At 44.8% G+C, this 67,784-nt stretch overlaps 2 protein-coding genes across 3 annotated transcripts; one reads left to right on the top strand and one right to left on the bottom strand.

The window, feature by feature from the left end:
- Positions 1-15,616: 15,616 nt before the first annotated feature.
- On the bottom strand, positions 15,617-22,637 carry RHOV (ras homolog family member V). Its single transcript, XM_026107534.2, has 3 exons — positions 22,372-22,637; positions 18,882-18,940; positions 15,617-18,520 (listed from the first exon to the last, which is right to left on the bottom strand). Exons 1-3 carry the CDS (start codon positions 22,565-22,567, stop codon positions 18,080-18,082), a joined length of 696 nt encoding a protein of 231 aa, XP_025963319.1. The 5' UTR covers positions 22,568-22,637; the 3' UTR covers positions 15,617-18,079.
- Positions 22,638-31,577: 8,940 nt separating this feature from the next.
- Positions 31,578-42,662, top strand: VPS18 (VPS18 core subunit of CORVET and HOPS complexes). Of its 2 annotated transcripts, XM_026107507.2 has the most exons (5): positions 31,578-31,772; positions 36,275-36,416; positions 36,608-36,699; positions 37,438-39,308; positions 40,048-42,662. In XM_026107507.2, the coding sequence occupies exons 1-5, from the start codon at positions 31,682-31,684 to the stop codon at positions 40,774-40,776; spliced, it is 2,925 nt and encodes a 974-aa protein (XP_025963292.2). In that variant the 5' UTR covers positions 31,578-31,681; the 3' UTR covers positions 40,777-42,662. The 2 variants fall into 2 exon arrangements, with proteins under 2 accessions (XP_025963292.2, XP_025963293.2); XM_026107508.2 differs by lacking the exon at positions 31,578-31,772 and having other exon boundaries at positions 36,282-36,416; positions 37,689-39,308.
- The last annotated feature ends 25,122 nt before the right edge of the window (positions 42,663-67,784 follow it).

Here is a 67,784-nt window from a genome sequence, read left to right as displayed (position 1 = left end):
ACTTTAGGATTATTTTGCAGCCAGAGCAGTTCCCCCGTGTGCTTTGCCAGCTGTTGAGGTGACCACAAGAGGGGGCAGCAATATCTTAATGTCCCATCTGGTGTTGCCTTGAACATGTAGTAATGTCAGGCAGCAGAGACTTCTTGCACTGCTAAGTCTGACACTAAGGTGTGAGATGCCCTGGGTTTCCATGAGCCCCGTAAGCCTTGAGGTCTTGTTCCCTTCCTCCCTGTCCGGGATAGTTTTGTGGTCCATGTTACTGTATCTGAACTCCACCCAGCCTTTAGGTCTCGCATCCCCATAGAAGGCAGGGGAGTGCAGTCACAGCCATCAGAAGAGCAGAGAATTGAGCTCAGGTCTCACAAGCCTCATGTGGCTGCTTGTGCACTGGTTCTTCTTACACTTGGTTTTGCATGGGTCATACAGAGCCCGCGCCAGCTATTACCACCAAAAGCTTGCAAGTCAGACTTTTAAAAAGTGGGTGTCTTTTTATGGGTGTCTTTTCCTCTTGTTTTTTGTCTATTTGGATCAGTTTCCCAGATATTTTTGCCAGCTTCTACTCCCCCCTGCTGCAACACACACTCTTTCTTGACAGAAATAGAGATTTTTTCCGTGTAATCACATGACTTCAGACAGTAGAGCTTTCATTAAAACCAAACCAAAACAGAACAGTCCTTTTAATGAGTGTGATCAAATTCTGAAGTTGGTAGCTGTGCCTTCTACTACCCCTGCTGAAAAGTAGTTCCCCACTCTGGTGGATACACACACAGTGTGCTGGTTCACTCTTCAGGGATTCATTTTCTGCTAGTGCAGCTCCTTGAACCAACTTCTCAGGTAACAGCTGAGCACAAGGGCTGGCAGGAGAAAACCTACAGGAGTGTGTTCTGCAGAACACTTTGCAGTAGTAGCTCACCTAATAATGTCCAACTATGCCCTTCAACCCTGAAATCTCCCCTAGCCCAGTATGCCCTGGGTCTACAGCACTGGACTGAGGCTCCATAAAACTGCGTCTAGCTTCTGCTTGTTGTTGTGTAGTCACATCCCTGCTTGGTATGTCTCTTCATCTCCAGATCAGGCATGACACTGGTATCTTCCCTCTGAGCCCTCCATGTGGTTTGGGGAGCTTTCTCATGTATCATTTGAAATAGCACAGATGTCTAGGGCAGGCTGCTCTGCTGCTCTCCTGACTTGGCCCAAAGTGGTAGGGCTGACAGGGCTAGGACCACTGCCCCAAACTACCCTCATCACCCTTTCACATGGAGACCAGCAACCTCATGAAAGGTTGCTTCCTCTCCATGCCTCTAGGCTTTCTGTAAATTGCCTCATCCAGCTGCTGAGAGAAGGGGGCTTTCCCAGCTCTCATCTACTCCGCATTGCATTCAGGTTTATGTTAATTGTGAGTGATTAACTGGCTTTGGGCTGGAACCTCTTGTTACAGCCAGTCCCAAACAGACCATGAGGAAAGAGCCAGGAAATGATGGTGGTGAAACGCATATGTAAAACTGTGGCAGCTTCTCCCTTGAAGCTTGGGTTTTTGCAGCAGAAGGGAGCTGGGTGTGACAGGCTGGGAGTGAAGGCACAAGTAAAACAGCATTTGGGGCAAAAGTGGCCACTTATTTTGCATAACTAACCTGAGTCACTGGGTCAAGGACTGCTTGACCAAAAGTGGCTGCTTATTTTGCATAACTAACCTGAGTCACTGGGTCAAGGACTGCTTGACCATTGGTAAGCCAGGAGAAAAGCCATTTCCAGAGCCAGGAACAGAACCCCTGAGTCCCAGCTATAGGGATGGCATCCCTGGAACAGTGTGCTCTGCCATACTATACATGCAGTCATTACACCTTATGGCAAGTCAGTACAAAGAGGCCACTCAGCCAGGATTTCCCTCCAGGAGAAAAAAAAGTAGTGATAGCATTTTTTTTTTTTCCGCTCTGAAGAGCTATGCAAGTTTCTAGGCTGGAGGGGACCAAGCCCTGTGTCCCCTGCTGCACCCTCTGGACTCCAGTGAAGTTCCTCCAAAAGCTGTCTGCAATAGGAGTGTTCTCAAATCTCAGAAGACCTACAGATCAGGTGCTCTAGCTTCCCCCTGCTTACTTTGCTCAGCAGAAGCAAAGTAGAAATGTACAGTCCTTGTCTGAAGACTCTGACTGTAGTGAAGTAACTGAGGAAGAAGATGGCTGGGAGCACATAATACAGGGTACTTGTCCTTCCCCTGGAGATAACTGTCTTACTTCACTCCTTCCAGCTAATGTCCTTTCTACTCCACAGCTGCTAATGACCTCTGCTTTAGGAGTGGTCTAACTGGTACCTAGCTAATGAAATATAGAAAGGTTAATCTCAGTTTGAAATTGACTTTGGAGTCTGCTGCTTCTGTTCCAAATTGGTAAAGGGCTCATGTGCCCAGGTGTTTGCCTGCCCAGTTGGGTGCTGCCTCTTCTCACGTTGCTCAGAGCTTGGCCAGATCCTTCTAATCTGCAGGGTGAGAGAAAAGCAGATGCTCTGTGCAGGGGGTTTGTTCCTCTTCTGTCCAAGAAGGGAATGGCTGCTAAGGGGGTCTAATGTCTGATGACTTGTGACTATACCTGGTCCTGTCACCAGGGCCTCTTTTGCTCTCCCTTTAGGTGAGCAGATGCACCGCTCGATCAGCTGTGATTGCCAAATACTCGTCTGTCACCCTCCCACAACTAGTTGTTTCCCAAACCCTGTAACAGAGACGTCACATGTAAACAATCGTTTCCTCTCCAAAGCCACTTCTAATGCCTGCTCATGTGTCTTTGGCCAGGGCTGCTGGGTGACTAACGCACTCATCACAAAGTATTGGCTAGCTCAGCTCTGCAATAATATTACCCAGCAAATGAACCATGTTCTTTCAGTCCTGCCATGTCCCTGTTCCCACTGCAGTCACTGGGCAGACAGAGCTGTGGTCACACGGAGGGCAGGTAAAACAGGTACCTGAGGCATGACTGGGCTTGTTTAAAGTGTAACTTCCTATTTCTCTTGTTTGCCCCCCTCCCCTTCACTTTCCCATAAGCTCTACCTTTGTTTGACTCTCAACACTCCCTTCTTTTGTGTCTTCTTGGGTTTTTTTTTTTTTTTTTTTTTTTTTTTTTTTTTGAAGGCGGGGTGGGACTTCTGCTCTGCATTGCAAGATGTCTGGAACCACTCTGACTGTGCGGTGCGGTACAACCCAATAATAGCGTCAAACGGTCAGATAACATCTTTCTTCAGTCACGCAAGAGGTATATCTCTCTGAACATCCTTAGGACCCTGTAAACTTTTTGCACCAGGGATAATAGTGTCAGAAAAGGAAGCGGTAATAAATTTTTCGAGTTTAAACCACTGAGGAGATTTTGGCACTGTGCAATATACTGCGACAGCAGTCCGTGTGGGACACTTGCACATCTTGCAGAAAGCACCACAGGAATCCTAATGTCTGAAAATATGTCATGGCTGCAAAAAGCTGTGCCTCTAATCCCAAGATAGCTAACTTCAATTGACTGTCCTAGAGCAAAAATCAAGATAAGGAAGTGTTCACCTTCATTTACCTCCATGAGACTAGCAGTCCAGCTCCTGTCTGTGCAGGATCGACAACAGCTGTGTGGAGATAAAAATGACCAGGTTGTGTTTTCACCCAGGTTAACAATGCTTTTCAGCAAGGCTGGCAAAGCCTAAAGATGCCTTTCCTAACAAAAATCTTACTGCATCCTTTGATGTTTTATTGCCATTCTGATTTAGTGCTCGCAGAAAGCCCCAGAAACCCTGTAGAGGAGTTGTGGCCAGATCTTAGCCACTGCAAGAAGCTCTGCTTGACTTCAGTGGAATTTGATTTAGAGTTGGGATCTTGCTTGAGCCTTAAAATGGAAAGTAGGAGAGGGCAGCTGCTGGTATCTGCCAAGCTGTTATGAGGCTCCTGTTTTCTGTCTCGTATCACAGGTTACTCTCAGCACTGCAGCTGCTCAGACCACACTTAAACCACAGGTCAGCACTGTGATTCGACTGCCAAACTCTTTCTTCCAAGATGCCTTTCATCTTCTTGGAGCTAAGAACAAAACAACTCTGTCCCGGCACATTCAAAGCTTGACTAGCCACATTCTGGTGACCGGAAAAGACCACCTGCCTCTGTGACACTTGTTTGGGGCTGTCTGCAGAGAAATGCATTTGCTGCAGTGCCATGCTCCCAGCCCCAGTGTCTTGGGTCAAATTTAGTCAGACCACAAACCTGTGGGTGGCTGATGGGAGCAGAGCCCTTGTCCTAGCCCAGTCAATAAGGAAATCAGCTCTCTGTCCAGTCTGCCCAGTAAAAAACTCAGGGTATGGAGGCCACTAAGGACTCTATGTGAGGGAAGCGCCAAAGTACAGGTGCTTCTTAAAACTGGCCACTGAAAGTTAGCTACAAAACAATGTTCAGTTGTTCAACCAAGTCTATGCTTGTCTGTGCCACAATTAGAGTGGAGTAATAGATGCTGCACACAGTATGGTCCAAATTTCTCATAGAGGTGAATGTTGTAGAGCTGGGCAAAGCTCTGGAGCCATCCCCAGTGTGATTGTAATTGTAAGGTACAGCAGTCCTTTGAAACTGCTTTTGAACACAGGGTGGGCAAGGGCCTCCTGACTCATGTCCACTTACCTTCTATTTTAGACAACCTGGTCATCTAATAGTTTTCATAAACAAAGCATGCTCTGCCTTCAAGGGGAGGTTTTTTCCTCACACTATTCTAGCTGAAAATCTCTCCAGAACCTCCTCGCTCTGTGATCAAAAAACCGTCTGTGCTTTCCAGACTAACTTTAATTTTGGCCTGCTTATACTCATTTCATTTGTGCCAAAAATTGTTCTTTTGATTAAAAAGTTCCTTTTCTCCCTCTAGCATGAGCAAACTTAGAAGCTAGTGAGGCACCTAGCCAGTGGCTATATCAGAGTTGAGGGATTTTTCTCAAATTCTCCATGCAGCTCAGTACAAACTGTGATAAATCATATATCTGATGGTTAGAGCACTAGATCTTCTAGCTCCATAGGATTAGTAGCAGTAAGTCTCCCATAAGAAGAGAGATTTCAGAAATCTGTAGGATGTCTAAGGAGGCTGCGATTTTCAGATTCACTCTAACGCAAATCAGAATGACTGCCCTGATGCCCAAGCATCTCAGTACCTCCCAGAGTAGGGGTAGACATCAAAGGGGATCCTGCCATGGCCAGCAACTGTTTCGAAGTCACCTGTCTGCCAGCAGTACTCAGCCAAAGCTCAGACAGGGTGAGAGGAAAGAAAACCTTTGTGTTTCCATGACAAAATGTATTTTAGCATAGCTGGGTCTGTTCGTTCTTTTAGTTGAAAAGCCCCTTTGTTTACAGCCACCTGAAAATGGCAGTAAGCACTCCTGCACCTTTGCAATGCCTCTTCACATCCCCAAGGTTTAAAGCCTTAAATCATTCTCTTCAACCAGCCTGAAATGCCGTCATGTGGGTAACCATGTTGTCACTGTTGAATTGAGGGATCTATTTAAATGAGGGATGAAGACTCTATTGATGCTGTCTACTTCACAGACACAAAACGAAGAGATTTTCCTAGCTCTGAAGAGTTTATTAGCTGATGCAAGCATGACCCCATGCCATCTAAACCTCCTGGAAGCAAGTCAGATTGATGCTCCACTGATAAACCTATCAGTGGCTGAGGGGCTGGCTACAATGTGACTCCCATAATTGCTAACTCCGGTTCAAAGGTTTTTATGCAGAAGAACAGTGGGTACCCAAACTGTGCTGCAGCATGTTGTACACCACAGTGTTTTGCTGTGATAGAAAGGCTTGTCCTGTTAGACAAGCTTGCTTTTCCTGTCACTGTCCCCTTCATAACACAAGAGGTAATTCATACTGGTAAGGAGACTTTTGTCCATGTTTGAAGCACAGGAGCTGGGAACAGTTAGACCCTCCTAGACAGACACTGGCTGAGAAGACCAAAACAGGTTTTAGCAAAAAAGAAAATACCAGTCAAAAAAAAAAAAAAAAAAAGGCTGTTTAATTCATTCGAAGAGCTCTCCCTCTTATCAGAAGATTTCTCTGGCACTGGCACTGCCTCTGAGACCGAAGTGACAACTCATTTGTTTTGCCCTCACTACAAACAACTGAGCACCTCAATGTATGTCATGACTGAGCATGCAGAGGATATTTGCATTTTTGCTTCATGTCCATTTTCCCTCTCTGTTCACAGTGCTGAGATCTGCAGCCTTCTAAAATATATCTGTGTCCGGTATGATCTAGAAAACATTATGGAACATGACAGTTTGAGAGCTACTCCCGGTGCTGCCTTCCACCTGGCCAGACCCTGCGCATTTCAGGGTGTTCACCAAGCAGCTCTCACTTCTGCAGAACCAGCTTCTTGTGCAACTTCTCAATCAAAGATGAATACTATGACCAGGCAGCTTCCTTACAGCCAAAGTGGTATTTATTCCACAGAGAAAGGCTTTGCCTAAAACAATCTTACCCTGATCAGTCAGCACAGACAAGGCAGGGCTTTTCAGGCAGCATCGCCATGTGTCGGTTTAGTTACCCCCAGGAATTTCCCAACTCCTTGCAAGAGTCAGGCTCTTTTCAGACTTCCAGGGTTTTCAAGGGCTTTGGCCCTTCTGCACAAAACTAGTTTCGCAAGTCTCTGGGAGAGTCTGTTAAAATCTTCTAACTAGATTATCCGTTAATGGCTTTCATGTGTTTCCTGAGAGGTGGTTTATCTTCAGTCAATTGCTTTCCTTCTGTTCATTTTTTTCCTTCTCAGCCCCAGAATACTAATCCTGTTTATTTGTACAGCAGCACCTCAAAGCCAGACCAACAGACAGTACATTCAAATTATTACAGAACAGCATGAAATCTGTCCAAGTTGGTGGATTGTTTGGAGGGAAACAGGACAACTAGAGCAGGAGTGATCCTCACAGAGTTGTCCCAGCAGGCACACATTGCTTGTACCCCTCCAACCTCATTTCATAATATGGCAGGCACAGTGAGAAATGCTCTGCTCTCCAACCAGCCTGAGAGTTTGTGCCCTTTTAAACTGCCAGAATTTCTTTGCTCTTCTGCAAAAGCACTCCCAGAGCACTGGAGGTGCAGGAGTTACGTAGGCCCAGGCCATGTGAGTTTTTTTTTTATGGAGCCAGGACCTATATGAGGTTGACACACACTTTCTGTGAGGAAGATTCCTACAGCCAACTCACAGAATCTATGTTGGTGGGCTGACTCTGTTAACAAAACCAGTTATTGCTGATGAATAACATTATGGTAACAAAGTACCTACCTCATATTGTGCATAATATTGATAGAGTTCACTTTCTTTTCAAGTGCTAGAGCTGGCTGAAATTCCATTTGTTTTCTGGAGCATTTCAAATATTTTTTTGTTATGACCCAGACTGAACCCTGGAATTTCTGCAGGAGAGAAAATTTTCCCTCTAGGAAACCATGAGTCCCTTCCCTTCTAAATGAAATAAACAGTGTGCTGTGTTCACCTCTTAGGGATCTCTCTCATTTCAGGAGCCCAGAAGTCCATAGAGTAGGAGGCCAGGGGAGTGTGAAGGCTCTCTTTCCAGACAGGGTTCTTAGGACATCTCAGTTCATTGCTGCAAGGCCTGGAAGCAAAACTAGTTTCTTCTCAGCAGGAAGATGGGAATCCTCGAGATGTCCAAGTCAGGAGTGGTCAGTGTGGTTGGGTCGCTCTAAGGTTCATCTAGAATGACTGCAAAAAATGGGCCTAGGCACTACCGCTCCCATCCACAATGCCGTGGATGGTCACCAAAACGGGGCTGTTCCACCTCAAAACTCGCTGAAAAATGCTGGGCTATCAAAACTTGAAAATGCCTGTTAGAAAATTCCTGGTCAGAGCCAGTCTGTAACCCTATCTTCAGTTCCATTAGGTGAGGTTGAAAACACAGTGAGGTGAAATACATGGGGTTGGGTAGTGGTTGGGGCTTGCTTGATGCCAGGAGTTTCCCAGGCGTGGAATGACCAAAGGCAGATGAGATCTCCAGGCTAAGGAGATGTCTGGAAGAATGTAGCAGGCAGGGGGAAGCGATCTTACCATGAGTCACCCTAGGCTAAGGTCTGATATCCCTGCCTAAAGTTGCAGAGGTAATTGCCTCTGATTAATGCTGGCAAACCTCTGTGAACTCCAGTAAGCATATGAAAGACTGACATGCTTCTTTGAGATGAGGGTAAGATAGAGTACAGCCAAGTGTGGGAAGAAAGTTAAACTGAGATGTAGTTTTTAATTACCAATAAAGCCATACTCTGGGATCAGGGTTGAGAGCAAGAGTTGGCCTCTTCCTACTCTCTTATGCTTCTTGAGTAGAGGAGAGTTTAGGGAAGAGCAACTAGTGCTTGTTATGGAGTCATGTATGTAATATGTAAATCTTCATGCTGCCCCTTGATCCTTTCTTTCTGGGAGGCTGTAATTATTTAGACCATAGATGTGGCCAGAGATTTCCAGTGGGTGCTGATAAACACAGAAGCGTAGAGGCAGCATCAGTGAAACCAGCACGAACATTTTGCAGAAGCAACCTACCCCTTTATTGGCTGACTATTTGTCTGGAAGAGGCATGAGGAAGACTAAATTCTGGAGTGTGCCATTTCCTCCTCTGCTGCTCTCAGCAGACACCCTTACTTCCTCTGATCTCACCTGAGAAAAGAGGGAGGGGGAAATCAGCAAGCCTGTGTCTGACAGTAAGTGGCAGTGGGAGGGTTTCAAGCCCTCAGGTGCATCTTTTTGCACATGAGTCTGTCCCCACCTCAGTTAGGAAGTGTGATCGTAGCTTGGTATATCTGAGCTCGCTTGATCCAGCTACTTGGGGTACGATGAAACCACAGCAGCATAGACTTCAACATGTACTCAGGCATGCCTGCCCAGGCCTTTGGCTACCCACCCAGGGAGCTGGCCTCTTCTGAGACGTGTGCTGCTCTCATTTTGCTGACCTTCTCTCCTAAACTATGGAGAGGTGTCTTGATAATCAGAAGCCCTCTTCCTCCTCTCCCCATCATCAACATGACAGATTCAGGATGGGACGCTGTTTCCCCACCCATAAGTACAGCTAGTTCTGGATCTTGTTCAGGGTCTGTTCCTGCTGCTGCTGGGCTGCTAGATCTCCTGCATGATGCCATCTCATCCACTCTCACTGTGGCTGTGCTCAGCTACAAGCCCAGGGTAGAAATAGAAGAGGCAGACACATATGTCCTACATTCTGCACTTTAGGTCCATCTCTTTGTTTTTCTCTGGGGACTTGATACTCCCAGCTCTATGAAAACATCACGCTTTATTCCTCCTCTTCTCCTTCCATATCACTGAGGTGGCAAATGTACCATTTAAGTTGCAATATGTATAAGGCTCCCTTTTAATCATCTTCTAATTTTCCAAACCATGGAACTTCAGGTTTCCTTCAACAGCTCTGAAGATTGGAAACATTTGCTCTAAGTACATACTGATTTTCTCCCTTAATTGCCTGAACCCAAGAGCTGGAACTGTAATCACAGTGTTCGGATTCCTGAATCTTCTACTAAACTCACAGAAGACAATAATGGAGACCAGTGTCTGAACATATCACAGGGCTTTTGTCCTGTCTTATGGAACATGAGGAGAAATGCTGTGATGTTCCTGGCAATAGCCCTTCCCCTGCTGTGGCGCTTCGTGAACATCAGTTAATGAATGCGTATCACAACCCATGGCGGGAGGGAGCTACCTTCTACAAAAGTAAAAGGGAAAGTCTTGTACCCAAAAACCACATAGGGAAATGATGCTGAGGCTCGGGTTAGTGCTTCCAAGTTTCTGGTGTCTAATGCTATATAGAGAATTTTCCTCTCTCCCAGCATCTAGTGCAATATCTATATCATCTGAAAAGAGATGTTTGGACATAGTGGATAAATCTACTGCATGGAAGGCTGGGACCAGAAACTCTGTTCCCACACTGCTACTGATTCTCTTAAGGCAGATAACCAGGTGTTTCAGGCTGTTATGTTCCTCCCAAGGGACAGTTGTGTTTTATTGGTTAGCACAAAGTCCATAGTATATGCCCCAGACTTAGATTATTTTGAAAAGAATGTCATAAATGTAATATTTTACTGCTATATGCTAATAACTTGTTATTCTACAGATCTATTTGGCTTACAAGAAACAAAAACAATCATCCTGTAGAAGATAAAACAGCGCAGAACATCCTCATTTATCCTCCCTTCACATTATACACTGGTACCAAGATAATATTCCAAGGTGTTGACATCTTTTATCTGCTCCGTGTTATTAAAACCCTCTAGCAAAAGGAATGAATATTCATCTGTGCTATATATAGCACCATGCATATTACTATCCACAGCTGGAAGTATAGCATGGGTGCCTACACTTAGTGCCTGGATCTTTACATTTTGGGTTTTGCAACCCTTTTTTCTGTAAGCAGCTAAGTCCCTCCCAACTGATGGTTTCAGTGGTCCTCGAGGATTCTGCTGCTCCTCTTCCCCAGCAGAGATTTGACAGGGTTTCAAAGCCTCACTCTGGTGTGGTTATTAAAGGCTTTTGTTTATCTTGTGAAATCTGCCCTGCGAATGCTGACACTGACTGAAGTGCTGGGAGAGTTTCCCTGACTCTTCCTCTCCCTGTCTCTCACGGGTCTATTCCCATGAAAACGATCTCAGGTGTGCAGTGCGTCATCATTCCACCCGAGGCACTTTCTGACTTACTGACAGGGAAGACGAACGCGCAGCTTCTGAAGCTCTGCCCACATGCTGCTGCTGCTCCTCCTGCCTCCCGACCTGCTGCAGCGCTGCAGGGACCCACCGGCACAGTCCTTCGGATTCCTGCAGCATGGCAGGCACCAGGTGTCCCCAGGCACACGCTGTTCCCTGGGCGTCCATACACCCTCCCTCCTGTAGTGAAGGGATATTAGTAGGAGGATAGCTAGAGCTGCAGTATTGCCTAAAACCTACTTGCACTGCTCTAGCAACATTTTCCCAGCCTCTCTCCTGTCTAGCCCTGCAGGGATCCAGCCTCTGCTGGGAGAACCAGATCCTCTCATGACGGGCTCTACAGTGGCACGTGATGCTGACTTTCCTTTTGGATGAGAAAGCAATTCTGTCTCCAGGGCTGTGCTGTTTATGCTACTACAACAAAGTTGCCAGTGAGATCCCCACTAGGACACCCTGGTTTCTCTCTGTCTCCCCATTGCCACCAAACCATGTAACCAAATGGTGAAATCATGGATATTCCCAGACAACAGCTCTGCTTCTCCTGCTTGTCTCTGTCAGACTGCACCCCTGTTCGTTGAGATCTCAAATGGCAGCATTTAGCCATTTAGCCAAGAAAAGATATCAGAGTCCTCTTTCAGGTCCAGGGCTGACTGTAAGGGTAAGGCGCTGTAGTCCTCACCTGGGGAGGGGAAAAGCACAGGGCTGAGCTCGGTGGCAGTGTGAGACATGTTCTGTGAAGGTGGAGGAAGAACCAGCCTGTGACTTGACTCAGTTCAGAACCTCGCAGAGTTCAGCAGGGCTGTGGTCAAGCAGGCCCGATTTAACAATGTGAGGATTCAAATGTGAGTGGCTACCCAGCAATAACCAGTGCTGTCCCCCCAGTTCACGAGCCTGTAGAGTGAATGCCATGAGATCTTCAGCAATGATCCGATAAGGAGGTACCACTACTGAGGCCTCAATACGAGCAGAGTCTATACTGATGACAGGAGAGAGCTGAGTGGGATAATTCAGTCCAGACTTTACCTTCAGTAGCATCTGTGTCACCATCACGACATGTCCACAGAAGCGATAAAGCCGTAACAGGGCAGTAATAGTTCTGTGTTTTCAAAGTTCTTCTGCTTGACCTGGCTCTGCTCTCACTTACCCTTAAGCTGTAGCCCGGTCAGGCCAGCCAGCTGAAACGCGAGCAGAGATGCTGGCTTTAGAGCTGGAGGAAACCTGCGTGTCGAGGGTGCTGTGGCAAGGGGGCTAACAACGTACTTCCACCTAATTGCTGTATGAGGGGGCTTGGACAAAAGCAACTCATTCTTCCAGGCCCAGGAGAGGAGGAGGTGAGGTCTCGGGCCCCTCCTCACCAATGCTCAAGTGCTTGGGAGAGCTGGGAGCTTTGCAGCCCTTACATGACTGGCATTGTACATCTGCCACCCTCCACAGGGCTGTGGAGGCCCCTCCGTGGAGACTGAGCTCTCCCCCACTTCCTGCTGCCGGCAGCAGAGCCAGGGCTCGCAGGATGGCTTCGGGTGCCGGCCCACGGCTGGAGGGAGCAGCAGGCATGCTCCCCTGGTGAGAAAGCCAGGGCTGGCTCCAAAGCCAAGTGGTTTCTGCCACTGCAGCTTTGCCCTCTGTGCCACAAGCCTGGGGATGGTTTCAGCAGAGCCTGGCTCCCTTTCTGAGAAAACAAGGAAAGAGATTTACCCTAAACCCTGGGAAGCCCGTGTATTTTCATTGTATTTTAATTTTAAGAGATTGTCTGCCCCGCCCAAGATTATCTCATGGGAAAGAAAAGCCTGGCTCAGTGACTCGTGGTGAAACTTGTCCCCGAGCCAAATTTCCCACACCTGATGTTCCTCTGTAGCAGTAGAAACCGGTGTATTTCAGTTCACAACACAGCCCCAGGGGCAGTGCTGGGGGTGAGGGGAAGGAGGGGGAGGATGGGACCCACATCTTCTCCTGCTCTTCCAGAACAAGTTAGGCAAGTTTGGATGCCAAGCGGCTCAGACCTCAAGCTGAAAAGGGCATAGTGTCACCCTGGGAATGGAGATCACGTGGTACTGCAGCAGAGGGAACTTGTCTCAGGGATACGTCGAAACATACCCTGGTCTCTTGTGCAATAGGTCTTTGCAAATACAATGCTGTCTTATGTGATGGGAACGGAGAGCCCAGGGCTGGACTCTGTAGGTGCATGAGTAAGCAGCTTCCAGGCGGCCCAGGTGCAGGCCAGCCCAGCTCTTTGACACTGGGTCTGGGATCTGGTGCACACTAGGAACTGTGTCTTAACCAGCATCTTCCAGTACAGGGGTCCCAGTCTTGGAGACATAGTATATAGTTATAGTGGTTTCTTTTTATGAATGCCAGGGGATGGACCCATTAAAGAGTGATTTAGCATGGTTCCAGCAAGAAGCAATAATGCAAAGGAGAACCAGGATCTTTAAGTAAACTGAACAGACCAAACACAGTCCTTTGGTCACAGATGTCTTTCTGCAGGTCTGAAAGAGAAGGAGTCAAACCTAAGCTAAGGCTGAAAGAGGACAAACATTTCTTTTGCTGTTAGTGCCTGTTTGAGTAGGGCCTCTGCCCACTGCTTCAGGTGTTCCCACACAGCTGTCTGCAAGCCCACAGACCGAACCACATGAGAGAGCTGATCCAGCACGAGTCAGGGGCAGGAAGGCACTAGGAACAAAGTTGAAGCAAGCTACTTAGGCTGTCACTACAACTGAGAAAAGTCAAACTGTACCCTGATTCCAAGCTGGAAATAGATGCTCTGAATTTAATTATGTTAATCAATTAGACAATCTGAAAAAAAAGCTAGTTAGCACCCGAGGATTAAATTGGGGGTGTTAAGAAGGTGATAAGGTTGTTAACACAGTCAGACCCCTCTCAGGAAATGGGGGTGGGTGCTGTGCCCCAGTAATTGCATTTCGACTAGGTTCAAGCACAGCAGAGCTCCCGCTTGTCCCTTATGCTGGACTCCTGTTAGCTCCTGATCCAGTCAAAATTCGGCTTGTCCTTACAAACTCAATAGGATGTAACCTACAGGGCATAGAGATCTCCTGGAGGGACCTTTAAGACTTGCTCTTCTGGCTCTGGAAGGAGGCTGTGTTGAGTAAGATGAAACTTAGTATTATTTGGGGGATTAATTCCCAGTCAGGGTTCAGCAGAAGCTCAAGGAAGTGTTGCCAGCCTGGAACTAACTTGGCACAGCTGAATCTATTTAGGGTATGCTGCTTACTGAGAAAGGAAACAAAAGGGTCCTATCCACACCACAGAAGTGTTCTCACTGCTGCTGACACTAGTCCTCTGCTCCTTTAGAGCTAGCAGCTGAGGCCAGCAGCTAGCATACCTGTTTCATGTGGACTTACATTGCACGGTGCTTAGCTATAGTGAAGCCCTTGCCATGATGCCTGGGTTGGTGGGAAAGCCCTGATATGTAACTGGATGCAGGAGTCTGCTGACCAGTATGCGAATCAGAGGCCTGAGCAAGCAAGGAGGCCCTAGAGAGTTTCTTTCCTACCCACACAAACTTTGGCATTTGCTGCTGATAAGAACTGTGCTATGGAGCAAGTAAGATCAAATTGCCGTAAGGATCTTTCCTGGTCTTAAAATAAGTAGCACTTGTATAGAGTTGTGCTGGCCCAGTAATGGGTTTGGCTAGGTTCATCCAGCCTGGTGGGGGTGGTTTGTGTTAGCAAGTCTGCCACGAATTCTCCTGTGTTCTTGGTGTGGTCTGAAAATACAGGTTGGTCAAGGAGCATTGCAATGCAAAAACAAGCCTGAACTATACCAGAGCCAGATACTAGCACAGGTCCAGTGATGCAGTGTGGAGAGGACTGGAGCAAGGCTGAAGGACACCGGGGTGAGATGCTCCATTTAAGGAGACAGACACCTGCTTCCCCCCCTCCCCCCGCCCTGAGCTCAGCTATCTTCCTTGGTGTTTTGGGGAGTTTTAGTATGTTTATAATGCACATGACAGGATATGGCTCAGTGAAATGACTCACTCCATATAAAGTTAATTCACACTTTCCTGCTATTTCCATTCACAGGTCTTTCTATGAGCTTTAATGCTGGGAAGCTGCAAAGCTGAGAGCTGACTGCAGATAATCCCCCAGGCTCCTCTGCATCCAGTAGACTGCAGGACAGAATATTTTCAGGCTTTGTCAAAAGAAAAGTTCCCAAATCATGTTTTCTCAGCAGTTGCTCTCTATCTCTCCATCTGGCTTCTGAAATGTGTTTGTTTGTCCTCTGTACTGCACTGTATTTTTTTTCCCCATTTTCCTTCCTACCTTGTTTCTAGAAATCCCCCAGCAGCCTCATTTCCCATCCCTCAACCTTTGGAGCAGTTGCCACACCCCAAATGTCGATGAGGTTAGTTTTTACCTACTGGTGATGGTGATGATATGGCTAAAAAGATGAGTCCCATGAGCTATTTGGATTGTGCCTTTCCCTCTTGTATGGTGTGGACAATGCTGTTCAGCACTTGAATCATGCTTAACTACCAAGTTAAGCAGTTAAATAAGGCTGGTGGCTAAATTACCCACCAGTCTGGTGACAGAGCAACATGCTGTTATTAAGGCTCCAAATGCAAGGTCCCTGAGGGCTTGTCCCACCGAGTGCTGTGAGGGGCCTCCTGACCAGTCCCTGGATGGTGGCTTCTGAGGAGAGGCACTGAAAGCTTTGGATATTTGCTACTCCATCCCCCGAGTGGCTGCTGAGGGAGAGGAAAATTAACGGAGCAACAGAAAGATTTCAAACAGTTCCAGCTATCCAAAATGAGGGGGGTGTTACCACTGCTAATGGGGGTTTGGACAAGGAAAGAGAAATGGGGTAATTTCTCTCCTATCCTATTGCCGCTGAGATGGAATAACTCCTTCGTTTCTAGGCCCAGCTTACTTTACACCCATGAAATTACAAACACAAACTGCAGCCATTTAAAAAATTTATTTAAACAAATTTTAGACACAGTCACAGAGGAAGAAAGCAGCTCTCAGTACAGTTTCTTTTCCAGGATAAAATAACCCCTGTTTTATACCAAGCTACTGCAGGACAACGCTTGCTATTCCCAGCACACGCCCCTCAGCAGGGAACCAGGGGAGGCTGGTGCTGTCTGTACCTGTGATTCGCTCCATGTGATTCTCCTTATTGGGCCACATCAGAGCCTGTTCTCACAAACTAAAGAAATGCATAAAGACCCAACAGACAAACGGAATTAGTGATACAGCAAGGGTGCCTGTACAGGTAGGAAATATCTGCAGGGATATATTGATGACTAAGAGCTTTGTTCAAGAAATAGTATCCTGCCTAGAGATGTGCAGGACACATCACTTCTAGCTGCTGCCTTTGTACTCTTGTCTTCTAGGACTCCTGACTGGACCCCAATAGCATTTCACTCGGGGGAGTCCTTTTAGCTTGCAGGTCATTTTGACACACCAGCCTGTTCAAGACTCCAAGACTCACCCCATAGCAGCTCTGAGGTGGTGGGTTGCATCCTTTTGCAAAAGGCCTGCCTGCCTCTTTCGAGTGGGATGCTGCCCAGGGAGACGGCAAGCTGTGTCACGGCCTGGGGACTGTATGAGCTGCGTTACCAAAAGAATTGGTTGTGAGAGATGTTGGCAGGTGTGTGTTTGGATCCAGAGCTGTGCTGCATTATTCATATCTGCTGTTTTTGTACGGATGCTCTGGCCCAGGTATGTGTGCTTCTGGTACAGGGCAAACAGTTCACAACTGTATCCCCTTGTGTCACATTATTCCAGCATGTTCCCAAAGAGATGGGTCATGGCCAGATGCAGAGAAGCCCCTGAGTTTTGAAAGCATTGCTTGACATGCTCTCTGCTACATAAGCCAGAATGAAATGTCTCCAGGAGAGTTTTAGAAATAGATGCAAGTTCTGTAATAAGACGTGAGTAAAATCACTGGGAAATGAATCCTCTGAGAAACAGAGAAGAGAGCAATGGAGCAAATACACAGAATGTCTTTCTGTGGAAGGAACCACATGGGTTTCCTTTGCTTTTGGTTTCAGCAGATCAAGCTGTGATTTTTAAGAAAGGGAAGCACAACACAAAGAAGCCCTGATCCCTCCATTTCTGTTCTGCAGCCTCAGGAAGAACAATATCAGGTAAATTCTGTTCTCCTGCATAGATCTTAAACTGAGGATTTTATTGTCCAAGAGGAACTATCTCTCTCCCTCCAAGTCCTTCCTTTTGATTCAGAACTTGTTGCATAGACAGTATAACTTTTAGAAAATGAGATCATTAGTAGTTTTCCAGTTCCTTAGAGAATCTCCTGAATATTATCATCATAATTTCTACAACTAAGTAGAATCACAACTTTCATTTAACAGTGTTTGCTCTTCTTCGTTCCTTCTCCATCTTCCTTCCTTACTTCCCTTTGCTTCTTTCTTTTCCCTATCTGTTCCTTTTCCACCTTCTTTCTTCCATGCTACATCTCTCTTTTCCTTTCATTACATGCATTGGCTCTCTGTCTACATTTCACCTCTCGATAGTATTACGAACCCTTCACTGACACAGTCCAGTCTCTGCTAGGTAGACAGAGCCACTCATCACTGCTCCTCATCCTCTCTCTGTCCCAAATCACTACACACAGTGCTTTCAAAATAGGTCCCCCAAGCTAGTGACTGCTTCTTAAGGTGAGGCTAGAGCATTGTCACTCACTGGAGTGCAGAGTCCTCTTCAGAGAATGTTTTGCTTAAGGAATGAATGCAGCTCCCAGTGCATTTTCTCTTCAGTCTGTTAATGGCCTTTATTTAGGAAAAACCTTCCTGAGGGTACTCGCAGTAACAGGGCCCTTAAGAAAGAGCGCTGCTTTTTCATGGCCAAGTTACTTCTACTTATTCTGGCAAGCAGAATCAGAGGGGAAACCCAAGTCCTGCTTTACAAACTCAGCAGCCCATGTTAGACTATACTGCAGTCCCCCACAACCGCCCCTGCCCTATTCTTGGCCAAGTCTGTAAATCTGTCAAAGCATAGGCAGACTTCAAGAGTCCCTCCCCAGCTTTATACCAGAATTGGATTATGCCGGGTCAGAACTTCAAAAGTGTGTGTGTTTCAGACAGAAAGCTGGTCATTTTGAATGACATAAGGTACCTGCCTGTTCTGTGGTACTAAATCTTTGTGTATCAAAGGCTCCCATTAGTCTGGGACACTACAGACATGTCCAGCAGGTACTTATAGCTGCCTGGACCATCCACATCCTGTCACAATGGAAATCCAGTTCATGTCTCCTAGGCATCTGATACTTTAACCCAGCAAAAGCCAGGTTTCCAAGCCCAGCAGCTTATCATAACCTCCTTGCTGGGGCCATTGGAGCAGTCACTCCAAGAAGGTGTAGCATCAGGTGTTTCTTTTTTTCCCCACCACCACCAAAGCAGCTTCAGACAAAGCAGAAGAATTTCTTCCAGCGGCACTTGGAGAGGGTTTTGATACCTTTGGCTGTCATTTTCTTTTCCTGTCGTGCTTTGTGCTCAACACCACTGACAATGGCCATGTCAAAAACTTCTTTGAGGTTCTTCTGGGTCAGTGCTGAGCACTCCAGGTAGGCTTCAGCCCGGATTTTGTCAGCTAGGCCCTCTGCCTGAGGCCTGGGCACAGGCTTCACATGGTAGCGATCCAGGCTGATAAGGACATTGACATCATCCCGCAAGTCTGCCTGTGTCCCCACCAGCAGCACTGGGGCATGGGGGTTGTGAGTTCGTATCTCAGGGATCCATTTCTCAGTAATGTTTTGGAAAGAGCTTGGGTTTACCACACTGAAGCAGACAAGGAAGACATCAGTGTCTGGGTAACAGAGTGAGCGCAAACAGTCAAAGTCCTCCTGTAGAAAGGGCAAAAAACCCAAATGTTTACTGGTTTGAACTTGAACAGCACAATGCTCTAGAGGTTCTTTTACATATCAAATAGGACAGCAACACCTCAGAGGCAGGGCATCATGGCTCCATCACTTTGGTGATCACTTTGCTGATCAAACTTTGATCTGATCACGTTACCACTTTGGTAGGGCATCATCACTTTGTGGCCATGCCATGATTCAGGGACAAGTTTCAGAGCTGAGGGAGTCTGGCAGTCACCTGTGACTGCCACACCAATGGATGCCTAATGCTGGACTAGTGCATTTCCTTCCTTCCCGGTTCCTGTCCCACAGCACCAGAGCTGACAGCTCCTTTGATAGAGCTTACCTGCCCAGCAGTATCCCACAGCTGGATCCGCACGGGGGCTCCATCCACCAGGACCTGCACTGTAGCAGAAGAAGAATAAGGATTAGTCCAAGGAAGTTGTGTACAACACCTTAAATATACAGACACACACACAGTTCTTCCCTGGAGCACTCTGTTTTGTATCTCATTGAAGAGATTCCCTGAACTCAGTCAAGTCCATTATAGCTGTCTTTCCTGCTGAAAACCTCACTAAAATATCTGAAGTTTGCACTGGAAACATTAGGAGACCTGCAGCAGAGTTTCTGACTTGTTTATCCCTTGGGTGTTTTGATTTTTTTTCTGACATTTTGAAAGAATCTTTTCATGTTACTGGACAACTGATCCTCTAGAGAGAGCCCTTAGCTGAACAGTGCCCTGGGAACAGTCTAATATTCTTCTGCCACACCCCCAAGAGAGCAAATAAAGATAAATGCAAACTGAGAACTTCAGCAACTTGCTCCCAGCTTTTTGGCCCAGGGTGACAGTTCAAATTACTGTCCATTATACAAGCTATTCGAGTTTCTTCCATCGAAGCCAGAAATTCAGCTTTTTTTTTTTTTAAAAAAAAAAAAAGGTTAAAATGAGTCTTTTCAGAAGCATCTCAACTAAGGAAAAGCAAAAGCCTAAAAACAACTTTGAAATAAAGATGCTTATAAGGAAATAGTCATGAGTGAAATCCCCTTCAGAGACCGTCTACACATTGCAGAACTGCTGAGTTACACACATAAGGAGTACACCCATTTCATTCCCTAATTACAGTAAGCCTTTATGTGGTATCAACTGACTCAGACTGAGGGCTGGCAGGACCTCTGATGGAAATCTGGAATGAAACTGTTAGATGTTTAAGTGCACAGACACCACAGAGACTGGCTAGAAACTGAGGAAAAGCAGGAAGGGGGTGGGAGCACTGGAAATCACTTTAAAGTCTTGACAATGTGGAGGTGGCTGTGCTCTGATGAAAAGAGGCAGACATCCTGTGCTAAAGTGACAATGGCTGGCACTTGACACCAGCTAGCTAAACTCCCTCTCTGTGCCCAGGAGGAGGCTTTATTGACTTTTTTGTTTTAAAAAACAAAAGCAGGGTCAATCTTCTGGTATTCTTAAAGTAATTAGCAGGCAACAAAAGTGACAGAAACAAGTGACCTGGATAGTTTAATATGAGCTCTTGGAGAGCACTCCTCTCTAAGAGAAGGCTGGGAAGAAAGAAGGAGATGGGACAAAAGATGAGGTGACATTTGGTGAGAGACTGAGAGTGAAGGAAGGATGGAAGAGATGGGTGCACACACCACAGTGCCACTCCTAGCGGCATAGCTGAAAGCCATCCCTTCCTTGTGACTGGGAAATGGTTGCATTGTTACCATATCTTTGCCCCAGAGGAGGGAGAGAAACCTGTTCCTGATCAAAGAGCCTGCTAGATCCTGATTTGATCTTCAAGGCACTGGGCATTTGCCTTTCTAGTATCTGGTTTCTTCTATCTCACAAGGGTGTTGAGAGAACTAATTAGCATCTCTGAAATGTTTAACAGTCTTCAGAAGAAAGGTACCACATATATTACCTCCTGCTCCAGTACTTGCACAAAGTTGTCTCATACCTGCTGTTAGCCTGAGCTATGCTAGCAGCTCTGCGACTGCCATCTAACTACCACCCTCCCGAGGTACACACCCTCAAGATGAGGCTGGATTTCAGCACAATAGAGAGGGGGCAGGCAGAACAGGATAGCCTGGCGGGGAAAGGTGACAGGGTACATGTTTTGCTGAATACTGCTCTACCTAGCAGTGACACCCAGCTGTAGGTAGCAGCCAGAGGGATGCAGTTGGGTCATAGTCCATTTTCCGAGTGCTGTTCCCCCAATAACATAACACTTTCTCCTTTCTTATTATCTTCTTTAACTGGTTCTGACTTTACGATCCACTGATCAGAATTAGGGTTAGGATGTAAACCGTGAGGCTTAGTTCTGTGGCAGTTTGAATTGCAAGTATTCCCCAAGAGTGGAGAGAATTGGGTTGAAACTTCTGATGAGGATCCTGAACTGGGCTCTGTGAATCCAGGGAGGGACTTTCTTCAGGTTTATCCAGGTTAAAAGTAGGAGTGAGAAGGGAAATACCTCTATTCTCCTATTTGTTGCTCCTCCCAATAAGCAGAAAGTGAACTGTGGGAGACCCATTTTTAATGATGTTTTTGATTTCTATCAGTTGCAAATGCTACACACCTCTGGAAGCCAGGCTCAGTATTTGGACGTTCATAGTGGGGCTGAACCTACATGCAGCTATCTTCAAATTACTTGCTGCTAACAGGAAAGTCTCTGAACTCTTGCTGCCTCCACCTCTCGTGTTTTATTAAGGATTTTCCCTTTCAGAAAATTTGGATGCTAATAATTATGGTAATTTCTAGCCTCTCTTACCCAAAACTGAACACATTAGCATGAAGTTAGCTGGGAAAGCAGTTACCTTTCCCTTGGAGGACTTGAGGACTCCTTACATGCGTTCCCAAAGGGCCACTGGACCCTGTAACAGCAGCAAGTTCCCACTGCATTTCCTTCAAGTGATAGTGGGAGAGTTTAGAAAGGCTCAAGGCAAATCAAGAATTCCCATGTAAGAGTGACTACGAGGACACTCAGACAAACAAAATGCTCCTTCTAAGTGCCATGAGACTATGACACATTTGAAGTCTAGTTCCTGATCCAACCTGAGCCCATCTCTAATCTACCTATCTATACTGTCACATACTATTCTGCTTCTTAGTATCAGATGAAGAAGATCCAAAATCTTTCAGAGGGCTTTGTATATCCTGGGTTTCATATTAGAAGTTGGAGTCTGAAAGAAGAGGGGTGGAGAACAAGGACAAAGATGGTATTTACAAAAGTAGAAACCAGTAACGGCTCATCAGCTGATGGGGCAAGCATTTTTAGCCAGACTCTTAAAGATCCTAAAATTTTTTGCAACCTCTGTTCAATGCTAGCCTTAGAGCGCATGCGTGAAAAAGCAGGTTTTTGCTGAAGATCAGTTGAAGTTAGAAAGTGCAAGGCTGTGATACTTATGAAGCTAAATAATATAAACAAATCATTAAATCCCCTTCTTCTGTTTATGCATAATAACACAACAAAACCAGGCAGGGGCCCAACATCACAGAACTTGAAAGTCAACTTCACACATGCCTGTGCCCCATCTACACTCGCTTCTTCCTCAAAGCTGCAAAAAGCCAGACTTCCACCTGGTAAAGGGTTCACAAAACGTCTAAGTGACTCAGTCCAAGTTGTGGAAAATGGTCTTGGGCTTTGGTCCCCATAGGCAGCCCTCACCCTTCACCTGCAAAGCCGTCCCGGCGCACACTGCACGGCAGCGAGTTTAACCCGGAAAGACCATCCCCAGCCCCGCAAGCTGCGCTGGCCAACTCCGCGCGTCCAAAACAAGCGAGGCCTGTCGAGAGGACGGCTTCGCAGAGCGTACGCCCTCGCCCGGGCCCCGCTGCCTACCTGAGAAGGTGTCCAGGGCGGTAGGCTGGTACTCGTCGGGGTACCCGTTGGTGGTGTAGCTGACCACCAGGCTGCTCTTGCCCACCGCGCCATCGCCCACCAGCACGCACTTGATGCCCAGCTCCGGGCCGCTGCCCCGCGGGGGGCTGGGTCTCCGCAGCGCCGGCGAGTAGTCCAGCAGCTCCTGCGGCGGCATGCCGGCACCGGGGGCACCGCACCGGCGGTCAGCGGCGGCTCGGCGGCGCCGCTGCCATGCCACGGGCGGGATGCTGCCGCCACCGCTGCCGCCACCGCTGCCGCCCGGCCAGTGCGGCGCGGCGGGGAGCGCAGCCCGGCCCCGCGGCGCGGCACCGCCCCGCCGCCCGCCCCCACGGGGCCGCGCGGCCCCGGCACCGCCGCCGCTGGGCGGGCCGGGCCGGGCCGGGCCGGGCCGGGCCGGGCCGGGGCTGCGGCGTGCGCCGCGCCGTGCCAAGGCGGGGGAAAGCCGTGGTGCCGCCACCCCTCCGCACCGCCTTTCCTCTTCGGAAGCAGCAGCGCCGAAGCGCTGGCTCCCGCTGGCGATGCCAGGAGCCCGGCTAGGAGCACCTGCGACTGCGGCAGAGATCGCCCCGCGGGAATAAAATCGACAGTGTGGGCCAATATTGTGAGGGAACATCAAAACCCAGTATCGCATGCATTAAGTACGCAGTTGCCACTAGCGAGTTCTTTTGACACAGCTGAGCTGTTGCTACATGCTGGCAAAAGCCACAAAAGCGTCTGTTCCCAGCTAGATGGACATGTACAGGGGTCTCAAATTTATTGCCTTTTTTATACTCATCTCCAGTAGCTCCCACAACATACTGTGCACTTGGAAGCAGAGAAGATGGCTCCATCCCTGCCCTGGGGAGCTCACTGTCCAAAGACGTGCAACCAAACGGAAACAGCAGGAGTACACCACTTGAAAGGAGAGAAGTGGCCACGCTATCACGGCAGCCATTGCAGCCCGATGTAACACCACCAAGTGAGAGAAAACACTGGAGGGAAAGTATTAATGCATACAATACCTAATACTGCAAAATCGATTTTGAGCATGGGATTGCTTCCTAACGGAGAAGCTAAACTCAGATTGTCAATGGACGGCACCAATTTAGTTCCATGATGTCCTTCATGCTCGCAGCGCAAGGGACCTGCTTGCACCAGACAGCATCATGCTGCAAGGAGGCATCCCAGAACTTGGGTCTCGCACAGTGTTTTACATCCACACCGAGCAGCTGCCCAGGTGTAGGGAACGGCGATCGGAAGATCTCGCGATGGCACGGAAAGAGGAAGGAAGAGGAAGGATATGACGTAGAGATAGCAGTATGCTTGTAGGTACATAAGCGAATACATGCGTACAATAAACGCCATTTGCAGCATCCTCATATTGGTGTCAGTGCTCATTGGCCCGGAGGCTGGGGGAGCCTCCGTGCCGTCTCAGGCGAACGGGAGAGTGTCGCATCAGAAGGCGACACCCAGGTGTCTCACCTGTAGCAATACTACACTTGAGAAGAGGTCTTTAAGTCACGCACAGACTAAAATGCTTTCCCGCTTGTGGTTGATATAAAGCCACAAGCATTGCACCTCCTCAGGTTCACGAGCCTGGGCTGATTCCACTCTCCAACGCAGGTGCACTGTTCAGAGATAACCTGTAAGCTTCTTGAAAACAGCACTGGGCAGCAGGGCCTCTTCTCTGCAGTTTTCTCTAGCAGTTTGCTTTAAATCTCCCTCTTCTGCACTTTTTTCTTAGTATTTCCATACCAACAAAAATGGGGACAGTATAATAAGTTAGGCTGTTGCTAAAACTTCATGCTGGATACTCTTGCTTCAGCAAGTGGCTGCTGATTCAGTTGATTGGTTTGCATAGAGCTCTTTCCAGTGCCACCCTGTCCAGTGCTATTTGGTGATAGCTGAACGGCTGCAGAGCAGTCAGACAGCACTGGGACAGGCGATACTCAGTACTGCGCGAGGTGTGGCTGTGCCTCAGACGGGACTGGTGAGAGGAATACTGCTGTGTGACACACTACGCCATAGCAAGGGCAGGGAGCACAACGAATACGGAGCATAATCCTGCAGTAGTTTCTTAGCACATGTTTCAAGTATGCAGTGACATTTTGCGAACTATGACATTTCCATTTAATTGGAAGAAATAGATGTAAATGAGGGATTATTCATTGAATTATTCACTGCTAGCAAGTGTCAGCAGTGGCAGAAGGAAGAGATGAAAAGAAATCGGCAGCTTTTGTTTCCTAATTGTTGTTTACCTAGGAATAGATGTCTGGTAGGAAGATACATTGTTGCGCATTCCAGTGGCAGAATCCCTTTTCCTCTCATTCTTTCCTAAAAGCTCTTGCTTCTGTGACTGTGTTTTCTTTGCATTTTCTGACAGCCATTGGTTGACATACACTTAGCTTGTGGATGAGCTTAAGTGATTTTTAATCTATATTTAAGCTAAGTGATTAAGCAAACAAACAGGGCAGCTCCCACGGGTTCATTTCCCAGGTCCTGCCTTGCTCTGACAGCTAACACAAGATGTAGATATGGTTTCATAATGCAGTGAGGAGTCAGACAGGAGGAGTCAGACATTTTGGTTTTGTAAGATTTTTGTAAGATTTTGCTTTTGTGGTGAAAGTCTGTCCCGTTCATAGAGCTGCTGGATTGATAGCCATGGAGATGGGCTCTGTGCCCCTAGCAGGTACACCACGACACTGCATTGCACGCTGCCTCCTCAACATGCTTCATTGCCAAGATCAACTCCCTGGCTGGGTGGGTAATATGCAGTCTCCAGGGCTATGTTTGGCCTCTCTCCCAGGAACATTAATTAGTACCAATTACGATGGCATTCCTCATGAAGTGAACACCTATCCACTGGGAACTAAGTGCAGAAGATCAGACTCTTTTCAGGCAGACCAAATATAGGCTTCAGGTACAGTTAGTGTTCAGCCATTACTCAGCTGGGCTGCACTGTCATCTGTAGCTTCTTAAAAACAAAAATAAAAGCTACTCCATTAGATACACAGTGGAAATTCAATTTATATGTTTAGGCAGTATGTGATTCTCATCACTGAACAAACTTTGCACATCTGCAGAGTCCTCTTATTAAAAAATACTCAGTTATTTAGATGAAGACACTTGCTATTCTGCACATTTCTATTTATTATTTTCTTGCTGAGACTGTTAACAGGAGAAGTCCACACTTATGTTAGAAACAGTCCACACTTACATTAAAAACAATAACTGAGCCTATTTGGATGATGAGTGAAATAGGAAACTAGGACTTGCCTCTTGTGGTGGGAACAAATCTATGGATTGGCTCAAACTATTCCATAAAATTTCCCCTCTTAAGTGCAGTGTAACAATATTGGGAAATTGTGATACTGAGATTTTATATAGCTAGTGGTCTTGACTTTCACTGGCACTTGAGCAATAGGGCACCTCAGACTCTCATTTTGCCTGAAAGTCACAGAGTGGGAGCCACTATTTTTTTCAAAGCCTACTGGACTATTCAGTTTGCCCTAGAAAAAAGCACTGCACACTGCCTGGATTGGCAGACCTCAGTTTTAAAAATAGCAGGGTTTCCTTCTTCCAGAGGGAGAGAGGAATATATATCAGCCACCCTAAACATGGCTTACGGGTACAAAGCAAACCCGGCCTTCGGTTTCACCTGAGTTTGTTCAAATGGGTTGTGTATGTCAATACACTCCCTTTGCAAACGGTGCGCATGGATCACATTTCTGAATCCTTTCACAGCATAGCTATGTGTGAGGAAACAAAACAATAAGAAACAGGGGGATGATGAAAACTGGAGACAATGTCACCATGAACTGGGGCAGGATGGGTGGAGAGCTAGATTAACAGGGGGCTAAAGTGGTGTGCAAGTGCTGGAGCAAATAGGATCACGTGATGCCAAGATACCTGCTGAAGAAACCAAGATACACCCGCTGCCTGGGATGCCGCTTTCATAATCACAAGGAGAAGGACGACTAATACTGAGTCACAGGGCATTTTGTCATGCACCTGAGTGTGTATCCTTCCTGGGAAAAATCAAGCGTAATTACCACTTAAAAGAAGTGGCAGACAAAAAGGTGAAGCAAAGAGCCTGTGCCTGGTTTTCCCTGGTGGTATAGCTTGTCTAGTCACTGCTATCTATGGGAAGTGATGTAAAATGCTGTTTTATATCATTTTCTAACAACTTTGCAGAGGCATAAGTAGCCACAAAGCACAAGTCAGTGGAAAATGGGGTTTCTGTTATTCACAGAAAAATTACCCCAGCTGAAATTAAAGGAAAAATGACCCAAGTATTTGCTTTCCCATGTAGCTTTCTCGATTAACAGGAACTCCTTAGTTTCTGAGTCCATAGCATTAAAAACACATTAAGATTCTGTAGAAGTTAGTGGGTGTTTCTGTTGTGCACTGGAGGTGTGTGGTTTTAAAATACCTTGTGGAGACCAAATGTGTAGAGAAACAATGTGAGAATACAGCTTCCCCTGTCCTGGTCTCTGAACATCTTCACTGCTCTCTGGAATTAAAAGCAATGCCATGGGGATGCATGAGGTGTTCTGGTTCATTGCCATGCTAGCTAAAGTGGAGACCAAAACTACCACAACAGTATTACATTACATTTTAAGATTACAGATGACAATGCCACCAGCACATGAAATATTTTCTTAAATGTTTCAAGGAAAAATAAACACTTATATCGTACTCAGTGCCTTTCTCAAAGGCAAATTCATCTTCTGTGTGACTTGCACAGAAATGAGTCCTACCCCTCAGATGTTCTATAAATAATTCAGGTGTACGTTGCCATCTGCTGGAGAAAGGGTACCTTTTATTGAATCAACTGACAAATGTGAAAAAGTGGGCAAGGTTTCAGGCACTCAAAGCCCTTTCTTTAAATCTGAAACAGCAAACTTCAGATTAAGGATAGCTTGGGAGACAGTGCTCTGAGCTTAATTTAATTATGTCAATCAATTAGATAATTAAAGAGAAAAGAGGCATTAACACTTAGGAAGGGATGAGGGAATTAGCAAGAGGAAGGTGAATGACTGGGTTGCAGACAGACAGGAAAACAGTAAAATGCTGGAAGATCACTATCACTGCTGAGTCCATGATTTTTTACTTTCCAGTTTCAGTTCCCAAGCTTATATTTTATAGATCTTCCTTGAGGATCAGAACTGAGGGGCTAGCTACAAAGTGCTGACTATGGGAGGGGGGAGGTTTTCCCTGCTGTTGCTGGATGTTTCTGTTCCTTCTCTCTTGTGCTCATACGCTCATTCTGGTACCTACTGGTTACACTCATTGAGTTTCCATGAGGGTGTTTGATATGCTTAATGACAGACATTATGTTCTGGAATGCACATGTGCAGGATCAACAGATTTCGATAGTTCAGTTGTGGGAAAAATTCTTGAGCTGTCAGAGGAGTTGTGACAATCAGGTCTGTGTATGTTGCTCTAGCATAATATGGCTCCTTCCAGTGTCTGCAGGAAGTTTGCTCCTGACAGTGAGTATTGAGAGCTTGGGAGGCTGGCTGGTGGGTAGGATGTGGGCTCTGGCAAGCTCATTTCAGCTCTGATCCTTTCCAGCGTAAATTCTCATTGTTTAGTGACTTCCCATTTAGGTTCCAGTTCAGGTTATCAAGGGTAACAATGATACCCATGGGTGCACAACTTCGAGACTTTATTCTACTGTATTAAATACATACATATCACTGAAAGATGCTGTCTTTCTCACTGGGGAAGTGTTGCCTTGGGAGAAGGTCTCCTAATTGGGTGAGGGGCATAGGTATCTGCAGCATTTTCATCAAAGCAGCTACAGAGCTGTCTGGCAGCCTGATTGTATAGTATGTCTTTGTTGGTATCTTATGGAGGTTGTTGCTTTTTGGGGTGTACAGGTATTTGCCTGTGGGTTTTATGTATGTGGTAATTTTTTTAAGTTGATCACAGTGAAGGAATACTCCACAGTGAGATGGAGTAATGATCAGTACCAGGTCTGTAGTGAAAATCAGTGAGGAAGTCTAGGGTTTACTTCAAATTATAATTGTGTCATTAGGTTATCTCAGTGACAGTTTAAGTCATTTAAATCTGAGCTGTGAGTCATTTAAATCTGAAGCTACCTCTTCCCACAGCCACATCTTCCTGCCCTCTCTTCTGTACCAGCACTTGTGTTTAGGTGGTGGATCATACACTGATCTGGTGCAAGACATTGGCCTGGCTCACTCTGCAATCATACATGCAATAATGCTGCCACAGATAAGGGCTGGATGGTGCAGCCAGGAGTGACAGAGGTAGTATTGTGGGAGCCCAGATTTACACAGGTTTAATCTGCTGGGAATCTGGACCTTGGATATAGTTGCCAGTAGTATTATCTAGAATCTGTTCCTCAAGGCAGTTGAAGAGATTAGCATGTTTTATAGCAGAAAGGTGTAGATAGCTGTGTCCGTAGCTTGGAGAAAATGTTAACTGTTGAAGTTGAAATTCCTGTGAGTGTGACCACAACCATACAAAAACAAGACCAGAGCTTGGGCTTCCAGCCCAAACATATAACCAAAATCACTCAATCCTCTCCCACAAGTCCCTCTAATAGATTTATATTACTACTACACATGAAATGTAATCATCTAATTCTCCATGCACTATTGGCAAATCAAAGAACTGAATCTTTTCCATGTAACCCTTGCTCTCCTCTTCTTTTCAGAATATCAACACTGTGAATGCAGCACTGGGATATAACTATTGCATGTTTGTAAATTAAATAACCACAGCAGATGATAGTGGAAATGGACAGAGCAGGCTTGTGGGCCAGGATCTGGATTAGCTTTAGGCTGATGTTTCATTTCCAAACATGGTGAGGATCTGGCTTCCAATATAACAACACTAAACTCAGAGGAAGCTTTCTCATGGAGCAGCAGTCCTACCTTGCAATAGTCTTGGCCAGAATGGGAAAGAAAATTGCTTCCATTTCTGGACCTGACCAGGAAAGAAAAGATTAGAAATACAGGTCCTGATCTAGGCTTTGAATAGAAATACCCAATAGAGCTCAACTGTAAGAAAGGTGTGCCCAAATTTCAATTCAGGCTAATTTCCACTTATCTTTTGAGAGTATGGGTTCTTCCCCCTTCCCCTTTTCATCATCTGCTGCTAAATATATGTCTTCAAAAACAAAAAGTGTAAGTAAGGCAATGGGGAAGACCTCATCTGAAATGAGGGGGCCAATTCTGCTCACTTGTGTGCCATAAAGATTAGCTGAAGATGCAACTGATGCAGAGAAGGATTACAGGGATGCTCCAAGAAACTAATGGCTTTTCTTTTAAGAGGAGAAAAAGAATTACTTGGTTTGGTAAATCAGAATGAAGGCTAAAATTGGCTGTGATTTTTCTGAAGGAAGTTACTGACAGAATGGGAGAAGGACTATTCACACTAAAGGAGAGTGTTTGAACAAGAACAAATGGACTCAGACCTACCATGAGTTATTTCAGACTGGAAATCAGAGCTCAAAATCATGGGAGTAAGGAGCACCTGGAACAGGTACCAGCTGGAGCAGCCAGAGGAAAAAAGTACCCACGCTTTGAGACAGAGCTTGGTAGGTATAATGAAAAGACTATATGATGTGGTGTCTACAAGAGTGGGAAACTGGATCTGATAGGCCAAGAAGTCCCTTCCTACCTCATTTTCCTAAACCTATGTAATTTGTGTGCAACTTTTGAGAAGCCGAATGAGAATACTTGCTGTTTATGATGATAAGGATGATTGGGGAGCAAAGGAATGTGGTTTTGTTGTTTTCGCTTAGAGCTGCCACATCAGGATGGTAAACAGCAGAGGCTGTAGCTGGGTCTAGGCTCCTGTCAGTGCTTGCAGGCAGGCTGAGTCAGGAGGAGCCATCCTGTGTTTTTAGCAAAGCAGACAGAGGTAACCGCGCAGAGGCTTTGCATGGGAGTCTTCAAGAACCTGGCTAGTGTGGGACCTGCATTTCTAGCTCAGCATCAGGGAGAAGGCCTGAGGCAGAGTGATGCAGAGAAGCCAGGGAACACGGGTAGATTTGAGGTGGGTGAGGGCATCAGTTGGAGATCTAGTTTGGAGGGCAGACGTGTCCAGTGACAGGGCAGAGGAGAATGGAGATGAAACTTCTTTGCTTGTGCATAGCCAACCCTAGAGTATTTCCACCACTACTGGTGGTGCTCCTCACTGCCAGCAGATGTTCAAGCTAAGATTAAGAATACCTGCTTTATTTTGTAATGGATCTCTCAGTGTGCTGAAAACCTTCCTTTAGCCTGTTTCTTTCTATATAAAGTATGGGCTAATAATATTTCTTTAGTCATCCTAAAAAAGTGTTGTGAAGACTCATTTTTATACACATAATACATAGTGTACACTTGTACACCTATATTCATTTTATATATGACGGAAACAAAAAATGCTGCATTAAGAGATCAGTGTTTATTTGTTAAAGACATCATTATAAATTCTACTGGTTTCCGCTAGAAGGTAAAAAAGTAAATAGCAATTGGTGTCATTATCAAAACAAAACCAAAACACAGTTCTGAAGTATTATTTAGTGATATACGAGCTGGGTCCAACAGGCTCAGTCTAAAAAGCCGGGACAAACACGTAGAACAAATCTAGCACAGTGCAAGAGTGGCCTTATGCCCGATCCCCATACCACTATAAGGCCACAATCATTATTTCAGCAACAAGGCCAAGCACTCTCAGTGCTGCGGAGCACTCACAGCAGAAAGGCAAGCACCCGACTCCAAGAAGGTGCCTCCTCTTCCCTTTCTTGATGAGAAAACACCACTCCGCTACCTCCCAGGAGTGCTGCACCCGCAAATCGAAGCAGAGGAGTTTAAAACCAGACAGTTCCTGGCTGCGGTCAGTCAGACGCCTGCAGCCTCCTGCAGCGAAGCAGTGATCGCACAGCTCGCAGACGCGCTAACACAGTGATTTATCAAGCACACGGCTGCGCACGACGGGACTGTAGCAAGAAGTGGCAGACACCAAGCTGCGGCCCGCGCCCTGCGAGCCTTGCCGTGCCTGCACGCCAGCCAGGCGCTAGCTACCGGCCCGCCAGCCGCCTCCAGGACATCACGAGCGACAAGAAGCGCCGGGCCAGCACCGCCCGCCGCCATGTCGGGGTACAGACCCCCCACCAGGGCGGGCCCAGCGCGCGCGGGGCGGGGCGGCCGGGTGGCGCAGGCGCAGTGCGTCCCGTAGCGGCCACGTGACGCGGGTCAGGTGAGCGCGGGCGGAAGCGGCGGCGCTGGGGTCGGTGCCGTCGCCGGTGCTGTGGCCGTCGCCGGCCATGGCGTCTATCCTGGACGAGTACGAGGACTCGCTGTACCGCTCCGCCTCCGTACAGCCGAGCCGCGCCACCGTGGGCATCCCGCACTCCGGTAAGGCCTGGGCCGTGCCCCGCTCCGGCCGCCCGCCGGCGGGGCCTGGGCGCGGGGAGCTTCGTCGTGCCAGAGGGGGTTACGGGGAAGGCGGTCTGCACCGCTGCGAAGCTCTTCCGTGAGGATCTGCGCGGCTCCGGCGTGCTGCGCTGCTTCAGGGGTGTGCGTGTTCGGCGTGCAGCAGCGGCGCGGTGGCCGGTCTCGTTCCCCCTGCGCGAGAGGAAGCGAAGGATGGCAGGTGTACCCCGGTGAGCTCCGGGGTCACCGCTGGGTTTGTTCGTGGTTCCCTGTCAAGGGCGCCCCCGCAGCGTTGTGCTGGTGAGGGCAGGAGCGCAGGTTACGAGCGGTTTCTGTTCTGCCTGGGGTTGTCACTGCGGTGCCAGCGGCCATGCAGAGCTGGCCTTTCTGAGTTACGTGTTTGGAAATGCATGAGCACAAACTCTTTCAACTCTTTCCCTCATGTAGTGTTATCAACTGTTAGCCTTTGTGGGAGAGCCAGGTTGTGTGATTTGTGTACGTGGGAAGAATTGATGAATTATATCATGCTAAATACACAGATGGCATTACTGGGAGTTTAGGTACTGAAATAGATATGATCCTCTTGGTTTTTTTTAACATGCATAGTTACTTTTATTGTGTAATGTTACTTGAAGACTAAGTGTCCTGAATAGGTGTTGAGCAAAACAGTGCTGATGCAGGGTGTGTGACTGGAAATTATATTTTCAAGGGCTCAGGTTTTCTTCTTGACTGCTGTAACACTGTCTTCAGTCATGGCTGTCTTACAGTTGAGAAATCTGCCTGTTTGCTGACAAATGATGTTGGCAAAGGAAGTCTTGGAAGCGGCTTGATTGCAAAGGCACAGCCTAACTGTGACTGTAACCGTTCTTGAATCACGTGGCACTGGTGGCTTTGAATGAAACCTGGATTGGTAGAAGCTGTGGACAATTGGAAGTTTAAGCAAACTGATTTGGGGAAAAAATGCAAGTAAATAGTTACACTTCTGAAAGCAGTCCTTGATGTTATCTTGGAAACTTTGGAAAATGTAAAGCTTATTCCCTTTTTTTCAGTTAGCTGTTCCCAGTGCAACACAGGTGCTGTTTTTCAGAGTTGTAGATAATGAAGTAGTGACTGATGTTGCAAACACTGCATACAGCTGAGGTGTAAACTTCAAGTGCTGCAGTTCTAGCATGAAAGGACCTACTTTGACCCCATAGACTTGACTGATGTTGGTGAAATTAAACCTTTGAACAAATTTAAAGCTCTAGGGGGAAGAAAAGCAGATTTGTCCAGAAATCAAGGTGGGAAATGCTGCAGATAGTATCTGAGCTGAACAGAAAAGGGATATTGGGGTCCGGGTGGAGAAGACTGTTTGAAAGGGTTATATTATACAATATAGACATCTCCTTTGAATAGAGAAGGGGAAGCTAGAGAAGTGTGTCCTCCTGTTATGAACACGAGTTAAATTCCTCATGTTAATGATGATGATCCTACATCAGTTTTAATTGTAATTGATGCTATCTTGAAGAGTCCTGAGTGCACTGATCTGAACTGTGATTGAAGCTTAAAAAACAAGAATGACCCCCCTCCCCCTCGCTCCCCTCACACACCTTTGTATACTTGCTAGGTCATTCCCTTTCTCCCCTGAGTTTGGGTTTCCTTGCTGTCCCAGTCAGCCATGTTTTGCCTACTGATGACAATTTGAAAAAACCAGGATCGCCTGAATGACTGAATGTGATTTGGTGATCTTTTTGGGATAGTTTGTTCCTTCCATCAGAGTCATCGTTCCTTACACATGCATGTGTGTGTGCGCGTGTGCACACACACACACACACACACACACACACACACATATATATATATACACACACATATATTCCCCTCCTCCCCAGTTAGCTGTGACATCATATGAAATTCCAGCTTAGGAGCTTTGTCTGCATGTTTTGATCCACAGTTCAACCAACAAATTGAAGCCATGGTGTTGAAGTTCCTTGATCTGAAATGAAGAACATCTATTTTGCTTTTTGAAATAAAGGGATGCACATTTGCATAGCTAGATAAACTTTAAGCTGTGGATCAACATGTAGGAAAAAGTCTTACATGCAGAGCAGAAAGCTGCCCACTCCTAATGTGGTTGCTTTGTCTGTTCCTCTGTGTGCATCTTACCGCTAAAACAAAAGACCGACCTTTAAAGATCCTGTAGCTGGTCTAGTGTTGAAGCAGAGGCAAGGAGAAGGCATTGGTAGAACAGGCAGTAGAAGGGGTTGTAATGTTAGCAGGCTGTTCTCCACTACTGAACTGGCCTTTTTTGAAGCAATTGGGCTAAAATTAGATTTTCAAGATAGTTTGGGTGAGGTTATAGGTGTTGAATGTGCTTCTGAGTGGTGCTGTTAATCTCAGTCTACAGAGTGCCAGGACTATTCCCTTTAGGGTAGAAGCAGTCTTTTTCCTCTCAGGTACAATCCCAAGTTTGTTCTTTGTGGTTTTTTTTTTTTTCCCTTCTTTAAACTTATTTCTTGCTATTCAGCTGCTTTGGCTTTAGCTTGCTGTAGGTCTTTCTCCTTTAATATTTGTGTCTGGGCTAACTGCTGCATGGATCTGATTGCTCTAGAAGTCCTTCACTCGTACATGGCGTGAAGTAGAGGGGTTAACCTAGCAATGTCTCAGGTCTGTCTTGCTCTCTAGCCTGAGGTAGTATGGTCAGACTGCGATCCCCTGCTGCTTTCTTTGTTACAGGGTTATGTGAGATTTTGTACATATGGAAAATTCAGGCACTTGGAAGACCTGACCTGCAGGACAGATGTGGATGAAACTTTGATAAGATATGTTTGTGGCCCTACAGATGTTCCAGGATTTTGCTAATGAGTATCACTTGGTTTGTTTTATGTGAACGCCTTCTTATTTTACAGTTGACTGGCATATCTGAGCCTTTTTGTAGTTTTTTGCTTCCTCATAGGAAGCCCATAAAGAGTGCTGTCCTTGTTTAGAAACAGAATGGCATGGTCTCTGCAAGTCCCATGATTTTGGGTGCAGAGGTCTATCTATCCTCAATGAAAACTAAATCTGTCATACTGCTCCTCTGTCCTGCCACATGGTATTAAAGGTTGATCAGTGGTAAACCTTCCAGGTTTGTTGCCTGCTTGCTTCTGGCTGGGGCCTTTACATGTGCTCTGTAGCAAAGGAACTAGTCTTAGTTTGGACTGCTTCTTGTGGTTTGCCCATCTGCACTGAAGATCGTAACAGGTTTTTAAAGCAGTAGGATTCTAGTGGGGGTTTTTTTCTTAATATATTTCTGCAGAATTATGTTACTTCTCTCAAGTCAGACCTCCTTGTCCATTCTCTGCCTTTCCCATCTCTATCTCCTTAATAAGTACTCTCTCAACATGCCTCCTGGGACTAAACCAACTAGCTGAATACTTACTTAATCATTGGCATGAGTTAACCTATTCTGGTTGTATTCACTCCCATCTTGAGTTCACTAAAGTTTTGCTTTGTCAGCCTTAAAACACAACATATATCCCACAAAGTGGCCATGTGTTGTCAAATTTCAACCCTCTACTCTAACCTTAACTTAATCAGGTGTTTCTCAGAATTCAGGTATGATTTACCAAAGGATCCAAGGACAAGGTTAGTCTGGCTTCAGGTTTGGATTTGCTGTGAAACAGCAAAGCAGTTTGAACGAATTTTGGCTTTCAGGGAGCAGTTTATGCCAAAAATTTGAGCACTGATTCAGAGATCACTGGGCTTTGGTCTTGTTTTGGCTCTAATATGTGGCTTGTGTGCCCTCCAGGAACAACTGTAAAGTTGCAGTTAGGATAATGTTATGGCTGGTAAAACAGTGTATAGTGATACTGTGGCCTCCAGCTGTGTTCTCTGCAGCAAATAATCCAATGGACTCTTCTATCTGCAGTGAAATCTACTGTATAGATATATTTCAAAAATATATATATATATGGGTGCTTTAAAAACAACTTTAGCTTGTGAACGGTGGATGTGAAGTATGGTAACTCATTCAATTCTAACACAGAATAAGAGAGAAGTATATTTCAGTTAATGCCACAGTGGTCTTTGGAGTAGCTTGTATGGGAGTGCCAAATCAGGGCCCTCTTTGTATCTTGTTTAAAACCGTCCTTTCTTTCCTGTCTTGAACAAATAAACTGTCAGCCAAGGAAAACAAACTACTTTCTGATTCAACTCTTATCTTCAGCTTTTTATGCAGTTCGTGACAGTTCCCCTGCAAATCTGTCTGTGCACTTTCAAATTAATACTTGTGACAAGCTTGCAGTTCTGTTGGGAGACAGTAAGTCATATTACTACTTTTGTTTTTTGCTATGCATTGATGTGAGTGCTGCTCTCAGTCATCATGTTCCCTGGAGCACACTCCCTTTTCGGTAAAAGTCAGTCCAGGGGATGGTCCCTCTTGCTTTCTAGGTTAGATTTTGATGTAGTATGCAGGGTTTTTTGTTTGTGTATGGAGGGTTCAAGTGTACATTTTTTTTCTCCAGGGTATGTGAATGCACGACTGGAAAAGGAAACACCAATATTTAATAAACAAAGGATTGATTTTGCTCCTCCAGAGAAAATTAACAGCCTTGTGGTCTCCTCTAACCAGCTCTGTATGAGCCTTGGCAAAGACACTCTTCTCAGGTAATGCTGCCAGTGTCCTGAAGTTATTGCATGTTATCCTTGCTTTTTTTTTTTTTTTTTTCAAAGTTACTGGAGAACTTCTGATTATAAACTGGATAAGAAGCCATGAGCCTGCATATATGGAAAACTGTAAGAAATTATGCTTACGTGAAGGTTTGTTGATAGCATGCTTTCATGGCTCCTCTTTGCAGGATTGATCTTGGGAAACCAGATGAACCTAATCAGGTAGAGTTGGGACGGAAAGATGAAGCCAAAGTCTACAAGATGTTTTTGGACCACACAGGTGAGGCAATGGACTACACACAGTTACAGACAGTGTTTCACAGCAGATGCAATCAAATGTGCCTAGCAAGCACTGGTGAAGGAGTACTTTGCCTGTTCTACAAAAAAGGCAGACAGGTGGTTCTTCTGTGGGCTGGACTCCATTGCCCAGGGGCTCTGCCTACTGATTTGCCTCTATGCTGTTAGAAAAACTTTGGCTCGTTATGTGTATATCTTTGCTTTGGAGCTGTCTGAAATGAATGCTGATGCAATCAGGCTGTTCTGAGCAAGGCTGCTAAAACCAATAAAGGAAATCCTTGCAGTTGCCTGGTGCTGAATGTATGTATCAGAATTTTTAAAAGGACTGTATAACATCTGCAGCTCACTGTAGTATAGACTGATTTTGAAAAAACAAACAAACCAAAAATATGGAAAGATTGATCGTTAGTATCACTAGTTGCCAGGGATAGGAGAAAACTCTGGGAATTGTTTCTCTAGAGCATTTCTTGAAATAGAAGAACGCCTTTTCACTGGAGCATCTGGGACTATTAATTTTAGTTTGTAGCATATGGACCCCTGTTCTTATCCAGTATGGGAATCTTCCACATTCTTATGAATGCAGATCCCTGGGGAAGTCCTGGATTAAGTATGTTGGTATCAATGCTTATCAAATACGAGGCTGAGAAGCCTCAGGAAATTATCTTGTGGAGGTACAATCTAAATTTGTTTTCTTCTTCCTGTGCCCCTCTCCTGTTGGCAGGCTCTCATCTCCTGATTGCTCTGAACACCAGTGAATGCCTCTACTTAAACAGAAGTGTTCAGAAAGTGCGAGCGCTCTCTCGGTGGAAAGGCCACTTGATTGAAAGCGTGGGCTGGAACAAATTTCTTGGTTCAGAGACCAACACTGGGCCTATTCTGGTGGGGACAGCCCAGGGGCAAATCTATGAGGCTGAGATCTCTGTCAGCGAGGGGAGCCTCTTCAGCACTAACCCTGACCAGTACTTCCGACAGGTTTACACTCTGGAGGAGGAATCGGGACCTGCCCCAGTCTGCTGCTTGGAGATTGAACGAGGGATAGAAGGAAAATTTTTTATTATAGCCACCACTCGAAAGCGACTCTTCCAGTTTGTTGGCAAGGTACCTGAAGGGACAGAGCAGCAAGGCTTTGGCTGCATATTTGCTATGCATGCTGACCATTTGCCCAGCTTCCGGGAGTTTCCAGCCAGCTTTGGCTTCAGTGAAATAGCCTTCTACACCCCAAAACTGCGCTCCAACCCACGTTCTTTTGCCTGGATGATGGGAAATGGTGTCTTGTATGGCACGTTGGACTATAGCCGTCCCGATTCAATTCTGAGTGATGAACGGGTCTGGGTTTATCCTTCTGATATAGACATAACTGTGAACAAGCCAATCTCCATTGTACTTACCCAGTTCCACTTTCTGTTGCTGCTGCCTGATGGGGTGAAGGCTGTATGCACTCTGAATGGGCAAATTGTTTTTCAAGACTTGTTCCTGGAGAAGTTTGGCACATTAACACGCATGATCAAAGATCCCACTGTCCAGCAGATATGGATCCACACTGAGAAAGTAGTGTTCCGCTACCATGTCCAGCGGGAATCTAGAGATGTATGGAAGATGTATATGAACATGAACAAATTTGATTTAGCCAAAGAGTATTGTAAAGACCGTCCAGAGTGCCTAGATATTGTGCTGGCAAAAGAGGCAGAGCACTGCTTCCAAAACAAGAGGTACCTAGACAGTGCTAAATGTTATGCACTGACGCAGAACTACTTTGAGGAAATTGCCCTTAAGTTCATTGAAGCCAGGCAAGAGGAGGCCTTGATGGAGTTCCTAATTAAGAAGCTAAGCAACCTAAAGCCTTCTGAGAAGACACAGACCACTCTGCTGACTACGTGGTTAACAGAGCTGTACCTGAACTGGCTAGGTATATTGGAAGGAGATCCCTCAAAGCGGAATCTCTACTTGGATACACGGGAGAAGTTTCGCACCTTCCTGGGCAGCCCCAAAAACAAAGACTGTCTGTTTAATAACCGTGCATCTATTTATGAGCTGCTGGCAAGCCACGGGGACACAGAACACATGGTATACTTTGCAGTCATCATGCAGGACTATGAGCGAGTAGTAGCTCACCACTGCCAGCATGATGAGTATGATGAAGCCCTAAGTGTGCTGTCCAGGCACAGAGATGAGAAGCTGTTTTACAAGTTCTCCCCAGTCCTCATACAGCATATTCCCAAGAAGGTGGTTGATGCTTGGATTTCTATGGGCTCAAGACTGGATGCCAGGAACCTCATTCCAGCCCTTGTTAACTACAGCCAGAGTGCCAGCACCCAGCAGATCAATGAAGCCATTAGATATATGGAGTTCTGTGTCTATCAGTTGGAGGAAACTCAGCAAGCGATTCACAACTATCTGTTGTCTCTCTACGCTTTGTGTCGGCCAGACTCGCTGCTGTCATATCTGGAGCAAGCAGGAACCAACCCAAACAGGATCCACTATGACCTGAAGTATGCACTGCGCTTGTGTGCAGAACATGGGCACCATCGTGCCTGTGTCCATATATACAAAGTGATGGAATTATATGAGGAGGCTGTGGATCTTGCCTTGCAGGTGTGTGTGTGTGCATGCATGCTACGGCATAAAGGAATGTAGCTGATTCAAGCTATCTTGAACAACCAAGCACTGAGAGGATGTGGACAGGCTTGTCAATATAGGAGTTGTGCAACTAAGTCTAGGAAGAAAGACCTATCTGTTAACTTAGTTCCCTTTTTATTTTTTTCCACAATTGTTTTAAGTGAACAGCTGAGTGACAAGCCATAATTGGGAGTGGAAAGGTGAGAATAGAAAGGAGAGTTCTGTCTGTCTTAAGCTCTGTCTCTAACACCAAATTCTTTTAACGTAGTTGAGTTTATGTAAGACTTCTGTAGCTATTGTTCAGGATTCTAACTGCTTCCTATTCCTCGCTGGGGTAGTTATCACAGGAGAATGCCTTTGTCAGCTTACTCTGACTGTCAGGGAAGTGTAGTTTTTCTCTTAATATTGCTGTCTCTTCACTAGAATGTGCGGCCAGCAAAGACACAGTAACACAGATTTGCCTGTAATGTAGTGCTGGGCTTTGTTCTCTGCCGCGTGGCAAATAAATCTTCTAGCTGGAGGAATACTGGTGGACAGGAGAGAAAGTGCTTGGCATTTAAACAAGTGGCAGGCCAGTAGTGCAGCCCTAGGCAGTGAGACAGCAATAGAAGTTTTCTACTCGTGTCTCCTCAAATGGACAACAGGCCTTGAAGTTGAATGGGAAATAAATGAAGAGGGAAGCTTAACTCAGTTTCCTTGTCTGTTCAACTTCCAGGTGGATGTTGATCTTGCCAAGTCCTGTGCAGATCTCCCTGAGGATGATGAGGAACTCCGGAAGAAGCTCTGGTTGAAGATTGCTCGCCATGTTGTTCAGGAAGAGAAGGATGTCAAGAAGGCAATGGCCTGCCTCTCCAGCTGTGCCCTGCTGAAGATTGAAGATGTCCTGCCCTTCTTTCCAGACTTTGTCACTATCGACCATTTCAAGGAGGCAATCTGTAACTCTCTGGAGGACTACAACAAGCACATTGAGGAGCTGAAAAGGGAGATGGAGGAAGCCACACAGAGTGCCAAGAGAATCCGAGAGGACATTCAGGAAATGAGAAACAAGTATGGCTCTGTGGAACCCCAGGAAAAATGTGCTGCTTGTGACTTTCCCCTTTTAAACCGCCCCTTTTATCTTTTCCTTTGTGGCCACATGTTTCACTATGACTGCCTCCTCCAAGCAGTTTTTTCAAACCTTCCTGCCTATAAACAGGCAAAACTTGAAGATCTTCAGAAGAAGCTGGCAGCCACCAGTCAGCCTTCCAAGAGCCATCATCGTCCTAAGGATGCAGATACTGCTAGCTTGGGGAAGGGGCAACAGAGCCGGGAACAGATCAAAGCTGACATTGATGATATTGTGGCAGCGGAATGTGTGTACTGTGGTGAGCTGATGATCCGGTCCATTGACAAACCTTTTATTGATCCCCAAAAGTACGAAGAGGAGATGCAAAGCTGGCTGTAGCTTTCCAAATCCGTGAGTGCCGGTACACCAGAGCAGTTCTGTTCACTACCTGTGAAGCTTTTGTAGTGGGGATGTAACCTCCAGAAGTGTGAACACAAATGGCTTCTGTGGAATTAAAGAAAGAGTATCATGGTCTTTTTACCAGGATCACAGTGAATTAGGCTTGAAAATGGGGAGCAATAGATATGGCTGCCTAAGAACTTCAAAATTAATTAGCTCTAACTTACTGGAGTCTTCCCCCCACTCCCTACCCCCAGCTGATGTTTGCTACTTGCTGTTCTTCTGAGGTTCTCAATATGAAGTTAATGGAGTGCCTTGTTGCCCAGAAGGAACTGGGAACAGCCTGTGTTTCTGTTTATTTTCACCTGGACTGCTTCCCCATTGTGTGGTATTTCTTTTGATGAAGACAACCTTAAAGGGAAGGGTAGCGAAGAATACTTAGTGTAGACTTCATTCATCACTTTCAAAGCTAGAATTGCGATTGGTTTCCTTTTTGCTGAGAGTCTATAACTGTGTACGCTGAGAGAACATGAAAGGAGAAATACTCTTGCATATATGTTTTGTAAACATCATGCTACACAAATACATGTTTCTACACAATGTAATATAGGAATGTGTATAATTTTCAAGCCAGAGCATCTTATAATACAGTTAAGTCATTTGCCTGCAATTCAAGGGGTATAATTTGTTTCCCACAAGCTTTCAGGACAAGCCTGTACTGTTGACGGGACTCTTCACTGTTTTTGGCATACTTCCTAACCGGTTCACACATCCCTCCCACTTCCCCTATGACTGTCTTTGTGTAGTCGGTCTTGGTTTCACCCTTGCCCAAAATCAAAATTGATAAATGCACTAGTAAAGCTTCAACTGATATTCTGCAAGTAGGAATGTTAGACTGACCATTTGTATTATTCTGCTCTGGTCCTCTTCAAGCTCCACTTAAACATAGAATAGAGTAATCTATAGTCATAGATTCTCTCAAGTTAGAGAAAAGTTTTGCTAGTTGATTGTTGATGTTAAATTTGCCTTCCCATTTGAAGCCAGTACCTTGTGACCAAGCAGCTTTTGCCTTCATGACTGTATTTGATAATTCTTTTGGATGGCTACAGGTCAATGCTTCTGCCTGTTGCTCTCAGTTGGAAAATTCTTCCCAGAAAGCAGTGATCACTATTGTGAATGGGGGAACAAAGTTTTCTCTAGCATCTTAGCAGAGGTTCCTTGTTTTACTTGTGAGGAAACTAAAGTTTTAATGAAGCTCTGCTGTTTGAGGCTGAATCACAATGGTAGGAATTAGAAGAAGAATGGAATGATCTAAATGAAAAAAATTATTCTTGTTTTTAAGCCAGGACAAAATATTGTCCTCTGAAAAATCTCTTCTGTTCTTTGACATATCTGTATGCACTTGTCTTGATCACCTGTCTTGGTCAACTACTCACTTACCCTGTTGATAGGATTGTAGAAAAGGGTTTTTACATCATTAAAAGGGAATGTAAATTGGTGTCCTTAATGAGCTGGCCTAGGGATTTTGATAACCATGCAGAGTTCCAGGGAGTTTTCATTAACTGAAGGCTTCAGCTTGTAATGGATGAATTTTATTTAAGTAAAATGACATGAGTACTAAAATGCAGAGCTGACAGTAGGAAGATCTGATGTTTTGAAATCCTCATTTCACTGTTGGAGCCATGGGATAGATTTTGTTATTACTACCACCTGTTAGTGCTTGTTGCTGGCTTATCAGAAACCACATGCCATACCAGAAACCATAGCTTTCTTTGGTTTTAGATAGCCTTTTGCTTTGAATAAATTGTGTCTACCAGAAGAATTTGTGATGAAAACTAAGTGTGATGTCTTTTGAAGTTCAGCATTAAACCTGTTATAACTGGCCACTCATGAATCATCTTTTCATGCAAGCAGTGTGATGGTTAAGGTTGTGTATATCATTAGAAAGCAACAGCAGCCAAAACCAGTTTCAGCCACAACCAGTAGCTGTTTTTCTGTCCTTTAAGAGAAATATGAGTAGCAGCTCATCCTAAAGCAGGGAGTTTGTTTCCTCAGGAGGTTCTTAATACTTGTTCCATCTCTTTATTTTTGGATGTTTGCAGCATGCTTTTCCTGGTATATAAGAATTATTGTAGCCCTCCATTCTTTTCCTACTAGTGCTACAGAACAGTCAATTTATACAATACTAGATAAATGTTTTTATTGTGCTCTGAAGAGGAGAAATGTTATTTGCTTATAGATCCTTCCAGGGAGATATGCTTGTCCTCAATATTGGAAGAAGAGTGTGTATGTGGGAACTGCAGCGCAGCAAGTAAGTTAAAAACAGAAGTCTTTGCCCGAGATGGGGTGATAGGACAAAGTACCTCAAAAACCTACCGATTCAAGTCTTGAGGAACAAAACTAGATTTTTCTTAATGAGCTGTATGCAGTGTTTTTCTGAGGGCTGTAGGCTTGTGCAACAGATGCATATACCACAAATTTCGCACTTCCTCACTTTTGTTAACTGAAAATCTTAGTCATTTTTAGTCAAGGCTGTGGAGAGTATTAATGCCTCCAAAGGTACGTATAACCAGATATCCATTCACCTGTGCTTCGTGGCAATTTTGGAATATCACACACCAAACAAGGTAAGGGGGGGAGGGGAAGGGGGATAGAGGGAAGTGAGCTGCACACTGTTCTCCCATATATCCAATCTGCAAGATCTCATCTTGTTTGCTTTCAGAATAGCACTTTTATCTTCTCTCCTTGTAATCTCTCCTTGTAATCTTTTTGAAGTCATAGTCCTCCATAGCAGGGTTAACACTTTCACAGGTATGGCTTCTTTTTCCTGTGAACAAACTATATATCAGTGTTCAGAATGATGTGGCCTTAGGCCTTGTCTGTGTGAATAACCTCTACCATTTAATTTAATGTAATCGGAGAACAACATAACCAAAAGGGTGGGTGGGAGACCAGCTCTATTCCACTACAAAGCTAGGCCAGAATAATTATACTGGCTTAACTTTACATGCTAGATTTATTCTGAAGAAACTGTTATGCAGGTAAGATCTAAAGCAAACTTGTGCCTACTACCTTACTTCTCTTAGGCTTCAAGTCAGGGACTGGGAAAATGCTGCGAGTTGGGGGAGAAATGGTGAGTATGTGTTATGGTAGAGTTTGTAGAGAATTTCAGAACTAGTTGGAAGCAGCTAACAAATGCTGAGAGCTGTGTGTTTTGTCTTATTTCTAAAACTAAATGATTGGGCTGGAAATTTAGCAAGGCAAATTCTTAACAAGCCACTAGATGTCATTGCTCTCCATTAAAATACTGAGGTTTGCTGCAGAGACACTAGAGGTGTTTTATAGAAGAATCTTGCAGAATAATGAGCTACTGAAGCAGGACCCAGTGTCTGTCTTTGAGATGTGGAGACAAACCTGTAAGCTAGTTATTGGAGATGCTAAAGAATTGTCTTTAACTGAAAGGCAGGTTGAGTTTACAGGATCACTAGTCTTCAGGTTCTGAATATTAAAAGTTAGATTTACTCTGTTAACAAATTAATAACAGCCCTCTTGTGTTTTAACTGCATTCCAATGTAAATTGCTACAGACCTATCCAATTTAGTAAGGTGTGGAGAGACCATCCCTGGGCTTGGAGTTGCAACGTCTGATGGCCTTGGATCTAGCCATTCTTGTTTGCCTCTTCTTTACCCTGCCCCTGTAGCACAGGTGGTGGAAGCAAATGTGACCTGACTCCTTAGCTGCAAGAGTTCGCATTTGGCATATTTGTTAAAAGCACCAGTAAAGCTGGGTTTGCAGTATGATACTGGACTCTGACCTGCAGGAACAGAGAAGTTAGCATGTTTGCTTCTGCCTCTGAATTATGGGGGTCATAATCCTAACAGAGGGGCAGATAGGAGTAGGTACATCTTGAATTCCAACAGAATTAACTGTTTTAGTTTGACTCAGCCTGTAGTCATGTATTAGCATGTAGTTCTTGGAATGGTTAGTTCCTGTTAGCTACACTCCATCACTATTAGTGTATAGACTGGTTTTATCTATGTTTAGAAGTGCAAATATATAGCTTCCAGTGGGAACTGATGCAAGTCTGTTGTTCCTTGTATCTGAGTCCTGTACTGAGCTGTGGGAGGACAGACTGGAAATGGGTCTCTTTCTTGCAACAAGTGTGATTAGTTGAAATTTGAGGTTTGAAATAGCCAGGGCTTATGGAATCTTGTGTGTGTGTGTAAACATATATTTAATCCAGATGTACTAAATATTTTCTCTAGAACAGACTGCGTACCATGCAATTCACTGTGGTACATCCATTTGGCGTTTATATGAGAATCTCATGGCATCCGCAGAGCAGAAATGTGTTGGCCAAGAGTTCCTATTCTGCCTCTTCTGTGTTTGGGGGGAGGGATGCCCTGGAAAGGGGAGGGAATAGTGTTTTACATATAATAATTGGGCCAAACTTTAGGTATTTATTTCACTTCAGTGAAGTTTTCCCAGTGGAGCTGCAGTACGGATGGATTTGTACTTCTCATACTGAGGTGTTGAGGAGGAAAAAGCTCATTTCATTGGGAATAGGAGCATTAAAATTTTGGTGAGATTGAAGAGCTTAGGGCTTGAAAATGAAAATGGTTACAGGAATACCTTAAATTTGCACTGGATCTTGTATAGGTTCAGCTCCTAAACTATTTGATGTCTCTGATCATGCCCGATCCAGACTTTTCTACCTTCTCATGAGCCCCCTTTAGGATTTGAGCTTCATGCCCTTACTGTGATTTTGGAGACTCATGATATTTCCCCCTCAACTCTTTTCTTTTTATTACTATTTTTTTCACCCCCAGATCTCATGGAAAGGCATTAAGCTACTTTTCTGAGGGGTGTGAGCTACTTTTTTGGGGTGTGAGCTTTAAAGCAACCTGGTCTGCAGCAGCTTCTGGGTGGAAGGAGGGGAAAAGTTTAAACAAACTTATTAGATCTGCCTGCCGAAACTGGTTGGGATGGAGAGAAAAAGGAACTCAGAGCTGAGCATTTCTTCTCCATGATGGCCAGAAGTGTTGGAGGGAGCTTGTTTGAATCAGACTGGTTGCCTAGGAACAAAGAAGCTACAGGAGCACTCCAAGGCTATACTCCAAGTATAGCTATAACTGATCCTACAGACTCTGTTCTTTGTCACTGTGGGGCAGCTCAGCAGAGGACAGTTTCCAGCTTGCAGCAAGTCAGTACTGAGTTCAGACTTGCTGGAGTGCTTCAGAGCCCTTCATAGTATACTGCTTGTCCTGGTTGTGTGAGGTGCTGACAGTGCATGGCTTTAAGGCAGTTATGTCTGTGTTGTTCTGGTGCTCTTCTAGGTGTATCCAATTTCATTATATATGTATAGTGAAGTGCTGTAATCAGAATTATGACTGTATGTGCAGTTTTTATCACAGTGTCCTTGCACATTCTTATTTGTGTTGAAATAGCACCTAGGAGACCTCGTTCTAGGCTAGAACCTCACTGTATCAGATACTGTAGTAAACTAAACACCAGAAAAGCATTAATACCTTCACAGTTGAATCTTTAGGTATATGGTCATATTTAACGTTGTTGTTCCCATGCATCATGTCCCTTCTACCCTGCCCTCCCTCCCCCAAGGAGGGGGGGGGGGGGGGAAAGCAGACTCAGTCCTGTGCAGGATGCATGCTGCTTGCAATTATTCCGTAAATTGTTTTCTCGTTATTCATTACATAGCCTCAGGCTTTGCACCATCCATAATCTGTTCTAAATTCAGGATCAACTTTAGGGGTTCCTGTAGCACTGAGTGCTGTACCTGAAGTCTGCAATTCTCTTACTTGGGAGAGGATGTCTAAAACATGGATTCTTGTCTCCAAAGTGGAGATTCTTGTGTTATGGCACTTTCATACTCTTTAGCACTATTACCAATTTATACGTTCAGGGTGCAGCTCCCCTTGATGATCTGTGAGTGTTAAAGATCTGCATTCGACAAGCTGATGTGCTCAGTTGCTTGTGAAGAGCTGAGCATCCATGTCCTCATCATTCAGGAGCTCTGTAGAACGTGTAGGGCTTAATCCACAACTAGTCTTTCTTCCCACACCTCCTTTCCCCATGCATTTCACATGGTCTTCCTTCTGCAAGACGAGGAGGTAGAGTTCCCATAACTGTTTGTTGTACCTGTGCTTTATACTCAGGGTACGCACATTCTGTAAACAGGCATGGGCAGAGCTCTTCTGCAGAAGAATAAGGTTGTTAATGGGACTTAGGCTGTGAATGTAAAACCATTTAAAAAGCACCAGAATGCTTCTGGTCCTCAGGCCAACTGATGGCTGCAGAGCTTGGTTTGCATGGGAATGGGCACAAGCTGATGTGTCTGTGCAGCGTCAGGCTGTCTCAGTGCACAGAGACTTCCATCATCTGCTTCCAAGCACCACATAGATGCGGCTGTATTGTAAAGGTGCATGCAGGCTGGACCTGAATTGATGGGTGTAAAGCAATAGCTTTGGCATTTCCCAACTTTGCAGGCGTTCATACGTCTCTGCCACGTTGCTGTGTTGACTGTGGACTAGGTTTTCTTCAGGAGGGGATTTGACCTAGCCTGTTGTTTGTTTAACACTTAGCATGTTTGCTTCATCAGTAACTGAGAGTATTATTGATAGTGGTTTCTGCAATGGAAGTATATGTTCAGAAGAAACTGGACCACAGTCCACCCCTAACTTCCTGTTTCATATTAAATGGTTCGCTGGATGTGGCAGCTTATGTGAAAAAGATTGAACAACTGGTTTTGGTATCCAGAAGCAGGTACTTTGTTTTGTTCAGTTGAAATCCAAGTGCCCGCCACTTGGCATGGGACTTGTTCTTTGGAACACAGCCTGAACTTGGAGGCTGCTGGACTCTGCTTAAGCAGACATCTGTGTTTTCCAATTAGTTCTGTTATTCAGCAGTGTGTTTCATTGCTTTGCATGTACATACTGAACAGATTTTCTAATAAATAAATGATTGCCATTGTACGGGGTTCATAAGAAAGTTGTTCCTAGCTCTTTTTTTTCTTTCTTTTCTTTTTGAGACAAGGTGCATAGTGTGGTTTTCTTTGAAAGGTATGTTTTGCTCTCTATTGCTTCAACTCTGTTTCTCTTTTCCTTTCATACAGAAGGGTATGTAAATTGGGCCAGTGCCTTTGGATAAATTAGGAATGTTACAGATGAAGATGAGCATGAAGGCTGCTGTATTAGTTTTTTAGGACTTCTCTCTGGAGACATGGTTGAGACAATTATTAGCAGCTGCTCCAGCTGTTTTTAATGGCTGCTGTCTGTCTTGTATCCATGTGAACAAGATATTTATTCTGGTAAGAGCCTGTGAAGGCACAGGTAGCCAAAAATTTTTGGTCTTTGACTAATTAATAGCAAAATAGCTGATGTCCAGTTTTTCTCCCAGTGGCTATGAAGACAACATTAATATGTATAGTTAGTCTGGTTGGTAAAATAAAATACATGTAGCAGAAGCATATGTTGCCACCCTTGATAATAAGGCCATGAACTAACATCAGCTCATGCCTTTTTAAAAGACTGAACAGTATTGCTGGGTGAGGAGGAAGCTGTGGGAGTTGAGGCTTACTCTGCTAGATGTTCCAGTTCTTTGTTTAATACTTGCCTGTGTGACACAGTGTAACTGTCTGAGTGACATCTGCATTTGTGTTGTAGTGGTGCATTCTGCTGAGCAGCCTTTTTGGGGAGAAAAGCACTTCCTTACGTTCTGCCGTCTGTTTCAAACACTTGCCGGCTTGCCCAGTTAACGGGATTGGAATAACTATGACCATAATGTCATCTTTCTGCTATGTTCTTCTGAAAGGTTGCTTGTGATAATCCTCTGTATGTGCTTCAAGGACTTGCAGTGCCAGGGTTTCCAAAGCGTAAAATACTTTAGCACAGGAAATGTATAATGAAAGTGAAGCATACAGAAACCCATTCCATAATAAGGCAGATCTTGTTTTCATTCTGTGAGAAAGTGTTAGTGAGAAAGTAAGTGTAAACTGTAAAGTGACTTGGGTTTTTTTATTTCTTTCAGCTCATAGATTTCTCTAGGAACACATGAAGGACATAAATGTCCTCTTCTGCAAGTTCCAGTGGGTGCAAATCAGTTATTGTGGACTTTTGTGTACAGTGTCTTTTTTTAATTTATTGTTGGCTGTTGACTGAGAAATGACTTGTCATCTCTGATCTACTCAGTATTTGTATGCAGAGCATGAGATTTTAGACTGTAAAATAAAGTGATGTGTAGCAGTATTGAGTAGTCAGTAAGGGTAAATTCTGGCAATAGTTTCTTTGCCAGTGTAGAGCCTGAGTTCGTTTCCTGCCAGTTGCTTTTCTCTGCAACATGATAGAGTCCTTCAGAAGCAGTGGGGAGTTTTCAGTGCCCCTTGTATCCTTACAGAGAGGTACCTGGAAGATGTTAACTTGTTGGAGTCGAGTGATTCAGCATTGTGTTTCAGCAGGCTTGGGTTACAAGCAGTTGCTCACTTGGTGCTGTGACACCTGAGCCAGTAGTAAAGTGTGGGTTATTTGCCTGCCAGGGATCATCTTGTCCTGCATTGAGTTACGCTCTGAAGGAAATCAACCCCTTGGGAAGTTTAAACTGTTGCTTATAGTTAACTTGGGGTGAGGTGGGAGAAGGGAAGAATTTCTGCAAAGTACTGGTATTGCCAGTCCTTCTCTCAGCACATCTGTGTAGTGCCAGTCCAGAGCAAGCTTGCTGGAGGCTCTCTGTAAAAGTCAACAAAAATCTGTAGGTAGAGCCTTGGGCAAAAGTGCAAAGTGCCATCTTATTCCATTCTCTAGAAGTTAAAACACTTCTGGGGCTGAATGCTTTCTTATGAGGCCCTGAATCAGCAGTGGTGGTGGAGCCAGTTGTTGATGCCTACTATGTTCTACCTTTTTATTCACTCTTCTGTCACTGGGACAGACACCAGCTCAGCAGCCACCTCTCCCTCCTGCTCGCTCCCTTCTGCATTCTCTGCTTACTGCTCCAGTAAAGAACACCTGCCTGATTAAGGTTGATTCTGATATAAATATTAAATATGGGAAGGGTTAATAGCGGAGGAGGTAAAACTCCCTGAGACTGAACTTGAAAGATATAAAAGAAAGGAAGGGAATTATGCTGAGGGAGTAACAACAGAAGTTATTATATACTATATTATATATAGAATAATATATATATATACACACACACTATATATATTATTATTGTATATATTATATGTTGTTATATATATTATATACTGCTAGCTTCCAGGTTGGGAAGGATGAAATGTGGGAGAGAGACCAAAACTGTGCCAAGGTGGTTTGGTGCATGTAGCTTTGCAGCCTTTATTCTGCTCTAGCAGAACTAATAGGGGTTGTATAAAATACTAGCTCCTAGCCAAGCTACTTTCCTGAAGGGTATATTTCTTTTTTTTGTGAATCACAGGGAGGAGCAGCCAGAGATGGTTGTGAGGAAAAGTGCGTCTCAGATATTTATCGCTTGTGACAGATGTAGAGAATAAGCTACAAACCTCCAATGTGGGAGGAGCAGGAAGGAATTAGAGTAGGACAGAGCATACACTGGATACAAGAGCGTTACTGATGTGTAAATAGCACTTTCTGATTTTTGTTGGGTATCATGCCTAGCCCTTAGGTGCTGCTTGGGAAGGGCTTTTCTTTCCTAAGCTACCCTGTACATGTGTCTGAAATACTCAGGATCCTTAAAATACCCTTAGATGCTGAAGTCGACACAGTAGTTGAGTCACTACTAAGGTGTTAGCAGGGATATTGCCATGTCTTTGAACTAATGCCTCCTCTCACTTTCCCAATTTGGCTGTTTAGCACTCTCTAAGCAGTGAAGGAATAGGATGGCTATTTCAACAAATTTGAGGTTAAATCTAAAGAGACTGCTCACAGTAGAGCAGTCATACTAAAGAAATGAGGCTGGATCTTCATATTTCCTCACTTCTTTACTGGTGTCACAAATGACATCCAAAGAGGATTTGACTTCTCACCGTGCACCCTCCTTTCTGACTAATGCCACTAATGAGTATGGAAGGCTTGAGATGGCTGGAGAAAGTAATCCTTCCACTGAGACACAGCAATCTGTTCTTGCACAGAAGGGGCTGTGTACTTCTTCCCCCTTTTGAGGTGGGATCACACAATATCCCCATTTCAAAAAAAAAACCCAGCATTGCAATTTTGTCTCTCTACCAGCTCTATTTCTATTCCCTCCCTGAAGCTTTAAATTATGTAAGTTGGGTCACAATCTGGTGAGATTCCTTGGTTTTCCGTGGCAGTCCAAGTTGCTAGCCTACAAAAAGCTGCAGTGTCTGGATCCTCTCTATCTGTGAGATGTAAATGCAGCTGAACCTGCATGTCGAAGGCTGCAGCTGTGGGATGGGAACTGCAGTAACTTCCCCGAAATGCTGAATTGAAAATAGTTGTTGGGTTTAATAAATGGGGTTGTTGCTCTCTGCCCTAACGCAATCCAACATGTATTGAAGGCACCATTTTCCTTTCATAGCAGGAAGGAAATGAGATCTGTATCTCTTGGGAATATGCTTCTAAAATGAACTGGTTGTGTTCCTCTGCCACTCTTTAGTGCCTTTATATAATAAAGATTCATGTTCTTGGTTTCTAGACACAGCAGCCCACGTGTTAGCTCCCTGGAGGAAATTGTTTCTCTGCCAGGTTTCAGATGTCACAGTTTCATTCACATCTTAGCTCAGGCATTGGTGTTCCTCTCCCATGTTCAGGTGCCCTAGTAAGGATTCTTATCACCCCAAAACAGTTACTCTGGATCTCAGCCCAGCATGCGTGGGCACTGGCAGCACTTGGATATTTATAGGGATTTCTACTTCCTTCTTTTCTTTGGACCATTTTCTTGCTTATTACAAGAATTCCGTGTTCCTTCCATGCCTCAATGAATGCGACACTCCCAGGGCTGTGTACGCATGTAAGATGTTATGTATGTACCCTCCCAGCAGCTGGGGCCACTGCAAGCAGGAGGATGTGACACAGCAGTAGCCTGCAAGGCACAGTAAAAAAGAGCCACTGCCTCTTTTGTCCCCTTTCACAGTTTGGTGTACTAACACAAAACCACTCTTACCAGTTGCTGATGCACTAGACTGTAAGTCACAGGCATGTGTCCTATATTCTGTTCTTCCAGTCAGTGTGGTAGTTAAGTCTGACAGAAAGATGGGACAGGTACTTGTATCTTAGGTTATCAAAGTAAAAGGTAAGAAGTTTCAATGCTGCTTAGTTCACTGTATTTTCCTTCCACCTTTTGCAGTTAGGAGAGATGGGAGAATAGCTTTAGGGAGATTATCTCATCTTGTTGATTTACTGTATTGTTGTTAAATTTGGATATCTTGAGCACCATTGTAATGTGATTAGAGACTGTCAAATGCTCTGAACTTTTTTCCAGTTGAGATTGTTGCCTGTGTGTTTAGAGGGGGAGAAGGTTATGGAGCATGGACAGGATCTTTCAAACAGTGTAGTACTGGTTTTTTTTGTTTGTTTATTTTTGTTTTGTTTTTAATCTTTGTAAGGTAAATTGATGGTCTGATTCTTAGAGGTATTTCCACTTTCCCCTTAAACTTCCATCTCATACTGTCTAGGATAATTGTGGTGGAGAAGATATGGCAGCTGTGGTAGTTACTCTGCACACATGGAGCTGTCAGGTAGCTCAAAGCACTTGCCGACTGGCCAGCCAGCAGATGGAGGGAATGCAGAGCAGCAAATTCCCCTTTGCTTTCCCTTACTGGAGGTGCTGGCTGGGTTTCTCTGTTCTACCCCGCTGCTGTTTCCCACAAAACTTGTAGGAATCTGGTTACTTTGAGACTTCTGCCTCATTCTGAAATTAAGTTGAAATCTGCCAATAAGTCTCTGTTAGGAGCTCAATGACAGCTAGTGTGATTTAAAAAGCTTTGCTTCTTTGGAAGCTAGGGGAGTAATGAGAATGCCACATCCGAGCAAGATGTGGAAGGATTATGTGGAGTGGAGCAGGACCCTGAATGCAGGGGAAAACTTGCAGGGGCTATCGTTTGAGCAATTCTTATCAGAAGGCACTAGGAGAAGAGATTAGGAGCCGTTACTTGAAAGTGTCCATAGTGTCTGCTACTCCTCATTAACAGATGGTTCTAAGAGGCAAACAAGGAAACGTAAACTCTTATGTGTTTGTGCTTGCTCTGTTCTGTGCCTCTCCTGGCAACGCTCACTGGCGTAATCTGTTGGAAATGAACCTTTTACTAGAGGTGTCATCACAGAGGCTGGTATAATTTGTCCCACTGCCTGTAGCAAACTTGTCTCTTCCCTCTCCAGACTCCTCACAACAAGAAGGAATTCTGTCAGAATGGTGGAGAAATGCTGGGTATAGGATCTCACACTTGTGACAGGCAAACCTTCTCATGGTGTAAGTTGTGGTCTTTGTTTTTTGGGCTTTTTTTTGGGGGGGGGGTGGTGGTGGTGGTGGTTGTGCTTCCATTGCCAGAATTGTCCCCACAATCCTCTACCCCAATTACCCATTGATTAGGGCTTCTCTGGTAATCTGCCAGATGCAGGTTTGTTTCCAACAGATGGCAGAAAGCATTTGAGGTAATGAGAGAAAGGATAACGATTGCTGATCTGCATAATAATCAGCTTGTGAACAGTTGTGGTTTTTCTGTGTTTCCACTGGTTCAAAGATTATACTGCTGGAGAACCAGGCATCTTCTCATCAGTTAAAGAAATTGTAATAGAGGAACTTGTTTCTGTCCAGCCACTGTCAGGATTTCTGAAGATGCACGCACTGTACAACAGAGCTGTTGAGATTGGACCTAGAGTGCTAGAAATGAACAGCCAATCCTCTTGCAATCAAGACCTTTTGCCAACCAATGTGGTCAGAAATACTTCCCATTCTGTTATCTCATCCTGTCTCCTCAGCTTTGCCATGAGGTAGGAAGATTTTCAACTCCTTTGCACCAGCATCAGCTTTCCACTGTCTGATACCCAGTCTGAAAAATGACTTCACTTCAGCGTCTTTTGGGGTTCTTCAACACAATTCTGCTGCTTTGCACATTGAGTCAGCCACTCCATTGCCACTTAGTCCACATCTAAACCATCCTGGAGTCTTTGCAGAGAGGTCTTCTCTGATGTACTCTTGAGCAATGTTACTAGAGTTATCTATATCATAAGTCACTGGTTTCCTATGCTATGCAAGACCTGTAGTATGGATTTCTGTTGTTTGACTGAAAGCTCTATGTATTTGGACTGCAATTGCATTAGCAGTTGTCCATGTGTGAAACAAGCCATGTAGACTCACTCAAAAATGATCATATCTTGGTGCCACTCAATGTGAATTTTTCCAAAGGATTTTGATTAAAGAAGCTTTTCAGAAAGCAGCCCCCTGTACATGCAGTAGGTACCAATGCAGTATCATTCTCCATTTATTCCCTAAGTAGGCTGGTAGAGACAGTGGCCAAGTTTCCATCCAACTCTTTTACTTTGGGATATTCCTCTCTTGGTTCAAGATGTAGATGGAGTTATTTGAAATTGGACCTGATCCCACTGAACAGTAATGTAGATGATCTCCCTGAGAACTCTTTCCTTCTGCCCTGGGTGCTGATAGCACATCAGCCCCTTGCCAATTCTCTGGAAGAATAGCATTTATCACAATCTCATGTGTATCACATGCAGCCGTGTACTTGTCTCTAGTAATGTTAGTGTCTGAAGCTTGCAAGGCAATCACTGTCTACTCATATAAGTATTGGAACTATATAACATGGAGAAAAGAAAGGGTTTTATTTTTGAGCTTATCCAGTGAGAAATAGCTTAAAGGAAAGGCTTTAGTCTACTACAGAGAGTGCTATTGATTAAAGAATTTTCCTATCCTTTGCCTGGTTTCTAAGGAAACAAGGTCTGGGCATCTGAGCTTGTGCACATGTGTCATATCCTCTTTTGGGGGCTATGTTTTTCCTCTACAGTTTCTGAATCTGTTTACCAAATGCAATTTTTTTGACACAGGTTGTGAAGATACTCACTTCCCGTAAGTCCACTGAAAATAGGTGGTGGGAAATGAATCTTATTTGTGCTTCCACAGAAGACATGTGGCATAAGCTCAAAGTTTGAGATACTAGAAAATCCACTTGGGAGAAAAACTGTGGAGGCTGTGGCCAAAGGAAAAACTTCATCTAATACTGGGGCTTGCTAGACACATGGAGCCCAAATGCTAATTCACAGAACAGCCACCTTTTGTAATTCAGCTTCTGCAACTGTGTGTGAAAATGAGTCACAGTAGTTGATGTGAAAGAAACAAGTTGCTTGCATCTTTCAGAGAGAGCCTAGGGCTGTTCTCCTAACTTGGCACCACCATGAAATTGTAGGCTATCCTCGTAGGTCACTTATTAACATGTTCTGTTTATTTTCTGGGGAAAAAATGGCCAAATCATTTTGTACTCAAGAGGCACAAGTGTTTCTAAAGAGAGGTGGGGGTATTCAGCCATTCTGTTGGACAGATGACTCTTGATTAAGTTTGGGCTTGCCCAGAGCCCTTGCAGAGAGGGGAGAAAGCCTGAGGCAGAGGTTTCATGTGCATCTGAGCTGGCATTCATTTCTCATGGCTGGACAGACCAGTAGGCACTAGAGATGACATAAGGAGTGTGTGGGGAAGGAAGAAATGGAAAGAGGGGGAAGGACTTTCTTCTCTTGGTGTTTGTGGGCTGTTTGGTTTACTGTATCTCAGGCTGCTGAGAGTTTGGATATGTAAAATAATGGGTATTCCTAAGGCAGGATCACTTTTGGTGGAAACAGTCTTGACAAATAAGAGTCAACTGTGAGACTGTGTGTCCTGACAGTAGCAAGCTGGGTGAAACACAGACTTCTTGGAACTGGTCAAAGTGTAAGTAGAAACAAGTAGTGGTGGCGGAGGGGTGTTGGGTTTTTTGGGTTTTTGTTTCTTTACCCTTCTGCCAAAGAGCGGCGTTTGTTAATTTTTGGACTTTTTTTGCTCTTACTTGGAGACTTGTCTGCTGTTAAGTGATTCCAGGGCAACCAACAGACTTCAAGGTGCAGTATTACTGTGAGGGTGATGATCTTCCAAAACAGAAAATTGAGCCGCGCTGCTGCAGCGCTGCTTCTCTGAAGCTGCACATGCTGCTTAGGAGATGGTAATGGCACAAGCTTCTGGTAAAGTGCAAACTCCTTGTCAGGCAGCAGAGACCATGGGGAGGTGCCTCTCATTCCCAAAGGGAACTGCTTTAGCTGGGGTGGGAGTGAGGGGGAGGCTTTCCAAGAGAAAGGCTAGAGTCTAAGCTGTCTCTGTCTCCCCCTATCCCATTACTCTTTCCAAAAGGCAGTTACTCTTGTTAGTTGGTAGAGCTGAGTTTCTTGAATGCTGCCAGGGAGAAATGCTGCTGAGCTTGGTTCTTCAGGAGGGAGGCTGAACAGGGCTGTACCTGCTATTAAGCTCCTAGGAACCACATGTTGACTGTGGCCGTCACACTATTAAAATGCTTCACAAGATGTGCTGGAGCCTCTAGGACAAACGCTCAAGTCAAGCAACTGAAAGAGACAGTTTATTTAGGGAACAAATAGAAGTGCCTCTACAGCACATAAGCAAAAGCAGAAAGGATTTTTTGTTTGTTTAAGAGCATCCCTCCCTTCCAGTAAATTTCCCTGAAAGTGTTCTCAAGGCTGCTGTGCAGTGTAATGTCACTTCAAGCCCATACAAGATGGAATATGCTGCTCTTTAGCAGGTGAAACAGATGCTCCAGTGAATGAGACTGCATTGTTCAAGGCAGTGTGTTCAATGAAGTGTTGTCCAGAACCTTGAGTGCTGGGAAAAATGAAGCTGAGCTTAGAAGCCCCTGAGCTGCTGTTAATAGCTTATCACAGTTATTTTCTCTCTGCTGTTATGCTGGCACTGACTTCTGGCTTTGGTCCACCGAGTAATACTGTACATCTACTGTGAGAGTTTCCCTGTGCAGTCTGTTTTAGACAGCAGAGGTGTAGGGATTTATATTCAGAAGTAGTTGATTCCTTATTGATTACAGTATAATTAAATGCTTTTCTTTTTGGCCTTAGTCTCTTGAAAGTGAGCATAACAGAAAGGTGTATCAGCGATTAGAGTGTAGGTCACTCACATCTCTACACATTTGTATCTACACATTCATATCTCTGACCCTTGTTTACACACACAGTTATCCAGAGGGCTGGTGAACACTTGTTTGCTGCTGAAATCATGGGATGGTACTGGTGCTCAGCACTCTTCAGATGTAAGTATCTTATTTTTGTTGTTTCTACAGCACACCTGCTTCTACTTTCTTCCTTCCCTCTGTGGAATCCCTCGGCAACACCACTTCTAAGCTTCAGAGAGTCAAACTGCAGCAAAAGCATTGCCAGTGACTTCACAAAAAACAGTGGCTGGCCCATGGCATCTCTAATTCCTTGTAGTGCTTAACTAGTCTGAGAATGCTGAGCTATTCATTAGCACACATAACAGCAGTACTGTGTGGTACTTCAAAGAGGGAATTTAAACTCCAGCAGTCCTACTGAGATGTTTTATTGCCTTCACATTGAGGCCCTTTCTTCCTAGTGAAGATGCCTGGCCTCATAGGGGCAGGTTGCTTTATTTACAGATGGCACACTTTTAATTTATTTTTAAAGAGCTTTTTGTAGCAGCCCCAGCTCTAGAGTGACTCTAGAGTGCGTCTTGTGTATGATGCAGTGTGTAACTCTGAGAGGGAGCTAGATGCTTGTAGAGACTAATCCTGCCCTTTAGTAAGAGCTAGGAAGTATTGCAGCCACGAGTGGTTTAAGTCTCTGCCCCCCACCCCCCGCCCCCCAAAGTGTTCCGTTCTGCTCTACTTCCTCAGTCCTGCATAGGTGGCAGTGAGTCAGGACACTTCACAAGCCTCTCTGACAGTGATTAGAAGCTCTAGATAAAGTGCTAAGTGCTGCAGAATAGGGATGATGTCTGTGGGTAGGCAGCAGATTAAGCTGAGATGGCTGAATTGATTACTGTCCCCAGCTGTTCCCTCTGTCCCCAAAGTTGTTGCCCTGCAGCAGTGTTGGCTGGGGAGAATCTGAGCAGATGAGAAAATCAATGCTTGGACTCTTAGAGAACAACTTTTAATCCTTCCTTAAGCCAGCCTAAACAACTCTAAGTAGAAAAGAGGATTGGGTGGTAGCAGCACCCTATCCCTTGGTAGTTTACAGGAGATATCAGAAAGCAAACTGTAAAGTTAAGTAATGCATTAGGGTGGTAGAGGAGCTGCTATGCCTCTTGATTGACTGATCCTGCTGTGGGAGTGCCTCTCCCAACCAGAGGGACACGATAGATGGTTGTAGAGTGGGCAGTAATTGCTTTGGCTATCACAGTTTAATCTGCCACCACATGTGAGAAATGCCACAATTTGAATCCTTGTTCATCAGAGCTCTGTTTCCTGCTGTCAGCTGCTGGACTGACCAAAGGAAAGATTAGGAGTCTGTTTTTAACTGAGTGCTGATGATTTTTTCCCTCCTTCTCTTTACTTAATACAATACAAAGTGAAGGACTCCTCATGCAGTCAACACCTTGTTCTCAAAACTGATGGAAACCAGAATCAAATGAAATAGCTCACAATAAGCTGCTATTTGCTTAATGCTTGATTCTGTGAAGATGTAGAAAATCTAGCGCATCTTCCTGGTTTTTATGTTTGCCTGCTCTGTGGCCTTTGAGTCACTTGATGCTATGGTAAAATAGGAAAAATGATACCTGTGGCAGATGGTTGTGTGGCTATTTCACACTCAAAGGAAACTGGAGTGTAAGACTGGCTTATTTCTGATTCAGCAAAAAGTTCCACCCCTGTGTATATGGAGAAGGGGAGAGGAAGGCTCCCAAAGAATTGTGTTGGAGTCTTTCTGTCCTCTGCCTGGATTGCTGCCAGAGCTCGTGATGGAATGAGCACTGTGACAGATTAAAGTCACACTAATCCAGATGATCCAGAAATGCGAGAGCCCCAATCACGCATAGGCAGGCTAGAAAATCAGACTCCTGACATTCTAAAAAAGAAAATACTTTTTCCTGATGTTCCACTGGGACTATCATATTTCAATCCAGCAACCCTGCTATGAACAACTAGCAATGCCTTGGTGATTTCTGGCTGCTTTGGCTTCACAGCTTCATTTCCAGGAACTGAGGAGTACTTTAGAGGCTGCAATCTGGGGGCAACTCACTTATTTAGTGTTTAGTAGATTGTTGCTGCTGCTGCCTTAGATGTACGGCATGTCTGTATGTGGATCAAGATGCACTTCACTCTTAAAATTGTCAGTTATTTATAAAAGCAGCACCTGCAGTGGTTTTCTAACTGTCCTGACTAAACTCTAGGCCCTGAACTCAGGGTGGCAATATGTTGTTTGAGCATCATCAAGGAATTACTGTCATACAGTCTTTATAAGGCCCCTATGGTGCCTTTGGGGAAGGGCCAGTGCTTCCATGGAGAGCTTTGTTTCATTGCTTAAAATGTGTTGTGATTGAAATAATGTCAGCCTGTACTGTGGTGACACATGAGTTGAACTTCCTCTTCCATCCCAAAGTGCAAGCCTGTGGTCAGTTTTCCCTGCTCCTCTTTTTGCTTACGTGCTTTCAGCTCATACTCTTCTTGGAGTGCTTTCCCTTATTACAGCAGGGCATTGGCTTGCATGTTCTGAGACATTTCATGACTTTCTTTTTTTTTAATTCGGAGACCTATTCTCTCCAGCACACGGAATAGTCTGGGCTTGAATCTGGGCTGATGTTATGTGTACTGCATTTATCAGTCACACATTTTGTATGTGAACCGTAAGTCCAAATGTTACAAGACAACCCTGAGAAGCTCAGAAAGAATGTTTGAAGTAGGTAGATTTGGATAACTTCTATCTTAGACAGAATTTGCTTAGCATGAGTAGCTAAATTTGCTGAAGCCTTAGGCCGTGCTCCTAGTTCGGTAAGAAAGGGCCTCAGAGCTGGTGCAGGCTGGAAAGATAAGGGAGTTACAAGCAGTCTGCATTCCTGTGCCCCACTCTCCGAAAGGGAGGATGCCAAGGCTGAGAAATAAGGCCTGTTTGGGCGCCAGGACCTTGGGAAGCAAAGCTTCCTCTCACTGTTGAAACAGTGCTGATTAAGGGGTCTGGATTATGTCTTCTTCCTCAGGGCCCTGGGAGATAACACCTACTGACCCAGCTGGGGCAGTGTTAATTGACCAGGACCTTGAGAAGCAGGGGTGGGATCCAGGGAATGAAGAAATCACTAACCAATCAGTGTAAAAGGGAAAGTCGTAAATCTGGCAATTTGTGTGTATAAATGCTACTTGAAAAGTTGGGGGGGTGTGCTTGATTTGTGGGAAACCACCGAGCACCCAGGCTTGCGCAACTCTGAAATAAATAAATAAATGTCTCTCCTGAGTGTGTAATTATTGGCTCATTGCACACCGGGCAACGAATCCGCTTTTCGGACAACAGTTTTCTGGCGACCCAGGTGGGACTCTCGCTGTAAAGCCTTGCCCGGATCGTCTTGCCAGTTCCGGCGGGGAGACACTGCTCATTGGACTCCAGCGCGCACCGACCGTTTTGTTTGGGGACTCCGTGAGCACCCTCCCTGGTCGGAACAGGTAAGCGACTCAAAGGTGCAACGCAGTAATTATTAAGAGACATTGCATAAAGGGTATGATACAAGGGTAATTGGTTGTGGTAACCAAAGGTAAGCTTTGTACACGTTTGGACAGTGACGACTGGAGTGTACGAAAGCGTAATTGGTAAGAACGTTCTTTTAAGGGTAATAATATGGGAACAGGACAATCTGTGGGGGTATCCTCCTGTTCTCCTTTAGGATGCATCCTGAAACATTGGAGTAAGTTTGGTGGGAATCCTTTAACAAGGAGAAAATTAAAGGAATATTGTACTCAGTGGTGGCCAATGTATAAACTGGAGGATGAGGAAAAATGGCCAGAAATGGGAACGCTAAACTATAATACAATCTTGCAACTTATGTTGTTTTGCAGAAGACAGAACAAATGGGATGAGGTCCCATATGTAGATTTGTTCTTCTCTCTGAGAAATGATCATGAAACTAGAAAAAAAATGTAAGCTGTTGATCTCTGACTCAAATGTGTTAATGATGATGGGAAACAAAGAGAAAATGCCTCGATGTTGCTCTGCTTGTAGCATTGGGAAAAGATGTTTAAAAGTGGGTGATGAGGAAGAGGATGTACAATTATTGGTCTCTCCGGAAAGAGATCAAGATAGTGTCGATAGCAGAAATAAGGGAAGTGAAGCATGTAGCCCGATTGCAGGCAGAACTCGGGCTACTCGGGCTAAACATCCCGCGATTCAGGCCCCGCTGCGTCAAGCAGTCGGACCAGACGGGATGCCTGTGTATGTGAAGGTCCCTTTTTCAACTACAGATTTAATGAATTGGAAGGAGTCTGCCGGGTTGTACCGAGAAAATCCAGAAAAGATGTATCAATCCTTTAAAATGATAATTGAAAATCATAATCCAGATTGGCAGGATTTACAGGTGCTTTTAAATACTTTGCTTTCACCTGAGGAGAAAAGAATGGTATTAGACAAAGCTCAAGAGGAGAATGAAAGACAAAATGCCAGAGACGGACCAGACCGTTTTATGCCGGCCCGGGAACCGGGTTGGGATCAAAACACAGGGGCAGGCAGGTTAATGACTAAACAGTACCAACAGTTAATATTATATGGGGTAAAGCATGGAGTACCTAGGCCCAAAAATATTGCAAAACTATATCAAGTCACACAGGGTAAGAATGAGGATCCCTTGGCATTTTACGAGCGGTTATGTGAAACTGCCTGAAAATGGACAGACTTGGATCCCGAGGACGAAGCAAATAAAATGACTTTTACTACATTATTTGTAGGACAGTCAGCAACAGATATAAGGAGAAAGCTTCAGAAAGTAGATGGTATGTCGGGGATGTCAATATCGCAATTAATAGAAATTGCATATAAGGTGTACAATAACAGGGAAGAAGTAGAGAGAAAGGAAAAACAAAAGGAGAAACTGAAAGATAAGAGGCAAAATGCTGCAATCTTGGCAGCTGCATTTGCCCAGGCACAAACTCCCTCTCAGGGAAGCGGTTTTCCGAAAGGACAAGGACGTGGAAGAGGTTATAGAGTAAGAGGGAATTTGGGAAATAGAATTCCGCTAAGGAGAGATCAGTGTGCAATTTGCAGGGGGAAGGGGCACTGGAAAAATGAGTGCCCGAAGAGACAAACAGATCATTGGAAACCTCAGTCTGCATCTGTTCCAGAGGCAGATTTGCTCATGATTGGGACAGAGGATTCAGACTGATGGGGACCGGGGGTTGAGGAATTGGATTCCCCAGCCGAACCCCTGGTTTCAGTAAAGCTGGGGAACGAAACAGTTAAATTTTTAGTAGACACTGGAGCAGCATATTCAGTACTAAATAGCTGTAAGGGACCAATGAGTAAATTCTCTATGCCAGTAATTGGGGCCACGGGAAAGCGAGAGGTCAAACCTTTCTTTCAACCAATTAAATGTGAAATAGGAAATAAGGTGTTAACACATGAATTCTTATACATGCCAGAATGCCCATTACCCCTAATGGGGAGGGATTTACTGAATAAACTGGGGGCACAGATAACCTTTGATCAAAACAAAGTTAAGGTGCACATTCCACAAAGTAACGCCTGGAAGGCACAAGCATATATGTTGCAGAAAGCACTGGATTCCGAACAGGTGGAGGATGGACCAAGCGAAATTCCCTCTGAAGTAATGGACGCAGTAATCCCTTTTGTGTGGGCAACGGAGAAATCTGGAAGAGCCAGATGTGCAGAACTGGTAAAGGTGGAATTAAAACAAGGAGCTAGACCGGTAAGGCGAAAACAGTATCCCATGAAGTTAGAGGCCCGTGTTGGACTGGAGCCTATGATTAATAATTTCTTAAAGTATAGACTGTTGCGAGAATGTCAATCCGAGTACAATACTCCAATCCTGCCTGTAAAAAAACCTTTATGTACATGAGAGAGGGCACCAGGCTTTGGGAGTGCTTGTACAGACTTTAGGAAATTGGAAAATACCTGTGGCTTACTTTTCAAGACAGCTGGATAAAGTGAGTGCAGGGTGGCCAGGATGCCTCAGAGCAGTTGCAGCTGCTGTGCTGTTAATACAAGAGGCACGAAAATTGACGTTGGGACAAAAAGTGACTGTTTATGTGCCACATGCTGTTGCAGCAGTTTTAGAACAAAAAGGGCATCACTGGTTATCCCCGAGTAGGATGGTGCAGTACCAGGCAGTGATACTTGAGCAAGAAGATGTAACCATGAAGGTGTCTAATACCCTTAATCCGGCATCTTTATTACCATTTCATGAAGAGGGGAGGTTGGCTCATGACTGTCTGCAAACTATTGAGCGAGTATATTCCAGCCGTCCAGATTTGAGAGATGTTCCATTGCAGAATCCAGACTGCGAATTATTTACCAATGGAAGCAGTTTTATAATAAAGGGAGAAAGAAGGGCTGGATACGCTGTCGTCACTTTGGAAGGAGAAATCGAAGCAAGATCACTACCAGCAAATACATCAGCCCAGAAAGCAGAACTGATTGCTTTAGCCCGGGCTCTGGAATTATCAGAGGGAAAATGGACTAATGTGTTTCAGAAGAAGCCCCCCCCAGGGGAAGTAACAAGGGGCTTCATGCCTGGGAATTACTGGCAAATTGATTTTTCTGAATTACCAAAATGTAATGGATATAAATATTTGTTGGTAATTGTTGACACCTTTTCAGGATGGCCTGAGGCTTTCCCGTGTTGTACCAGTAAAGCCAGGGAAGTAGTAAAAATGTTATTAAAAGAAATTATACCAAGATTTGGGGTACCAGAAGGGTTTTCTTCAGATAGGGGACCTCATTTTATAGCAGAAATAGTACAGCAAATCTCAAAAATACTACAAATTAAATGGGACTTACATACCCCCTGGAGACCACAATCCAGTGGAAAAGTGAAAAGAATGAATCAAACAATTAAGAGACAGGTAGGAAAATTGTGTCAGGAGACTCAGATGAAATGGACTGATGTTTTACCTCTGGCATTATTAAGAATCAGAATAACCCCAAGGGTTAGGGAGAAAGTTAGTCCATTTGAGACTCTGTATGGTAAAACTTACACTGTAAATCTAACTGGAAATGAAATTCAAATGCACGTTAAGGGCGATCAAATTTTAAGTGATTATCTCTTGTCTATGGCAAAGGTTCTTACTTCTCTCCGTAGGTACATCCAGTTAAAATCTCCTGTACTTTTAGATTCACCTGTACATTCATTCCAGCCGGGAGATCAAGTGTATCTTCGGACCTGGAAGGATGAGCCACTGGTAAAAAAAAAAAAAAAGTGGAGAGGACTGTATCTTGTACTGCTAACAACAAATACTGCTGTATCTTGTACTGCTAACAACAAATACTGCTGTGAAACTGCAGGGAATTGATTCCTGGATCCACTACACCCGAGTGAAAGCAGTGCCTCGAGAGACGTGGAAAGCTGAACAAGTTCAACCTTTAAAGTTGAAAATATATAAAGATATATGAGTTGTACTGGAAGTGAATCGGTTTTAAATTTAGATTGTATTCAGGGAAGAATTGCTTTAATCTGTTTGTTAGGAATAGGGTTAATATTGTTGTTACGGTATCTGTGTAAAAATGATGTTCTCCTTAATAACCAGGGGAGAAATGTGGTGGTTAGCTTTTCTAGGTTACCTGAGCCAAACAATTAAAGGGAATCAGGAAGGATTTTGGAATCACAATCTCCATTTGGAAGTAATTATGGAACAGATCGACCTACTAGGTTTCAGTCATTTGTAAGGTGGCTGTTTCCACAATTGGGAGTGAGTGATAAAACCTCTGATGCCATTGCAGCTTTATGTTATTGGCATCTCAGGGAGGAGTATGTACAGTAATAAATACTAGTTGCTGTGTATATGTGGATCAAAGCGGGAGAATTTCTACCGATCTAAATGAAATCTGGAAGCAGACTGAAATCTTACATGGGGTTCAGAAAGATGATACTTCTTTCGGATTTGAAGAAACATGGAAATGGTTGACTTCCTGGTTCCCTGATGTGAGCTCATGGGTTAAAAAATGTTTAACAATTTTGGGAATGGTGCTAGTAGTTTTTGTATGCGTTTATGTAGTGATTCAATGCATTTCTAAGTGTTTTACAAAATTAATATGGGAAAGATTTTAAAAGAGTGAGACTAATATGAAAATGATCATATAAGTCTCAAAGGGGGGAATTGTTACAAGACAACCCTGAGAAGCTCAGAAAGAATGTTTGAAGTAGGTAGATTTGGATAACTTCTATCTTAGACAGAATTTGCTTAGCATGAGTAGCTAAATTTGCTGAAGCCTTAGGCCGTGCTCCTAGTTCGGTAAGAAAGGGCCTCAGAGCTGGTGCAGGCTGGAAAGATAAGGGAGTTACAAGCAGTCTGCATTCCTGTGCCCCACTCTCCGAAAGGGAGGATGCCAAGGCTGAGAAATAAGGCCTGTTTGGGCGCCAGGACCTTGGGAAGCAAAGCTTCCTCTCACTGTTGAAACAGTGCTGATTAAGGGGTCTGGATTATGTCTTCTTCCTCAGGGCCCTGGGAGATAACACCTACTGACCCAGCTGGGGCAGTGTTAATTGACCAGGACCTTGAGAAGCAGGGGTGGGATCCAGGGAATGAAGAAATCACTAACCAATCAGTGTAAAAGGGAAAGTCGTAAATCTGGCAATTTGTGTGTATAAATGCTACTTGAAAAGTTGGGGGGGTGTGCTTGATTTGTGGGAAACCACCGAGCACCCAGGTTTGCGCAACTCTGAAATAAATAAATAAATGTCTCTCCTGAGTGTGTAATTATTGGCTTATTGCACACCGGGCAACGAATCCGCTTTTCGGACAACACAAATAGAGGGAAGGGGACTTCTGCTCAGAGGGCTGAACCTACCAGGAACAACCTACTTTGTGCATATAAATGAAATCACATAAAGTGCTTTGCTTGCGGTCATGCAAGTTTCTATTGCAGTCTTTCCCCAATTTCCCTTACGGAAAGAAGCAAATGCACATCCACCAGAATCTGTGAAGTGGTTGCTTTTCATTTGATTCTTGAGTAAGAACAAGAACAAAGTCACTGGAGGGATAGTGTGTAGATTTTCCTCTGGGGAAAGACAGCCTTCATAGAGAGAGGTTGTCTAGTACTTCTCTCTTGTGGTTCACTTTCATAAGCTAGGAATGAGAATGAAAGCAAAAACTGTAGGAAAGCTATGGAAAAAAATGTCATTCCTGCATGCATGTTTAGATGTTGCAGCTCAAGGATGAAAGCAAGCTCCTGAGGTAGGAGGCTTAAGAAGCAATCTTGCCACTTAGAGAGCAGGCCTCTAATGCCATGAGACCAAGAAATCTTGCCATTTAGAACAATTGGTTACTTCTGCTTTGGTCTTTCAACATTATTGGTTATACTTTCTATTATAGCAGAGAAGGAAAGAAACTAACTTTTGAAAATGTCAGGCAAGTCTTCTGTGATCACCTGTGTTCAGTGGCTCAGCTTTAAAAAATATGTATCAGAGAGCAAAGATGACAAGAAAGCTATGAGAGGTGCTAGCAGTGACAACTTTGTCTTGCTTTATCAAGCAAGCTGTTCTGTGCAATGGTCAGTTGAGGGGACACAACTCCAATCTAAAGGCAGAGGGATATTGCACAGCTGCAACCTTGTTATGTGGTGTGACAGCACATGGTAATGCTACATGGCCCTCTAAAATCTCCCAGGCCTGCCCATGGGGGCCCTCCCTCTCCTTATAAATTCATGCCTGTTTCTGTGTAACTGATATACCCTGCTTTTGCCAAACAGGAAAGCTGATGCTGTCCCTTGACTAAAGCAGGGCTATTTTTTCTGGATGAGTCCTTACCAAACACAGTATCTGAAAAGAATCTTTGTGTGCAAATTTTCCCCTCCAGCTTACAAGCTGCTTGATCCTCTGTGGGTCATGGGGGGGTTCCTGGCAAAGTGAAGAGTTAGTTTCTGCCTTTTCAAGACTAGTCCTGAAATGCAAGCAATCACTTTCTGGAAAGTGTTTCTGTGTATTTCTGAGAATTATAAATATAATGCAATACAGCTGTTGTGCTAGCATGTCCATTCCTCTTCAAACACTGGATCTGGCCCCTGGCCATGCTGCTGTGTGTTTTTAAAAACCTGTGTAGGAAACCTCCACACCTGATTGTACAAGATGCTTCTGCTCACAGTGAAACTCAGTAGGGCTCAGTAGCCAGCACTAGTGCTGGGGGAAGGCTCATAAAGGATAAAGAAACTGCCTGGCCTGCTAGAAGCAGAATAGCCATTCACAAGATTTTTGATACCTTTGGTCCTTAGCCACCCCTGTAGTAAGTTCACACAGCAAAGCTGTTAAGTTCTGGATGAATGGGGGCGTAAAAGAGGGAGCTGGAAGCAAAGAAGCTGGAAAGCTGGGAACCGTTAAAACTTTGGCCAAGCAGATAGCATTCAGTTTGGCTTTCCCTGAATCATAGCAAAGTAGAAAGAGGTGCCAGTCCAGCTTAGAAGATGTCATCAACTAATCCTCACACCCCCAGAGCTTTGCCTGCATTTGGTTGGGGACACTGAAGCTCCTCAGCCTTCAGCTGGTGCCCAGGACAGTGCTGGAGCAGAGCGTTACTCTGCCTGTGGTCGACTTCGTCATGAATGAGATTGAGTTGCAAAAAGCAGTGAGGGTGGGGGAAGAGAGTTAGGGAAAAAACAATCTGATGCAAACATAAAGAGTCTGTGTCCTATTGAGCCAGGACGTATTTGCCACAGTTCTCTGGGAATTTCTTTTCTCCCTCCTACAAAAGAGGGAAGGGGGAAAAAAAAAACCCTACTGATTTAATTTAAAAAACATGGCTAAACTAAAGAGATTTGGAAAGTCTAACTGCTTTTGCAACCCTCACCATAACAATTCAAATTGCTCACAAAGCTACAGGCTACTCTATCTCTCCAGTGCTATTTTTCCAGTGA

The sequence above is a fragment of the Dromaius novaehollandiae genome, chromosome 5, assembly GCF_036370855.1.
Source record: "Dromaius novaehollandiae isolate bDroNov1 chromosome 5, bDroNov1.hap1, whole genome shotgun sequence".
Lineage (NCBI taxonomy): Eukaryota > Metazoa > Chordata > Aves > Casuariiformes > Dromaiidae > Dromaius > Dromaius novaehollandiae.
This window is presented reverse-complemented; position numbering and strand designations above follow the sequence as displayed.

Coding starts and splice junctions, on each gene's coding strand:
- RHOV (XM_026107534.2), bottom strand. CDS start 22,567: ATGCCGCCGCAGGAGCTGCTGGACTACTCGCCGGCGCTGCGGAGACCC. Junction 18,941..22,371: donor CGCCCTGGACACCTTCTCAG/GTAGGCAGCGGG, acceptor CTTCTGCTACAG/TGCAGGTCCTGGTGGATGGA. Junction 18,521..18,881: donor TGTGGGATACTGCTGGGCAG/GTAAGCTCTATC, acceptor CCCTTTCTACAG/GAGGACTTTGACTGTTTGCG.
- VPS18 (XM_026107507.2), top strand. CDS start 31,682: ATGGCGTCTATCCTGGACGAGTACGAGGACTCGCTGTACCGCTCCGCC. Junction 31,773..36,274: donor CGTGGGCATCCCGCACTCCG/GTAAGGCCTGGG, acceptor TTTTTTCTCCAG/GGTATGTGAATGCACGACTG. Junction 36,417..36,607: donor GGCAAAGACACTCTTCTCAG/GTAATGCTGCCA, acceptor TCCTCTTTGCAG/GATTGATCTTGGGAAACCAG.